Source organism: Delphinus delphis, chromosome 8 (genome assembly GCF_949987515.2).
Source record: "Delphinus delphis chromosome 8, mDelDel1.2, whole genome shotgun sequence".
NCBI classification, from domain to species: Eukaryota; Metazoa; Chordata; class Mammalia; order Artiodactyla; family Delphinidae; genus Delphinus; species Delphinus delphis.
The window spans coordinates 106,048,413-106,118,786 of NC_082690.1; the positions used below are offsets into that span (position 1 = coordinate 106,048,413).

At 52.6% G+C, this 70,374-nt stretch overlaps 2 protein-coding genes across 5 annotated transcripts; both read right to left on the reverse strand.

The window, feature by feature from the left end:
- Positions 1–21,410: 21,410 nt before the first annotated feature.
- On the reverse strand, positions 21,411–37,701 carry MRGPRD (MAS related GPR family member D). Its single transcript, XM_060019730.1, has 5 exons — positions 37,626–37,701; positions 37,449–37,543; positions 22,126–22,356; positions 21,578–22,036; positions 21,411–21,533 (listed from the first exon to the last, which is right to left on the reverse strand). The coding sequence occupies exons 1-5, from the start codon at positions 37,699–37,701 to the stop codon at positions 21,411–21,413; spliced, it is 984 nt and encodes a 327-aa protein (XP_059875713.1).
- On the reverse strand, positions 37,083–45,238 carry LOC132429304 (mas-related G-protein coupled receptor member F). Of its 4 annotated transcripts, none has more exons than XM_060017556.1 (3): positions 45,027–45,238; positions 41,860–41,973; positions 37,083–38,884 (listed from the first exon to the last, which is right to left on the reverse strand). In XM_060017556.1, the coding sequence occupies exons 2-3, from the start codon at positions 41,905–41,907 to the stop codon at positions 37,901–37,903; spliced, it is 1,032 nt and encodes a 343-aa protein (XP_059873539.1). In that variant the 5' UTR covers positions 41,908–41,973; positions 45,027–45,238; the 3' UTR covers positions 37,083–37,900. The 4 variants fall into 4 exon arrangements, with proteins under 4 accessions (XP_059873539.1, XP_059873543.1, XP_059873541.1 ...); XM_060017560.1 differs by lacking the exon at positions 45,027–45,238 and adding an exon at positions 44,213–44,328; XM_060017558.1 differs by lacking the exon at positions 45,027–45,238 and adding an exon at positions 42,717–42,771.
- Positions 45,239–70,374: the final 25,136 nt, after the last annotated feature.

The following is a 70,374-nucleotide window of genomic DNA, read 5'->3' on the forward strand; positions in this document are numbered from 1 at the left end:
CCAAATGAATGCCTGCTCCCATCTGCACCTGGGTATTTAAGACGCATCTCAAACTCCACACGTCCCAATTTGAGCACCTGACTGGCTCCTCGGCAGTGGGCGGAAGGGTGGCCCCCAAAAGATATGCCCTCATCCTACTACCCAGGACCTACGAATAAGACTTTTTGGTCTATGCAGACGTAATTAAGGATCTCAAGATGGGATCATCCTGGCGGCCCGTGGGCCCTCAAGCCAACGACAGGTGTCCTTATAAGAGACAGAGAGGGGCTTCCCTGGTGGCGCAGTTGTTGAGAGTCCGCCTGCCGATGCAGGGGACGCGGGTTCGTGCCCCGGTCCGGGAAGATACCACGTGCTGCGGAGCGGCTGGGCCCGTGAGCCGTGGCCGCTGAGCCTGCGCGCCCGGAGCCTGTGCTCCGCGACGGGAGAGGCCACAACAGTGAGAGGCCCGCGTACCGCCAGGAAAAAAAAAAAAAAAAAAAAAGAGACAGAGAGGAGAGACACGAGAAGAGGAGGCCACGTGACCACAGAGGCAGAGATTGGAGGGACGCGGCCCCAATCCCGGGAACACCTGGAGCCCCAGAAGCTGGGAGAAGCGAGCAGCCTCCTCCCCTAGGGCCTTGGGAGGGAGCGTGGCCCTGCTGACACCTTGATTTTGGACTTGCGGCCTCCAGAACCAGGAGTGAGCAAGTTTCTGTGGTTTTAAGCCGCCCAGTTGGTGGTCATTTGTTGCAGCTGCCCCAGGACACTGACATGCCGTCTACATCTGCAGCTCGGTCTTTAAGGTCGCTCACCCCGGAACTCTCATGCTCATCCTGTGCACCTTTCTCTTATACCCCACAGTGACCTGCCAGCAAGTCCTCTGTTCTCTGCCTTCAAACCACGCTCGGAATCTGCCCGTGTCTTCCCATCGCACTGCTGCCGCCCTGGGCCAGACGCCCGCCCGCAGCCCGCCTCCGCGGATCCTGGCACAGCCTCCTCCTGTCCGCCTCGGGGTCGCTGGCTGCCACACGGCACCTTCCTCCTCCAAGTCCCCCTTTCTCTGCTTTGCTCTGTGATGCTGGGCGGACGCTCAGCAGACCACACCCTGGTCCTCCTGTTCTGCCAGCAGCCGGCTCCAGAGGGAGACTGGGAGATGGTAGAAGGGTCCTGGGCCCTATTTGTCTGTCCCTCTCAGTGTCCCTCCAGCAGGACAGCTGCCTTTGGTGCTTCCGGAATCAGCCTCTCGCCTGTCCTCAGAGGCTGCAGAGCACCCACTCCTCAGAGAGCTGTGGGGCCCGCCCTTTGAGCTCACGGCCCTTCTGTCCTCTCAGCGCTGAGGGTGATGGGTAGCTGCTTATTTTCTCTGTGCAGCCAGCGTCCTGGATGAGATCCTTGGACTGAAGTGCCCACCGTGGCTTCCCTTTTTCCTGACTCCACTGGTGCTCTGGTCTCCCCGCTTCCAGCCTTGCACCTACGAGCTGTTCTCAACAAAGCAGTCGGAGGCGGGGGTCCTGCCACACATGGACAAGGGGGCCGGGAGTTTGCTGTCAGAGGGAGGGCTCTGGGGTTTGTGGTGAAGTTTCAAAGCTTAGCAAAGTGGAACACATGAGACTTTATTACTGCCCCATTATAGTATCTGCCGTCCCCTCTAGCTTAGTGTTTTGTTTTATTAGCATTAGTATTATTTTTTACTGTAGGTCCTTGTTGGTTATTTTTTTTTTTTGCTGCGCTGCACAGCTTATGGGATCTTAGTTCTCCCAGCAGGGATGGAGCCTGTGCCCCATGCAGCGCGAGTGCGGCGTCCTAAGCACTGGACCACCAGGGAAGTCCTGTTGGATATCTATTTTATTTTATTGTTTATTTATTTTATTTTTTATTTTATTTCATTTTTTTGCGGTACACGGGCCTCTCACTGCCGTGGCCTCTCCCATTGCGGAGCACAGGCTCCAGACGCACAGGCTCAGCGGCCGTGGCTCACGGGCCCAGCTGCTCTGCGGCATGTAGGATCTTCCCGGACCGGGGCACGAACCCGTGTCCCCTGCATCGGCAGGCGGACTCTCAACCACTGCGCCACCAGGGAAGCCAGGTTATCTGTTTTAAATATAGCGGTGTGTACATGTCGATCCCAAACTCCCAGTCTATCCCTCCCCTCCACCCTTGCCCCCGGTAACCATAAATTCCTTCTCTAAATCTGTGAGTCTGTTTCTGTTCTGTAAATAAATTCATTTGTATCATTTTTTTTTAGATTCCGCATATAAGCGATATCATATATTTGTCTTTCTCTGTCTGACTCACTTCACTTAGTATGATAATCCCCAGGCCCATCCATGTTGCTGCAAGTGGCATTATTTCATTCTTTTCAATGGTTGAGTAATATTCCATTGTATATATGCACCAAATGTTTTGTTTTTCTTATTAACTGCTGGTCATATGCCAGTGGTGGGCTGTGAAATCAACGTGGTGAGTTGTGAGGAGGGTTTTAACAAAATTGAAGTGAAATAGAATAATAAGCGAGAATGGGAGTGATCAGAGTGTGACAGACGCGGTCAAAGGAAGCATCGTTTGACGAAACTTTCGTTCAGGGCTTTGTGCGTACAGAGCTGTGACGTAAATGCATTTCTTTCTGTGAGTCTTGGTTTGAAATGTTTGTAAGCTCCATGGGGGCGGGTCTGCGCCTGTCTCAAGCCCCGGTCTACCTCCTGGAACTTCCAGTCATCTGTCGAGCACATGACTCGGGCCTGTCCCTCTGTAGCTAGGACAGGGCTCTTTGGTGATTCTGCTCAGCGAGATTTTCTGAGGTCATTTTGCTGAGCATTTTCTTCTTTGTGATGTGTCTCTGCCCTTTCCCCGGAGTTCCTCTCGCGTGTATGGCAAATCTGGACCCGTTTTCTAATTATTTTTACCTCTTCCGTTTTCTGTCTCTCGGCCTTTTGCTTTCTTGTTATGAGCTGTTCCTCAGCCTTATTTGCCCAACCGTTCTATTTGTTTTGAAAATTCATACGATCACATTTTTCACGGTTTAGGAATTCTCCAGTTTTTGCCGCTCTCTCTCCTTCTTCCTCTCCTGGGGCGCTGTTGGTGGACCGCTCTCTACGTTCCTCTGCCCGAAGCGCTTTTCCTTCCCCCGTGTCGCTTTTGTCTGCCTTTGCAGGATGGCTCTCTTCAGACACCTGTTGGTTGTCCACTTGTATCTACTGAGGCCTGGACCCTCAGATGCACACGGGCTCGTTGACCGAGGACCCTGCTCTGGAGTCAGCTGCCTGGCCCTGGAGCTGGGGGCCGGAGATCGGTGCCTGTCTTTCCCTTTGGACTTGTTGGATCCCCAGTGGCATGGGATGGCGTTGGGGGCGCTCAGCCTTGCTGCTCATCTCCCCGAGTGATGCTCTTTCCTCTGTGTGGGATTCCCGCCACCACTGTGCCTCGGGCCCCAGGGCAGAGGTGCCCGTTTTACACACAGCAGAGACTAGGCTGGCGGTGAGTTTTCTCCCAGGTCGGGGAGGGGGCTCGCTAGGCAGCAGATGGGATTTGAGGATCTGACTGCATCTTTAAAAAAAAAAAGTGTGGCAAAATACACATAAAATTTACCATCTTCACCATTCTGAAGGGTACATCTCAGTGGCCTTAAGAACTGTCACGATATTGTACAACCACCACCACGGTCCACTTCCAGAGCTTTCTCGTATTCCCAAATGGAAACCCTGTCCCCATTAAACACCAAGTTCTTCCCCCAGCCCCTGGTAACCTCTGTTCTACTGTCTGTCTCTATGAGTGATTGCTTCTCCGAAAGGCTTTCCTCCATCCTGGTTATTTTATCACCCAAGGTCCCTACTTCCCGAGCCTTTGGTGATTCTGTGGAATCAGTCTGCTTGACTCCTGGGTGACCTTCAGTTGATGTATGTGTTTAGTCTGCCAGCTTTACCCCAGAGTTCCTCTATAATATTTAGGAATTCATCTTTTTTGCAGATACTTTGTAAAAATCGAATGGTAGAATCTTTTTTTGTTGTTTTTCTGTTTTTTTTGGCCACACCATCCAGCATACGGAATCTTAGTTCCCCGGCCAGGGATTGAACCTGTGCCCCCTGCAGGGGAAGTGCGGAGTCTTAACCAGTGTGCCACCAGGGAAGTCCCTAGAATCATCTTATAATCACAGTGTGTAATCATTTAATGTTCATGTTTAATGATAAAAATGGGATACAAAGCTATATATTCAGTACGCTGTAATTTACATAAAACACACTGGTATGTGTAAGAAAGATGGAAAGCCATAAGGCCAAATTGTAAACCTCTCTGACCTCTGGGATTTGGTGTGGTGCTTGTTATTTAACTTGCACTGCTTTTTATCTCTCTCTCTCTTTTTTTTTTTTTTGTGGTACGTGGGCCCCTCACTGTTGCAGCCTCTCCCATTGCGGAGCACAGGCTCCGCACGCGCAGGCTCAGCGGCCATGGCTCACGGGCCCAGCCTCTCTGCGGCATGTGGGATCTTCCCGGACTGGGGTACGAACCCGTGTCCCCCGCATCGGCAGGCGGACTCTCAACCACTGCGCCACCAGGGAAGCCCCGCTTTTTATCTCTTAAAACTTTTCCCCAACGATGAGTGTTGGTTTCCCTGCTGGGTCTGGGGTCCTCCACGAGCTTCTCCATCTTGGACCTCGTGTGGTCCTGGTTGGCTGTGGAGTGAGCCTGGGTCTCACACGGGTGGGAGGAGGGGGAGATCGGCTCAGTCTGTGTTCTAGAAAAATCCCTCTGGTGATGAGCATGAAGAGGTGTCGGAGGTGGACAGGAGTCATGCGGGAAAGTGTAGCCAGAGTCTGGAGAGGTGACCAGGGGGAGGGGGTGGGTGAGGGGCACAGCTGCTGAATATTCATGGGTTAAATCATTGGAATGTGTTGCCTGACCCACAGCGGGGTGAGAGGCTGGGAAGATGTCCATGTTTCTGGCTTGGGTGATGGGTGACTTAATGGTTCAGGAAGTCCCACCCAAATGTTCTTAATAATAATCGTATTTGTCTCATCTCTTTTAAAAAACGTTTTGGCTCCTTTGGGTCTCCGTTGCTGCGTGTGGGCTTTCTGTAGTTGTGGTGGCTTCTCTTGCTGCAGAGCACGGGATTTGGACGCGCGGGCTTCCGTAGCTGTGGCTCGCGGGCTCTAGAGCGCAGGCTCAGTAGCTGTGGCGCACGGGCTTAGTTGCTCCGCGGCATGTGGGATCTTCCCAGATGAGGGATCGAACCCGTGTCCCCTGCATTGGCAGGCGGATTCTTAACCACTGCGCCACCAGGGGAGTCCCCTGGCGGCATTCTTAACGTTGTACAGCTATCACCTCTATCTAGCTCCAAAACATTTCATCCCCCAGACGGAAACCCCACACCCACCAGCAGTCCTCCCCATGCTCCGCTTCCCAGCCCTTGGCAACCACACATCTCCTTTCTGCCTCTGTGGACTCGCTTGCTCTGGACATCCCATATCAATGGGACCATACAATCTATGACCTTGAGTGTCGGTTTCTTTCACTGAGCAGAATGTTTCTAGGGTTTTTCCGTGTGTCACGTGTAAATTCCTTCTTACGCCTGAACACTGTTTTCTGGTATGGTCAGGCCACATGTTGTTACCGGTTCATAATTATCCATTCGGCTGATGGACATTTGGACTTTTCCACTTTTTCGCCGTTGTGCATAGCGCTGCTGGGGACGTTTGCATATGAGTTTTTTTTTTTTTTTTTTTTTTTTTTTGCGGTACGCGGGCCTCTCACTGTCGTGGCCTCTCCCGTCGCGGAGCACAGGCTCTGGACGCGCAGGCTCAGCGGCCATGGCTCACGGGCCCAGCCGCTCCGCGGCATGTGGGATCCTCCCGGACCGGGGCATGAACCCGTGTCCCCTGCATCGGCAGGTGGACTCTCAACCACTGTGCCACCAGGGAAGCCCTGCATATGAGTTTTTACACGTACCTGTTTTCACTTCTCTCAGAGTGGAAGTGCTGGGTCAGTTGGTCATTCCCCGTCGCCTGGATTTCTTGAAAAGCAAACAGTGGCTTAAGCCTTCTAGCCTGCCCTGGAGCCGGGCTCTCTATAACGGTTATTGCCTTTGGTCCTCGCTCACCCCTGCGAGGAAGGGACGGTTGTTATCTCCATGGCTGGCCTGGCCTCCGAGCCTCGGGTCCTCCCTCTGAAGGAGGAGCTGGCTTACTGCTGGTGCAGTCTGGGCGGGCCCCCGATGACCAGGGCTGCCGGGGAGCCTCCTGCAGAGAGCTGGCTGACCACTGAGACACAGGGAACCGTCATGAGGGAGGTGCCCATGATGGGCGGTGGCCGAGGAGGCCGCCACGGGAGGGCGGCGTCTCTATCTGGACTCACCCTCTCACTCCCCGCTCGCTTGCACATTCCTAGAAGAGGGGACTGGGGTTCAGCAACGAGTGAGGACCAGAGCTGGGTTCAAATCCCAAACGTGGTCCAAACTTATGTATGACCTCAATCCCTGGCTTCCCCCAGCCTCTGGAATTTCACTTTACAACAGGAGCCAAGAATGATACTGAATCTTCTTGAAGAAAAATGGGAAGAACTAATGATAAAACTACTCCTACTCTGCTTACCCAGCACGGTCCTTTTAATATTTTACAGATTATCCTCCACGTGTCTGCACACTTTTACAGAGTTACCATCAATCAGGCTGTTCAGATCCCTTGTGGGTTTTGCTGTTTTGCACTTTATGTGTCTTAAACATTTTCCCACGTTTTAAAAAGACTTGTCGCGATTGTTATTTAAAATCGCCTTGTGAGTATTACATCACGTATTACATCATGGAGCTCTCTGTAATTCAGTAAACCATTTTCCTAATGTTATTCGGATCAGGGGTTGGCAAACTGTAGTCCTCAGGCCAAATCTGGCCCTCTGCCCTTTTCTGTACAGCCCTGAAGCTAAGAATGAGTTTTACATTTTGTAATGGTTGAAAAAAATCAAAAGGAGACAAATGTTTTGCGACATATGACACTGGCATAAAATGCAAATTTCAGTGTCTGTTAGTAAAGTTTTATCGGAACACAGCCCTGCCCACTTGGGCAGGGACAGAGTCCAGTGGCTGTTCAGGGACCGTGTGGCCACAAGGACTGAAATATTTCCTACCAGTCCCTTGACAGAAAAAAGTATGCCTACCCCTGATTAAGGTTATTTACTTTGGGGGGCGGGTTTTGATTTCTTCAAAATCTTTTAAGTGGCAGGTGCTGTACGAGGGCTCTGGGGTACAGGGGGGCATGGAATGAACAGAGCATGAAGGGTTCCTGAGCTCTGGGGGCTGGTATGTTCTGGAAGTGACATCGAGTGGGTTGGGAAGAGGGACGGTGAAATACGATCATCTCAGAGAGTGGCCAGTGGAAGGTCCTGGGGTCTGGGAAGGCCCATCTGAGGAGCTGACACCAGGAGGTGATGTTAGAACTGGAATCTCAGTGTTGAGAAGGAGAAGCCGTGCAAAGACCACGAGGAAGGACGTTTGGGGTCAAGAGAAGAGTGGGTGCAACTGTCCTGAGACGGGAACGAGACGGACACTGTTGAGGAGCCAGTGGAAGGTGAGTGTGAGTGGGACAGAGAGTGATGGGGGTGGTGGTGGTCAGGTGGGGCAGGACCTCAGAGGCTGTGGAAGGGAGCTTGCATTTTACTCTGAGACCCACTGAGACCCAAGACCGGTAAAGGATGGATTGCAGGGGCAGAGGCAGAGGCAAGGAGAAAGTGAGGGGGGGATGGAGAGACCTGGATATATTTTGGGTTTAAACTTACAGGATTGCTGAAAGGATGTGGGAGATGAGGGGTTGAAAAGAGAGGTTAAGACACCTCCTGGGTTTCTGGCTTAGGCAGCTGGTGGATGGGGTTAGAATTCCTGAGATGGAGCAGACTGGGAGAAGAGCCCAGGACTCAGGGCTCTGCTGGGTCCCAGGGAGATTATTCTGGATTGCCTGGGTGAGCCCAGTAAGTCCTTGGAAGATCTGGGAGGCAGGCACGTGAGAGACAGAAAAGGTGATGTGGTGATGGAAGCTGAGAGAAAGTGATTTGAAGATGTTATGCTCCTGGCTTTGAAGATGGAGGAAGTGGCCACCAGCCAAGGAAAGCAGGCAGCCTCTAGAAACTGGAAGGCAAGGAAAACGGATTCTCCTCTAGAGCCTCCAGCAGGAATGCAGCCCTGCTGACCCATTTTAGACTTCAGACCTCCCAAACTGTAGGATGATGAATCTGTATTTTATTTATTTATTTATTTATGTCAAGTGGAAATTTGTTTTCTTTTCTTCTTTCCTTTTTCTTTTGGACCGCGCTGCACAGCATGTGGGATCTTAGTTCCCCGACCAGGGATTGAACCCGTGCCCCCTGCAGTGGAAGCACAGAGTCTTAACCAGTGGACTGCCAGGGAAGTCCCTATATTTCATTTTTTATTCAGTTTTTAGAACCAATAGCTTAAAGTGGTTACTCAGATGATCTCTAACGAAAGAAAGATTTCATTTTTATACCACGGCAGGGATTGCATTCCACTTTCATTTTTGGCATATGTATACGTGTCACCAAGTTTAAAATATTGAAGATCTGGTTCTGATACAACTAAGAGAGAAACATGGACAATAGGACCCTGAGAAAATGTTATTTGCTGAACAAGGTTAAGAAGTGAAGCATCGGCTGTGATTTAGCTAATAAGTCTCATTTCATTCAGAATGCATGCTTCGCCGGCCAGAAGCTCTCTGTAGCATCACGCTTTAGCGACCTTTCAGGCAACAACAGACTAAAGTACCCCTACAAAGAGCTGTGTTTTCCTAATTATATATAAAAAAAAAAAACCTTGGTTCCAAGTCCATCCACTCAGAGATATTAGTCCAAATTTGTGTTGTTTTAAAATGCTAAATTGGTGGTCATTTGTTACAGCTGCAACAGGAAACTAACGTACTCAGTAAAGAGTCCTCCAACCTTCTGCCCAGGGAGCTGGGGGGGGGGGTCTCCCTGACCAGTGTGTAGCTTCACTTTTTCTCCAGTTGTCAGAATGAGCGTCGTCCCTGCTCTTGATCTTGTCTAGTGTCACTGGATGCAACCCTGAGGTTGGTCTGTTTTAGGACGGAGAGCACTAAGGGTCCATCCAGTTGTCTGTTTACCAATGCACCTTCGTGCTGGGCTCTCGGTTTGCTGAAGACTGCTGACCTTCAAAAGGCACGTGGGTTGAGCTCACAGACTCTGGAGCTGAACGCCTGGCCTCAGAGTCCATGTCTGCTGCCTCCTGGCTTGGTGACAAGCCCCTCAGTGTTTCACCACCTCAGCTACCTCAGCTGTGGAAGGAGGTGCTAACAGGACGCCCTGCCGGTGCTGCGGGGGACTGAAGGGGCTCATCTGCACGGTGCCTGGAACTGTGCACGGCCCCCAGTGAGGGCTGCCTGCGTGCAAGTGCTGACAGGTTAATAACCACATTTTGAGTGGGTCTTAACGCAGGGGGGCCTCAGCGGCACACGGCCTCCGCTGACCAGGCTGGGGCAGGAGGAGGCTGGTCTCAGGCACCCCTGGGACTAGAGGCTCAGGGTCCGCGGGAGCCATGGTGGGGCTGTGACTGCTGGAAGCGGTTTGCGTGAGGGGGCTCCTCGGTTTGGGCAGGGGCTCTAGTGGGAGGCTTCTGAGCTCCAGGGCCCCCTACTACGTGCCCCCTTCCACCCCAGTCAGGCCCAGCCCTTCCTCACCAGTGTGGGACCCTTGCTAGGGGGATCTTTACAGGGGGTGGAGGGCGGGGCTTGAGGCTGGGAGGGGCCTGGAGGCGGGGTTTGTCCGGGGAAAGGGCAGGACTTGGGAGGAACTTATTTAGGTGGGACCTTGGTGGAGCGGGGCTTATCTGGGTGGGGCTTGTTTGGATGGGGCCTGGTCCTGGGGCCTAGGGCAGGGCTTGTAGGGGGCAAGGCGCGGCTTGGGGAGGAGCTTATCCCGGGGACCTGGCGGGGCGGGGCTTGGCGGGGCAGGGCCTGGTGGGCGGGGCAGGGCCTGGTGGGCGGGCCTGGGGCAGGGCTTGCCCAGGGTCCTGATTCGGCTCCCTCCCTGGTTACCAGGTTTTGTTTCCGGGCGGCATAGCCTGGCCAGGTGGAGAGGCTGCCTTGGGTCACTCTTGGAGGTCCGGACGCCCTGCGAGGGGGTCACTGTGAGGGGGCCCGTGCACCTCTTTGGAGGTGCGGGAGATGCCGCATCGGGCTTATACATCCCCATTGCGGGTGTTTTGGGGCTCTCTGAAGTGGGCTTCCCTCCCTGCACCCCGTAATCGCTGCTTGAAGGGCAGGAGTCTGGGGAGGCAGGAAGGCTTGGGGAGGTGACTGGCCGTCTCTCTTCTTCCCTCTGCTTTTCCCTCTTCCGCATCCTCCCTGAGTCAGACTGCAGTGAGCCAGGTCTGAAAAGGCAAGTGTTCCCCTTGGCAAAAGGGAACTGAGAGGAGCCTCTGGGGGCCAGGGGGCCTCGGCCACAGAGCGGACTGGAGCAGACTGGAGTGGAGGCTGCCGGCCCAGGACGGAGAGCCTCACCCTCACGGGCCCCTGTCATCCTGGCCTCCCCTGGTCACCCTGGCTTCCCCGTTCATCTTGGCCTCCCCTGGTTATCCTGGCCTTTCCTGGTCATCACTTTGTCTTTGTCATCCAGCCCCCTTGGTCATCCTCACTGCCCTGTTTACTGCTCCCGGCTGTCTCTGGAGTGAGTGTGCCCTGGGCTCTGCAGGTCTGAAGTGGAGCTCCTGAGTCAGGGACGGGGTACAGCCCTGCCCCAGAAAACAAGGCACAGGTGATGTAAGAGCCAAGTAAGTCCTGGCTTTATTTGGGATGAAAACTCATCCTCTGAGATCCTGTGAGTCCCCTCGGGGGTTGACGTCTTTTACCTGACCCTTGGCGGACCCGGGGACAGGACGGAGGGGGCCTGGGATGGGGCAGGCAGGGCTGGGCTGTGTCCGTACAGCTCTAATGCAGCACAGGCCACCTCACCAGAAGGCCCAGGGTCCCACCTTAGGGATAACACTTCTCAGTGCCCACTGATAGACGGATGCAGGACATCCCTTCTGTACAGCAGCCTGGCAGCAGAGGGAGGTGGTTGTTCCCATTTTACAGATGAGAACACAGCTCAGAGAGGACGAAAAGCACCCAGGGAGGAAGCGGTGGAGCCGAGGCTCAAAGCCAGAGTCAGTCCTTCCCCTCCCACCCTTCCCCGATCGCTGTGGTCCCTCAGCGAGGGCGGGGCCTTCCCACCTGCTCACCTGTACGACTCCTCAGGACGGACTCCGGGGTGGGGTGTGGGAATCGGGACACACTGGCCCACTCACTGCCATGGTGGGTTTAATTTTCAAAGTTGCGACTCAATCCAACTCTGAACTGTTTACAAGTGATACATCTAACAGATAAGGATACGGAAAGGTTGAAAGTTAAAGAAGGAGAGGAGATGCACCGTGCAAGTGCCAACCCAAAGGAAGCTGGGGACGCTGCGTTAATATCAGACAAATAGACCGTAAAGAAATAACACGACTAGGATTCACGAGGGTGAGTTCATAATTTACCACCAAAGCTCCAATTTCCCGGGATATAACACGCCGAAATTTGTGTGCTCCTAACAACATAGCCTCAAAATAGATAAAGCAAAGTGACACCTCAGGCATGGGCTTGCTTGTTCATTCTGAAAGCCAGAGTTTGGTGATGGACTGCAGTCTTTGCCATCAGCCTTGGGCAGGGTTGAAAAGAGTCAGGCTTTTCTCTCAGGGAGTTCACCCTACAGAGGGGAGAAAAAACTATTACAGATGCATGAAACAGCTGGAGACCAGCGGCCAGCACCAGGTGAGGATGGTGCGGGTCACGGACTTTGGACACACGACACAGATGTACACCAGCAGGCAGACACACTCATTTCTCACTTTTGTTCACACAGTCACACACGTGTGTCCACACAAACACCAACGGTCCCACCTGGGTATGGGCGAGGACCCTCATGGGGTGTGTCATTGGAGGGAGGGCCTCTTGGAGATGCGTGTGGACTTGAGCCACCTGGGTTCCCCCCACCCCCACTATCGTGGCTGCTGTCGCCTTGGCCCTCAGACCTGCATGCCAAGTGGGACAGTGCACAGACATATCCCGGGCCTCTCTCTGTACCAGGTATTGTCCTAGGTCTGGAGCACAGCAGTGACTGAAAGAGACACAGCCCCTGCTCTCATCGTGAACGTGTATCACACAGTGGCGAGCACACGGGGGAAATGAATTGAGGTTGGAAGATTGAGGGGTGTGTATGTATTGCATTATTTTATGTAAGGTGGTCAGGAAAGGCCTCTCTGAAGAGGTGACATTTGAGCAGTGACCTGAAGGAGGTGAGGGAGAGCTCTGCACGCAGGTGGGAGAGGAGCATTCCAGGCAGAGGGAACAGCAGGTGCAAAGGTCCTGAGGCGGCCTGGAGCTAGTGGGCGCAGCTGTAGAAGGCGAGGGCAGAGGTCAGCGGACTGGGGCAGGGAGACCATTGCTGCCCAGGAGTCTGTGCAGAGGAGGCAGGAAACGGCCTCAAAGGAGAGGCTGAAAGAAGCCAGGGTGCACCTGTGGGCCCCCTGTGAGCACCAGGCCCAGCACAAGGTGGAGTTACTCGCACTTGACCAAACACGTATTAAATGTCTGCTGTATGCGTGGTCCATGCAGGGTGCCAACCGGCCTCGGGTGTGGCTGAGCAGAAACCATGCGCCCCTCGTGTCTCCTGGGGCACTGACCCAGCGGGGCGGCAGGAACTTGGGGGTGAGCCTACCCTCGGTCTCTGTTCCCGGTCTGCAGACCTCTGGGTGAACAGGGCCAGCACAGAGACCCAGGGCCCTGATGGATCACGTGGCCCCCGGTGCCCCCTCCCCTCGTAGCCAGCCCCCGGTGCCCCCTCCCCTCATAGCCAGCCCCCACAACCCTGACCGGGTCTAGGAACCTGGGGACCCAGGCCAGGCTCCCAGCTGCACTCCTACCCCGCCCTGCTCCATCCACCTGGTCACTTGCCCACGGCCCACGGCCCACCGTAGGCCCCGTCAGCACCATCTGTGCTGCTCACGTGGCCGTGTAGGGGCTGCCCCCTCTGGTCCTGTCACCCATGCTGGCATTCAGCCACCGCGTGGACAGTCAGGCCTCGAGGCCGTTGACACACAGAACCATCTTGGTACGGCTGATAACTTGCTCTTACCCCGAGCCCCCTGACCCCTCATTGCCCTAACTGCCAAGCCTGGGACCCCCCGGACCTCTCTCTGATGATCCAGCAACTGAAGGGTCGGCACCTGACAGGGGGAGGCCCGTACCGGCCAAGACTGGGAGGCTGGCACAGGAGTTATGGAAAGCAGCGATGAGGTGCCTCAAAAAATTAGAAACAGAACGACCACTTCTGGACATTTATCCCAAGGAAATGAAACCAGCCTCTTGAAGAGATCTGCACCCCCACATTCATCACCACATCCCTCACGATAGCCGAGATATGGAAACAAGCTAAGTGTCTGGGTGGATGGATGGATACAGACGTGGTGTAGGCACAAAGTGGAATATTATTCAGCCATCAGAAGAGGGAAATCCTGCCTTTAACCACAACCCGGATGAACCTGGAGGACATTGTGCTAATTGAGATTAAGCCAGACACAGAAGGACAAACCCTGGACCATCTGACCTGAGTGCGGAATCTAGAAAAACCAAACTCTTAGAAGCAGAGAGTAGAGCTGTGGTTGCCGGGGGCGGGGGGTGGGGAGATGGGGTCAACGCTGGACGAAGGGAGCAAACTTGCTGTTATAGATGGATGAGTTCGGGGGATCGACTGCCCAGCACGGTGACTGCGGTTCACAATATTGTCCTGCACACTGGAAAGTTGCTAAGGGAGTGGCTCTTATGCGCTGCCACCGCACACGCCATGCAGTGAGGAGGTGAGGGATGGGTTAAGCTCATAGCAGTAATCGTTTCAGGGCGTATGCGTGTATTAAATGACCCCATTGTACACCTTTAGAAAAATCCCATGGTACAGCCTGAAAAAAGAAAGACTGGGAGGCCATTCCTACCAGGGAATCCTGGTTCATGTAGAAGAGGGATCGGATGTGAGACCACCCCAGAGAGCAAGGCCGTCGGCACACGCCCCCTCCTGATTCACACATTCCCGTCACGCGGAGCATCTTGGAATGTTCCGGCACCGCCTTTTCCGTGGGTGTCTCGCGTCCCTCTGGGTCCTCTCTGGGGCCGTGGCGGGGCAGGGTGGGACTCCCATGCCAGATTCCCCCCATTTTCTGCGGTCTTCGGATCCCTCCATCTACCTTAAGCCGAGGGCTCTGTCCTTCGAGGTCCCTCCCCACCCCGCCCAGGCGAGTTTCAGATTCGTATTAATGGCCCTCGGACTCCCAGGACCACGTCCAACCTTGTGTGGTTTCTATAAACACACGCATACCGACCCGTTTCACTTGGTCTTAAGTAACTTTGCACCCTTTTCTGTGAAGCACTCCCCCAAACCCATCCCCACAACAATCACCCAGATGTTTACTCATTTGGGGTATGGAATTCCCTCCGTTCTCTCCACCCACCCTGGCTCAGGTGGGATCCAGTCCAAGGTAAGGATGACTACGGGGTCCACGCGGAGGGGATTGCGAACTAGTTCCTTAGCAGAGCTCCCCTGGGAAGGCAGCAGCTCCTCAGGGAAGGGAGTGGTGGCCTGAGACAAGGAGGAGGGGAAACCTTCCAGCAAGAGATGCCTATGGGTGGTTCCAGGGAGTTTGGTCCTTCAGGGTCGGGGTCTGCCCCGTGTCTTCTGGAACCTTCTCAACATCTCCATGGACAGAAGTGCAGCCTTTTATGAGCAATGCCTGGCTCACAGTAAATGATCGTAAATGTTTGTTGAATGAATAACAGACCCATGACTTGGTGAATTCAACAGAGGTTCTAATTCAGCAAATTGCAAAAGCACATGGTGGGTTTGTTTGGTTTGTTTGCTTGTTTTCCAAATCAGTCTCAGCCTCCAGGCTACTAAAAAAAAAAAAAAAAAAAAAAAAAAAGGGTGTTTTTTTTCAGCATGGGCATAGAAATTCCCCGAGTTTTAGTCCAGATTTCAAAACAAGAAATTAGGGATTGGAGCAGTCATTCTGTTGACTTAAGGTAACCTGGGCTGTCAGAAGCAGCCCTCCAGCCCCCCAGCTCCCTGAGCCCCAGTAGGAGTCCTGAGGCTCCTCCCACTCTTCCTGGGGGCTCCTCCCACTTTTCATGGGGCTCCATGAAAATAGCTCTGTGGTCACCCCTCAGGCTGTCCTCTGTTGACCCAGGGGTTCTGCTAACCATGCCAGGGTCTGAACGGGAATTCCTCTGCCTTCCATCCAGGGAAAAATTTTGTGGGGCCCAAAGCTTATCAACAAGAAGGTGGTGCTCTTGCTAGATCACGGAAGGAACCTCAGTGCCCATCGACAGACGAATGGATGGAGAAGATGTGGTACATATATACAATGGAAAATTACTCAGCCATAGAAAAGGAATGAAATTGGGTCATTTGTAGAGACATGGATGGATCTAGAGACTGTCATACAGAGTGAAGTAAGTCAGAAAGAGAAAAACAAACATCGTATATTAACGCATATGTGTGGAATCTAGAAAAATGGTACAGATGAACCAGTTTGCAGGGCAGAAATGGAGAAGCAGACGTAGAGAACAAACGTATGGACACCAAGGGGGGAAAGTGGCAGGTGTGGTGCTGTGATGAATTGGGAGATTGGGATTGACATGTATACACTGATGTGTATAAAATAGATAAATAATAAGAAACTGCTGTATAAAAAAATAAAGTAAAATTCAAAAATTCAAAATAAATAAATTAATTAATTAAAAAAGAGAAGGGGTGCTCTTTAAGAAAAAGAATACAAAATTATTACAACAAAGTTAGATACAACGAATATTTGTTTAGAATGGGAAAAGAAATCACAGCAAATTAAAGATTTTTTTTTTTTTTTTTGCGTTACACGGGCCTCTCACTGTTGTGGCCTCTCCCTTTGCGGACCACAGGCTCCGGACACGCAGGCTCAGCGGCCATGGCTCACGGGCCCAGCTGCTCCGCAGCATGTGGGATCTTCCCGGACCGTGGCACGAACCTGCGTCCCCTGCATCTGCAGGCGGACTCTCAACCACTGTGCCACCAGGGAAGCCCAAATCACAGATTTTTAAAAGCTCACAAATAATACAAAATAGAGAAAAATATCTGCAGTGTTTTTTCCTACCTTTTTTGGCTGCACATTCTTTGATAGCCTTTAAATACGTCAATAGTGTTGAATATTTTCCATAGAGAGAGCTGAAAGGTAATTCAATCCTTTTTTTTTTTAGCATGGCTGAACATTTATTTTGTAATATTAATAGTTTAAAAATGTTTCTTAGCTCCACAATTCATTATTGGTAATGTCCTATACATTTAAAAATTTTAATTTAACTAATTCGTTTATTTATTTATTTATTTAGGCTGCGTTGGGTCTTTGTTGCTGCACGCGGGCTTTCTCCAGTTGCGGCGAGCAGGGGCTGCTCTTCGTTGTGGTGCGCAGGCTCCTCGTTGCGGTGGCTTCTCGTGTTGCGGAGTACGGGCTCTAGGCCCACGGGCTTCAGTAGTTGTGGCACGCGGACTCAGTAGCTGTGACTGCGGGCTGTAGAGCGCAGGCTCCGTAGCTGTGGTGCACAGACTTAGTTACTCCGTGGCATGTGGGATCTTCCCGGACCAGGGCTCAAACCCGTGTCCCCTGCATTGGCAGACAGATTCTTAACCACTGCGCCACCAGGGAAGCCCCCCAATGTGTTCTTAAGACACGTTTCTCTTCATCGATCAGATTATCAGGATCCAAGAGCTCATTCATTTCTTTTATTCTAAAATGATTTCCTCTTGGGGAATTACTTTTGGCTACCATTCAGCTCTCAGTTTCAAACTAACTTCTATCGACTTCGTTATCTTTATCCCTTTTTTACCATAGTTCATTCATTTTAATCTGAACTTTTACTTCTTTTACAAACAAACAAAAAGATAACAAGAGAAGGTCATTTTCATATCTATTTAAGCCAAGAGTTTATATAATTTTTCACTATTTTTGGAAACGTTCCAAAATATCTTTCCACATTTGAACAATCTTTTTTTGTTATTTACAGTTTCTGTTTTTCTTCCACGTCGGCCGGTTTTTCAAAAATATATTTTGGAGTCTTGAAAATGGCACCGTCCCCGTGACATAAGGCTTGAACATAAGGCTTGTGATGGGCTACTCACTCGTTATGATAGCTCTTTAAGAGGAGAAGCCAGGCTGGGCTGTGTGTTAAAATATTCCAATTACGAGATGAACTCGGAAGGAACACCTATGACCACTGGAAACACTGCAGAGGTCGACAGCAGTGTGGGCCACAGCTTTTTCTCTGATGGGATCCAGGCTGCATCATAATTGTTTGTTACAGCTTAGCATCCCGGAGAACGGATTCCTCCATTTAAAACGCTATGAATCTGGTGATTGGAAGGCTCTCCCATAGCCTGGCTCCTGGCTTGTACATTTCTCCTCCACCACCCAGATCCTTTGTGTCCTGACACTGGTAAAACCATTAATCAGACTTGGGAACCATCGTTACATAGAAGTGAGTGTGAACTACGTAAATATCTGTCACTAAACCCAAACTGAAGCTATCTCCGACTCAGCCTCCCCCAAATGTCCCTCCGTGGCCACTCCAACGTCACTGCCATGAAGGGGATAGTGACAAGGGAAGTTGGTGAGGAATAGGGCATCAGGGGTAACCAGACCTGGTTAAAATACATCACCTTGCAAATTCCACGAACATATGACCTCATGGACACAGCGCAGGGCCGCCTCCAGGGACTTACGGGGAGCCCACGCGGCGGGGAGTTTTGGGGCTCACGCTTTACCAGCCTTGCGCCCTCAGCCAGGTCTCAGTTCTCAGAGCCCTGCGTTATTAACTGGAAGACCCGTTGCATTTCTGATAGGAGTTCTTGTGTAAGTTAGTGTTCCTTGGTGCAGGCAACAAAAACCTCTTGTGGTCAAGTAATAAAGGACATCATCTGGAAAGAGAACGGAGAGCTTGTGCAATCAACACCCAGACTGGAGAACCAGCTTGAAAACAGAACAGGCATCGGGACGAGATCTGAGTTAAGTGTCACGTTGCCGCTGTGGGAATGGATGACTTCCAGATGCTTCTCCTGCCCACTTCATGATTCAGCATCCTGGGAGAGAGGGACCTGGCCAGTGTAGGTCCTAGATCAGCCCTTAGATGTTCTGCGATGGGGAGGACCTGATAGGAGAGACTCAGGGGACCCCTATGGTCTCTGGAGTGGAGGTCTCCTTGATTAACCAAGTTGTCCTGCAAAGAGGGACAGTAGTAAATTGCGGGGTCCTAGGAAAGGGGGCCAGAGGCTGGGTGCCTCCCTCCCCAGTCCTCCCAAAGATCCGGCGCATGCAAATAGTAAGCACTCGCTGAATCCTTGTCAGCACTTACGGAGTCCTTGCTGTGGGCCACGTACAGCTAAGCGCAGCACGATCATCTCATTGAACGCTCTGTGAACCCAGGAGACGGGGACGAGTATTGTCCCCACTTCACAGATGCGAACAGGGAGAATCAGAGAGACTTAGTGACTTGACGAGCCTGCACCGCCCACGTGTGACCGAGGCCAGCTGCACCTCCCACCCCAACCGTGTGACCCCAAGTTCTTGTTTTTGCACATTTTGTAGTGTTTCTATAGAGAGAGTAGAAAGAGAACTCGGTTTCTCCTCAATGATCAGATTTATTTAACAGTAGCAATAGCGGAGAGGCATAACACATGCAACTTCACCCAGACATTTTGCCAGTCAGGATTACGCCTACAAGGACAGGATGTCTGATAAATTGCATGTTTGCACGTCTCCTGTAGAAAAAAAAGGTATAGCGTGTTTTACGGTTATACATGCGGCAATTCAAGCATATTTCTTACAGATGAGAACTGTTCCGACTAGGCATCCGTGAGAACGGAATCTCCCCACAGACTAGCTTCCGGTTATGTACGTTTCAAACCTATTTCTTCTCCACTGCCCACTCCCCACTCAATTCTGGAGATGTTCCGATTTCCTTACAGCTCGGCCTGCATTTTTCTCCACGATGCCGGGCGAGTTGGCACAGTGGGTGGTGGGAACACCCGTGAAAGGCATTCCTTTGCCGAGATGGTTTGCCTTGATCACAGCTACACACAGAAATGGGGGCTGTGAATCACATAAATGTTCCCCACGAAGCCCACACTGCAGGTGCCACCAACTCCACCTTCCCTTAGCCGGATCCCCCGGACACCTGCGGCCACGCCAGCGTCACGTGGCCTGATGGAGAATATAGTAAATTTTACCAAAACTTAACTGTGTGGGGACTTCCCTGGCGGTCCAGTGGTTAAGACTCCACCTTCCAACGCAGGGCGCGCAGGTTCAACCCCTGGTCGGAGAGCTAAGATCCCACATGCCGCACGGGGCAGCCGAAAATGAACAAACAAACAAACAAAACTGTGTGAACAATTTCTAGGGCTCCTCTCCTTCCACATGCAGCTGAGGGGCCCTGTGACGGGCCTCATCTCACTTACCCCCAAGAGGTGAGGTTTCCCTCGTCACTGACCATCTGCTTCAGATGGGCCACTTTGTCCCTGTCCAGGTTAGAGGAGGCTGTGGAGCATGGATGGGGCTTGTGGTCAAAAGATAAGGGTTAAATCATAGCCTTTCTGTTCGCTAGCTGTGTGACGCTGGACAAAACATTGGCCTCTCTGAGCCCCGCTGCTAGACAGCACTACACAGGTGTCAGTTATTCTTATTAAACAAATGAGCGCTTATTAGTGCTTATGGCATGCGAGGTCCAAACTGGTGCTGGGTGCTCCGTAAGATGCCTGGGATGACTGATAAAGAGCCTCCACCTCTCACGCCTCCCTGGGACACGCAGACCTGGGGGACTGAGCTGAGATGGGAAAGCAGGTGGCCCAGGGAACAGAGGGCACTCAGAGCACACCTGCTTCCAGGGGCCGCGCAGTCCTCAGCTCAGTTCAGTGAATGCCACGGGGAGGCCAGGACAGGGGTTGGCGGGGGTGGGGGGGCGGGCAGCAGAGGCGAGGACGATGGGCCCCAGCTCCACACACGCTAGTTCCCAGGACTCCCAGTTCTAGACTCGGAGATTTGCTGCGATACTGTACTTTTTATAGATTATCAACGAGCTTTTCTCTTCCTTTCTGAAGCTCTGACCTTCGCCCCGTCTGGCTCGAAGCCTCCATGTTTCAGGAGGAGCTTGGGAACTGCTTCGGAAGGATGCCAAGAGAAGGAATGAAGTATTCTTCCGCTACTGATACACAGAATAGGATCACACAAGATGCCGCTGTGCGGGTGGGGCTGGGGTCCTGGGAACCGCCCTTTCCACTTCCTGTCTTTCCTCCCCCCTCCTCTCTATGCTTTCCCATCATGGACCTCCCATGACGCCCCCTTTCCACCCAAGCCCCCAGGCACGAGGCTGGACACTGGACAGTAGCAAAGGGTGTGATGCATCCACTCTTGTCCTGGACCCAGGAGCTGGTGGGAAGAAAAGAGGGAGGGTGGGGAGAGGGGCATCGCCCCCAATTTTCCCTCTTTGCACTTTGGCACGGGAAAGGGAGAAGTGTTTGGGGCAAGCTGAGGGAGACCCTGGTGGGGGGCAATCATTTGGAGCACAGACTCTCATTCTGCTAATCACGTGGGTCTCTGGGATGAAGCTGCCTCCAGGCTGCCCCCGCCTCCTGGGGCACCGTTCCCTCAGCAACTGTCCCTCTCCAGAGGGGTCGGCCAGGGGCTCTCCGGCTGCAGTGTGGCCTCCTGGGGGAAAGCAATCAGACCTGCCGTGGGTGCAAGGAGACCCGAAGGCAAAGGCCAGGGGTCAGGTGCCACCCAGGGGCCACATGGAGGACAAGGCCATCTCATGACCCGCGGCCAGCGGGAGCCGGGTCAGCAGTGGCAACACAGTAGACTGGCTGCAGCCTGCAGGGATGGAAGGGGTCAGCCGGACACCTGGTGGAAGGTGGACCAGGGGCACCACCCTGCGGCCAGCTGCTACCAGCACATGCCCAAGGACCAGCCTGGGGCCACAGGGTCACACAAGCCACATCCCACCTCCTGTACTAAGATACCGTCTTAGGGGGAGGAGGCTGGGAGGGCGCCCCTTCCCACCCAAATGGGAAACATGCTACCCAACTGTAGAGATGATTTAGATAATTAGCATCAAACAGGCCAGGGCTGAACGCTAACATCTGCCCTCTAGCCGGAACATCCTCCCCAAGCGAAGAAGTTACGTTTCATCTTCCCAGCTGAGTTGCACTGTGAGATCTGGGACATGACATTCAGTGGGGGAGCCTGGCAGGTAGGAAGGGGACCCCGAGAGGGTGAGACGCAAAGCCTGCGGGGCTCCCAACAGCCGGCCAGCCAGGCAGGCGGCGTCCAGGGCGCGGTGCTCTCAGACCCCCGCCTCGTCGTTGGTGCCAGTGGAGAGAGTCTGCCCCTCCTCCAGCTCGGGCTCCTTCCACAGCGCCCTGCGCAGCACGGCCCCCAGGGGCTCCCGCAGGCTCGGCTGCCCCGACTGCCCACCAGGAGGTAGATGACCGGGTTGGCGCTACTGCTCACGGACAGGGAGAGGCGGGCGAAGCGACTGAACAGAGTCTTCATCCGCTGGGGCAGGTCCAGCCAGTAGAGGAGGAACCCGGAGACGCCGAGGGGCAGGACGCAGACGAACACCAGGACGGAGGCCAGGATGGCCACGTACAGCCGCGTGGGCCGGTGCCGCTGGGAGCGTCTTTGCACCTGCGTGCAGAGGGTGAGGCTGGCCGTGGCCGTCGCAGGCGTGAAGGTCCCCGTGATGAGGATGCTGACGATCAGGTCCACCGTGAAGCACTGCCATTCGTCCCGGTGCCAGAAGCTGCCGCAGAGCGAGGCCAGTGTGCTCAGCAGGAGGGACGGCGCCCAGAGCGGGACGCACACCGTGCCTGGCAGGTGCCGGGGCCGGTGACACTTGTACCAGACGGGGAGGAGGACAGAGAGGCAGCGCTGCGTGCTGATGGCCGTCAGCAGGCTCAGGCCAGCCACCTGGGCCACCACCTCGTGGGTCGGCCACGTGGCCCGTGTGGGCCATGCGTGGCCCATCCCCTCCCAGTGGGTTGCTTTCTAGGCTGAGCCTGGAGGACGAGGAGGTCGGCCACGGCCAGGTGGAGGATGCAGACTTTGTAGAGACCCCTCTGCCCATGGAAGCCCAGCAGCCAGACCACCAGGCCGTTGCCCACGATGCTGCCCACGCAGGTGAACATGACCAGGGCGCCAGCACCCAGTGGGCCGTGCCCAGCACGTGCACCCCGGGGCGGTTCCAGTTTGCTGCCGGGGTCTGGCCGCTCTTCAGAGTCTTGTTCATCCTATGGAAGGGAGATAGACCAGCGTGAGATTCTGTGTCACTTGGACCCCGGGGGACTCCTGGGAGCCCCCCACCCGATTTTTCTCTTTCAGGACTCTCACGTGGGTTCTTTCTGCAACAGACCATGACCCGTTCCCCATGGCTCCCACCCTGCCTGGATCTGCCAGTAGGTCCACCACTGCAGATGCCAAGTTGTTACAGATGCCCTTTGTCCCAAAATCTTCAAATTCTGAGAATTATTTTTTTTTTTTTTTTTGGTACGAGGGCCTCTCACTGTTGTGGCCTCTCCCGTTGCGGAGCACAGGCTCCGGACGTGCAGGCTCAGCGGCCGTGGATCACAGGCCCAGCCGCTCCACGGCATGTGGGATCTTCCCAGACCAGGGCACGAACCCGTGTCCCCTGCATCGGCAGGCAGACTCTCAACCACTGCGCCACCAGGGAAGCCCTGTGAATTAATTTTTTTAAACTGGACCTCAGGTGCGAAGAACAGTTTAGTTATACCCTGACTTTATGGCGCACCAGGATCATCAGGCCACTGAAAATCAAATAAAATCATTTATTGGTTTCAGTTACCCGCTTCATTCCATCCTCTTTCTCCCCTCCCTTCCCACACCTGTTCTAACCTGTTTAACATACGTCCTTAGACATTTAATTATCTTTCAAAACAGGTGGTTGCCCATAAAGTATTTTTAATTTACATAAATGTTGAGATTTAGAATTTGTGCTATTTTTTTGGTTTTTGTTTTTTTTACTCAACAGTATGTTTTTAGGATATTCTCATTTATACATGGGACTGTTTTTGAAGTCTCCATTCTGTGTCATTGGTTTGTCTGTCCCTACAACATCAACACACTGTTGTTGTTTTTAAAGTATATGTGGCAGGGCACTTCCCTGGTGGTCCAGTGGCTAAGACTCTGTGCTCCAAATGCAGGGGACCTGGGTTCAATCCCGGGTCAGGGAATTAGATACCACATGCCGCAACTAAGAGTTTGCAAGCCGCAGCTAAAAAAAAAGATCCCGCATGCTGCAACAAAGATCCGGTGTGCCACAACTAAGGCTACGTGCAGCCAAATAAATAAATATTAAAGAAAAAATAAAGTATATGTGGCTTTGTGTGAACCCCCCAGGGTTTTTTAACTGACAGCTACTAGGTAGTTTTTCTCTGCCAGTTTCATGGAGTTTCATCCTTCTATGCCCAGCCTGATTTTCCACCAAAGACTCAAGGGGACCCTCTGCAGATTTTTGCAGTTCTTTCTCTGAGTAGCTGGCTCCCTTCTCTGGTACTCCATCTCACAAATTCCAGCCACTTCAATCTCCCCAAAGTCTGACTTCTCTATCTTTAACTCGGAGACCACCATGCTCTGCCTGGCTTTCCCCACTTCCTGTACCACTGTCCAGAGAGTAGCTCCAAGCAGGAAGCTAGGGTGATACTAGAGCTCACCTCATATTTCTCTTGTCTCAGAGATTGTAATCCTGGGATGCCTCTTGTCCAGTATCTGCAAACAGTTGTTTCTTATGTTTTCTTTAGTTTTTTGGTTGTTCACAGTGGGAGGGCTAGTCTCGTACCAGTTACTCCGTCATGGCTACAGGATATCTTCCTGTTGATTATTGATGGTGTAGAGACACACTGATGATTTTTGTAGTTTTTATTAATCAGGCAAATGACCTCATTTAGTTTATCATTTCTATCACTTTGTATGTTGAGTATTTTGATTTTCTATGTAACTGTCCTCATACCTCTAATTTCTTTTTCATGTCTTATAGCACAGCCCAGAACACCTAGCATTATGCTGAACAATGACTGGAATCAGGCACATTTATCTCCCTGCTAATCTTAAAAAAAAAATGTGTCTAATGTTTCTCCATTAGATATGGTATTTGCTCTAAGGTTTCGGTAGTGTCTTTTATCAAGGTGAGAAAGTTCCCCTCTTAGTTTTCTAAGAGTTTTTTAAAATAAATGAATGATGAAATTTATCATGATTTTTTCCTGTGGTGTCTACTTAATAATTTTCTCTTTTTTCTCCCTTAGTCTATTTATGTGGTGAATATATATTGATACATTTTCTGGTGTTCATTCATCCTTACATTTCTAAGCTAAACCATTTCTACTTTGCTGTGTCTTTTTCTTTTTTTAACCTCCTGTTGTTCTGATTTTATTTAGAAAATTTTCATCTGTGTTCATAAGTGAAATTGGCCCATAATTTCCCCTTCTGGTGCTATCTTTGTCTATTTTTCATTTCAAAGCTGTAAGGTTATACTGCTTCATAAAATGACTTGGAGAGAGAGTCTTTTTTCTCTACCCTCTAGAACAGTTTGTGTCATGTAAGGATTATCTTTCTTTGAACATTTGGCAGAAGGTAAAACCATCTGGTCTGGTAATTTTTATGTGAGTGTTAGTGGATACGCATGGCTTTGGGAAAAAAAAAAACCCCAAACTTCAATTTATTTAATATTTTAGGTTTATTTAGATTTTCATTCTCTTCTTGAGTTAAAGTAAGTAAAGTTATTTTTCTAGAAAATTGCTCATGCTTTCTGGTTCCGCATTTATTGGTATAATACTTTACATGGTATTCTTTTACAATTTTTAAAACCTCAATTCTATTTGCCATTTTAAATTTGTGACTTTGCTCTTTTTTTTTCTTTATCAGTTTGCCAGAGGTTTGTTTTCAAGAACTATTATTTAAAAAAATCAACTCTGTTGTTTCCTTGCTTCCCATTTTCTCAGTTTATGCTTTTATTTCTTCTGCTTTCTTTGGATTTACCTTGTGATTCTTTTTGCAGCGTCTTGTGTTGAATTCTCTGGTAATTAATTTTCAAATGTTCTTTTTCTAATAGGTATTTAGGGCTATCAATATGCTACTAAGTACTTCCTTAGATGTTTCATGAGTTTTGATATGTAGTGTCTTCATTGTTTTTGATATCTAAAATGTTACAAATTAAAACCATTTAAAATATTTAAAATTTGAATTTTAAATTTCCATAAATTATTTAGAAATACATTTTACAATACATGCTTTGGCTGTCTTCTCATTATTGGTTTCTAATATTGTGTCGTGGTCAGATAATGTGGTCAATTTTTTGGTATTTGAGAGACTCACTTGGTAGCATAAGAGATGGCCAATTTGTGCATATTTATTTATTTATTTAAAGTCTTTATTGAATTTGTTTTTTTGGCACGAGGCATGTGGGATCTTAGCTCCCTGACCAGGGATCCAATCCACATCTCCTGCATTGGAAGGCCAAGTCCCAACCACTGGACCTCCAGGGAAGTCCCTCTGTTTACTTTATTAACTTATTTGATTAAGCTTTTAAAATTGCATTGTTTAAATGATCTGTATCCTGATTAATTTTTTGTCTTTTACAAATATTAACCAATTATGATTGTAGTTTGTCATTTTTCTCTTTCCTTCACCTATTTTGAAACTTTGTTAAGTGTATACAAATCCAAGAATATTATATGATCTGGTGAATTGTACCTTTTATATAGTGACCTTCCTCATCTTTAATACTTTTTTAGCCTTAAAGTTTATTTGATCTGATATCAATTTTTAATTAATGTTTCCGAATCTCCCTATTCATTCCCCATGTGCTTTGCAAATACGAGACTGTCTTCTACAGGAATAACGTTACTTCTTCTTATGCGAGATCCACTAGATTGCCACAGTTTTGCTACTCATACATTTGGCATTGACTTCTTTTGGGATTTCAAAGGATTTCACTGGTCCAAGACTTGGATTTTGTTGAATTTCTTTTTTTTAAAATTTTTAATTAAAAAAATTTTTGGCTGCTTTGGGTCTTCATTGCTGCATGTGGGCTTTCTCTAGTTGTGGCGAGCGGGGGTACCCTTGGTTGCGGTGCGTGGGCTTCTCATTGCGGTGGCTTCTCTTGTTGCAGAACAGAGGCTCTAGGCGTGTGGGCTTCAGTAGTTGTGGCTCGTGGGCTCTAGAGAGCAGGGCTTCAGTAATTGTGGTGCACGGGCTTAGTTGCTTGGCGGCATGGGGGATCTTCCTGCACCAGGACTCGAACCCGTGTCCCCTGCATTGGCAGGCGGATTCTTAACCATTGCGTCACCTGGGAAGCCCCTGAATTTCTTGGCTTGGAGATTTGGTGTAAATTCAGATTCTACACCTGTGAATGGTACAAATTTGGGGCTTTGGTTACTCGAATTGGTGTCCAACTCCACTCACCCTCCACCCAGCCCCCTTCCCTTCCCCTTCTCCCTAAGGCAGGGAGAAGGTCCTAAAGACATTGGGGTGGACATTGCTTTCTTTAAGCAGCGGGGTCCTCCCAGGTTCTGGCCTCATGGAGTTCCCCCTGATCAAGCTCTCTCCTTATTTTGCCCCAAGGCTACCTCTCAGCCCCTCTCCCCTTCCTCGCCCCAGCCCCACCTAGCTCCTGCGCCCTGGAGCCTCTACCTGTCTGATGTACCTTGGGCCGTTGGCAGCAGCTCTAGTTGCAAGTTTCCTGGGGCACCTGGAGATTTCCCTTCCCGTCTTCCATCTTTCAGCTCTGGATTCTACGTGGGTGGGTGGGAGGAGATTGTTTTCTCCCACATTTCTTTGTAGCCACCGTGAGAGCGTGGTACCATGTCACACAGATACCAACCTCCAAAGGTGCCTTGTGGCTACAGTCAGAAGTCTGTCCTTTAGGTTCAACACAAGTTTAAATAATATTTAACAAATTGATACTATGTGCCAGTTACATAGTCCTATAGAGAGAGAACACATACACATACATAATAGCATATATACATATACGTGTACACACAACATATACCTACATACAGCACACACAGCACGTGTCATATATATATATCAATATAAACATACGACATACACATATACATATAGATAAACATATAGCAAACACATGTAATAGCATATAGACATACAGACAACATACAAATACACATATAATCACAGCAATACTATACACACATGGTACACGTGCACACACACAACATGCCCAGACATGGATATAGGTGTACACGTGCACACAAAGAACACATGTACAACAATGACTCTGATGGACAGAGCCCGTCCTCACGGAACTCACAGTTGGCAGGAGGTAGGGAATACACAGTTAGACAGTTACACCGGCCGCCGGGTACGGAGATGGACTGGGGATGGGGGGTAACTAACAAAGTGGGGATTCGGAGGCTGGGTGGGGCTGGGAGGTACTGAGGTCCGAGGGCAGCTGGGAGAGGCCAGGTGGAGGGGGTGCCCTGAAGGATCAAAGGAGCCTCCTCCCAGGGCTCAGACGGGCACTCCCCCGGCCTCTCTCCAGCCAGCGGGACCCCTCCACCATCCTAGGCCACTGCTGCTGGGCTGCTGCCCACAGGGCTCCGTGAACACACATCCACTCAAGCCACACCGAGTGAGCCGGGCTGGGCCGCTCTCCCAGGAGGGGAGGACAGGGTCCTGCCCCTGCTGAGTGGGGAGGGGGGAGATGCACACGGGCCGACACCTCCCACCCCAGCTGCCCCTGCCTGCTTCTTCCTAGCATTCGTCAGGTATCCACCTTGCAAACGCTGACTGAGGGCAGACGGAACCAAAGCTACTCCAGGTCCTGGGGGTGCTAGTGACAAGAAGACAGACACTTGCTTCTCTCCTGGGGTTGAGGTTCTGAGGGGAAGTGGTCGGTCAGCAAAAACACAGCTTCTGACGCGGTAACTGTCACAGAGACCGTGACCGCGGTTATGCAGGAGTGTTCATGGGACTCTCACAGATAACAGAGCAGGAGGAAGGGGTAGAGCGGGCAGGGGTGGGAGGGGCTGGTGGTTCCAGAAGACCCCTCCAAGGGGGCGGCAATCAGCAGCAGAGACCCCCCGAATGCACTGAGGGGCCAGCGGTGGAGTCAGGGAGTGCGGGTGGCTTTTTGAAGGGATTTGACGTAATGGGTAGGTGGGTGGGGAGGGCAGAGAAATGAGACTTGGAGGCAGAGGCTTTACTCACTTTATTTTATTATTATTATTTTGGCTGTGCTGCACGGCATGTGGGATCTTAGTTCCCCGACCAGGGATTGAACCCGTAACCCTGCAGTGGAAGCGCAGAGTCTTAACCACTGGACCACCAGGGAAGTCCCTGGTTTTACTTATTTTAAAAGAAGGATGTTATTGCCTGTTTGTATGCAGATGGGTGTGATTCAGCAGAGAGGGGGAAGCTGATGATCAGGAAAGCTGCAGGAAGGGGTCCTGGGGGAGGTGAGAGCCCACAGGACCGGGTACAGCCCAGGGATTGGCCCGGCTGGGAGCTGGGGTGTCAGCCCAGAGGGGAGCAGAGAGTCCAGCCATGGGTGCAGGACACGAGGTGGGAAGATGCAGCTGCTCTTTTTAAGGTATCTTCTCTTTCAGCGAAAATAGAAGGGAGATCAAATATTGGGACTGAGGGAAAAAAAGAGGGCTGAATGGTGTCGCCCCCCAAATTGATTTGTTGAAACCCTAATCCCCAATGTGACTGTATTTGGAGCAAGGCCTTTAGGGAGATAATTAAGATTAAATGAGGTCATAAGGGTGGGACCCTAATCCAGTAGGAGTGGTGTCCTTTTAAGAAGAGATGCCAGAGCGCGTGCTCTCTCTCTCTCTCCCCACCTCCCTGTCCCCCACCCCTCTGCCATGTGAAGACAGTGAGAAGGCGGCGGTCTGCAAGCCAAGAAGAGAGCCATCACTTGGCACAGAATTGTCTGGCATCTTGATCTCAGGCTTCCAGCCTCCACAACTGTTAGAAAATAAATGTCTGCTTTTTTAATGCCCTCTGTTTGAGGTATTTTGTTATGGCAGCTGAGCAGACAAATGCACCCATGAAAGGAAATAATGAATGATGAATACTTCCAAATAAAAGTAAACAATATGTACACGGCTTGCTGTTAATGCCTGGCTTCACCGAAGTGAGGTCCCCTGTACAGCAGGGGGAGTTTGTATCTTGGTTACCCCTGAGTCAGGTCCCGGCACACAGTGGGCACTCAATAAATGTGGAGTGGCCCCTAGACTCAGTGCTATGCTGTGTGCTCCCCAGACACCCTCGCCCTCCTTCCCTTACACACTAGTTCAGCTAACGTGTCTGCCCCCCAGGCCGGCCTGAGTCCAACTTGATCCCTCTCCACGGCCCCCTGGTCCCCAGCACAGTCCCTGCAGGAGTAAATGCTCACTCGCGGCTTGTTGATGGTTTAAAATATAGGATCTACGAGTTAGCGTTCATCTTCCTGTCCTCGAAAGGCTTGTGTGAATTTTTATCTATTCCACGAAAGACTTACGGAAATGTGTTATTTCCCACTACTCTTATGCTGCTGTCCACTTCTTCTTGTACTTTACGCCTATACAAAATTTACATAGATTAGATACCCAAACAGTCTTATTTTTTATTTTATTTTTTTTGCAGTACGCGGGCCTCTCACTGTTGTGACCTCTCCCGTTGCGGAGCACAGGCTCCGGACGCGCAGGCTCAGCGGCCATGGCTCACGGGCCCAGCCACTCCGCGGCACGTGGGATCTTCCCGGACCGGGGCACGAACCCGCGTCCCCTGCGTCGGCAGGCGGACTCTCAACCACTGAGCCACCAGGGAAGCCCCAACAGTCTTATTTTTAAAGATTCAAATGGTAAAGAAGAAAGAAGGTTTTGCCCTGGGTATCACCATTTACTGTGTGATTACATCCTTGAAGGTTTTTTTCTGTACATTTCCATATACATTTTTTTACATAAATGAGAATAAATCACCTGGTTGTTTCATAAGCTGATTCTTCAAAAACGAATTGTAGGTCTTCTCCTTAAATCGTCTTCCCCATGGTACCTGCCTGTCTCACCTTTGTCCTGGCTCTGCTATCACCATCGCTGGCGGCTCTCCAAGTGGCAGGCACCCCAGAGGGTGGTAAGCCCTCGTCACCCCTTTAAATACTTCAAAGGTAGTCTTCACTAGTTCGTTGTTTTTAGGAGATGAGGTCTTGGAGAAGCTGAAACACTTGCCCACGTCATCCAGCTGCACCTGGCAGGGCTGCACGCTTACCTGGGGCTAGCAGGGGATCCCCTGTCACTGGCGTGGCCTCCTGCTTCCACCCGGAGAGTAGAAACCAGGGGCTGCTCCCCTGGTTCCCCGACGTGATCCTCAGTCCTTCAGGGAAGGTGGCAGCCCCCTCCTCGCTCTGCTTGGAGTCTCGGCAGCACCCCTTTGCCCCGAGGCCCCAAGTCTCTCCTGCCCCCGTCCCGGCTCAGCAGGGATGCTCTGAACTGTCTTCTGCTGCCCCCCACCCTGGCCTCAAAGGCGCCCGGTCCCTGGGGCCCCCAAAGAACGTTCCCCCGGCTCCCTCTGAGAAGCGGGAAGGGGAGCTTGAGGTATAAATGCACAAATGGCACGGGCCTCACCCACTGGGAGGCCTGCAGAGGAGCCAGCTGGGGGCTAATGGGCCTGGCCAGGCGTGGCCTCCCCAGCTCCCCGCCTGGGGGACGGCTGGGCTGCAGGGGAATGGAGCATGAGACTGGACACCCACGAGGAGCGATGGGAGGGTCACCCCTCTCCTACGCCCTCCCGACAATGCCACCCCTCCTGAAGGCTGACTGGGACGGCCGAGGCGACCTCAGAGCATCAGCGGCCCCATCGGTGGGGGGTAGCGTGGGGCTCTGGAGGGAATGGGGGCCCTTGTGGGCTGAGAGAGGCCAGTACGTCCACGTGGAGGCGCTCTGGCTGATGTCCTCTCCCAGCGCTCTGCTTGGGGAAGGCTCGGGGGGAGGGAGCACGGGGCCTGGCCTCCAGGACCTTGTTTCAAGTCCGAGTTCTGCCACCTGTTAGCTGGAGACCTGGGCAGTCTCCTCAGGGGACCTGGGTGTCCCGGTGGGATGACCAGGAGGAAGCCCCACTCTCTGCCCGGGAGGCAGGTCAGCTCTGCTGCCTACTCCCGGCGCGCTCGTTTTCAGGGCTCTGAGGTCTCACAGAGGTCGTTCAGCTGAGGCCAGAGGGATGCCTGAGCCCTCCAGAACTGTGCCCAAGGGCTAGAATTCCACGGACCTGAATTTAGATTCAAGGAGAGTGACTCAGCAAGGAATCTGGCTTGGTTAACAGCTCACAGAACTGACCGAAAGCAAAGAAACCAAGCGCCATGAAGGCGTCCAGAGGGCAGCACTGCCCAGACCTGGCGGCAACGGCTCGTCCTGTGGGACCAACAGGAAGTGGTCTCTGGAGGCGTCTTACCTGCTTCCAGACTTCCACAGGTGTTGGCGGGATGAAGTTCCTTGCGGACTGTTGGACCGAAGGCCTCAGCGTGTTGCCGGCTGTCGGTCAGAAGCTACCCTCAGCCCCTTGCTGTCGGGCTCTCCCCAGTAAGGCAGCTTGCAACACAGCAGCTTCCTTCCTCAAAGCCAGCTCGGGGTAGCGTCTGTTCACAAGTTGGGAGTCACAGTCTCATGGAGCCTAATCATCTTTGCTCCATTCTGTTGGTTAGAAGCAAGTTACCTGGTCCAGCCCACACTCACGGAGCTGGGACTACACAAGCCTGTGGATACAGGAGGTGGACTGTTGGGGGCCAACTTGGATTCTGGCGACCATGCTTATTGGCCAATCAAGAACCTGCCTCGTTGCCAGTCCTTACTACTTCCTGCCCGGCGTAGAATATGCTATGGACCGCTACCATTGTGTGCCGTTTCTGTTCTCTCCTTTTCCAAATGGGATTAAAAAAAGATCATAGTTATTTCCTTTCTCCTGTCCACTGTGAATTGTGTGTCTTGAGCGTGGCCATCTTCATTTGGGTTGGAGGGATGGTACCCGTCGCTAGGATTGGGAAGTGCCTCTGGATCTGATAGAGAGAGATGCAAATGGCCCACAGATCCTGGGCTCGGTGCTGGGGTATCAGCCTCCAGATCTTCCCTGCTCTAAGCCTGTTGGGTTTTGGTGAGGTGGGCATCCTCCTTCCTCCCCAGTCTGCCCCCCTCTCCAGGAGAGGGCTGGTGCCTGGGGCCTGGCCAGTGAGCGTGATGGTTGGGGCCTCTGCCAGAATTATCAGGAAAGGGATGCTCTCTTTCTGCTGGGATTGCTGAATTTGTCGAATATAAACCAGGAACTGCTAGTCACCTGCTGTTGAGTTGATTCACTGGGAATAAAGGCAGTGCAGGTAAAAGCAGAGATGAGAAACGGAGAAAAGAAACGTAACTGAGGGAACATCATTCGGGGCCCAGATCCAGCTATGTCTGAATTGAAAATCACTTCTGGGGGCTTCCCTGGTGGCGCAGTGGTTAAGAATCCGCCTGCCAATGCAAGGGACACGGGTTCCATCCCTGGTCCAGGAAGATCCCACATGCCACGGAGCAACTAAGTCCGTGCGCCACAACTACTGAGCCTGCGCTCTAGAGCCCTCGAACCACAACTACTGAGCCCACGTGCCACAACTACTGAAGCCCATGTGCCTAGAGCCTGTGCTCCACAGCGAGAGAAGCCACTGCAATGAGAAACCCACACACCGCAATGAAGAGTAGTCCACGCTCGCTGGAACTTTCCTGGTATGTGAGTCAGTGAATTCCCTCAAACACATGCATACACTCCACCTACACCAGCCACCCTCCACCAAAACTAGATTCAACTGGGGTTTCTGTGACTTGTCACCAAAAGTCCTGGCTGATAAAAAAATCTGCTTGTGAAACTAATCTGTAATCTAGAATTTAGAGTGGCATAAAGCAGAGATGAGTGGTTGCCTCAGGGTGGGGGCAGAGGCGGGAGGACTGGCTGGATGCCTCAGGAAACTTTGGGGGAGGTGATGGAAGTGTTCTTCTCTGGGGGTTGGAAGCATTCTGTGTATTGATTTGGTGATGACATGAGCATATACACATGTGTCAAAGATCATTGAGCTACATTTTAAATGGATGTATCTTACTGTATATCAATTAGACCGCCATTAAATCAATTACAAAGATTTAAAAAAAAAATCTGCCTGATTAGGGAAGGCTTCTTCTGAGTTGCCAGGAAACTTGGCGCTGGCATTCTGACTCACTGAAGCAGAGTTTTCCATGAGTTTTAATTTTGTGAACTGTGTCCTGTTGTTTTCTCCAAACCCCTCCTGGCTACTCTCCAGCCCCCACTGGCTGAGAATGTAATATTTTTGTACTCATGTTCTCAGTTGTCCTGGTTCTGGAAGATTCTGCAACACATATGCAGAGCTCCCCAGCCTTGTAGCCAACCTGCTTAAGGGCACACTTCCTTGGGCTGGAGCTTCCTCCCAAGCACTGAGAGGCTGGACCCTAAATGGACCCATCCCTCTGTCTCGCCTTCTAGAGGAAGCCTTTGGTTCCCTAGACAGAGGAATCTTCTTGTCTGAGGGTTCTGAACCAAGCTGTGCAGAAAAGATCTTGGGCTGCAAAATTCTGGCATGCAATATAAACCCCAAGTTATCTCAAAACCATACTGGCAGGATATTCAGGAAAGCTGGGCGGATGCCAGAGAGGCATTCCATTTCCTCTTATTAGGATGGAAGAAGAGACAGAAGAGGTATCAGCTTCCAGGCTGTTCACTGTGCCGTCTGTTGAACACGCATGCCTTCCCATCCCCCAATCCATTCCAGACATCTACAGCCTAAAACCGGGCTGTCCTCTCCTTTGGTCTCTATTGACTGTGTAATCCAACAAGGCCGGTCCAGGGCGTCCTTGGGCGGCGATGGGCTTGCCCTGTCTACTTCATGCATCACCCCAGAACCCCAACTCCCAGTGCTTTGCTGATGGGAAGCACAGAGGTCAGAGGCCTGAGCTTCCAGGGAAACAGAAAACCACTGTGCCTGAAGATGACTGGGGCTCCAGCCAGGGCCGTCCCCCTTGGACGAGGAACGCCATTTGTAAGCACTGGTGTCCACCACGGCCGCTGACAGTCTGTACTGCAGAGCCCTGTCCTGAAGATTAAATGAGATTCGCACGTGGAGCTCTCAGCCCAGGGCCCACTGAGCATAGTAGGTCGTCAAGAAATGACAGTCATTGCCCTGATGAGCAGTGCTGGTACTGGCTCTTCCCGAGAATGTCCCTCTTTCAGTGGCCGCCCTGCGCCCTGACTGTAGTGTGTGCGACGCGGAGCCACCGCAGACCGAGGTCCCACGGCTCATGGGTGGCGGTCCCTGGCCTCCCTGAGGCTGGCTCTGGCTTTCCAAGTTTGACCGTGTGTATCCCGTGTGTACCTAAGAGTGTGTTTCCCCACTTGCTCACGTCTGTAGAGACAGCGGTGACAGGAAGTATGAAAACGTGGAGAGCTCTGTCCTGCCCGTGGCTCTCCCCTCCCTCACGTCCTGTTGGGGGACGGGGGAACAAGTGTTGTTTCTTTGTCCAGCCGCCTAGAAGCTGCCTGGTAGGTACGGGACTTCACTCCCCGAATCACGATTCTATGACTCTGTTGACCAGCAGGTGTCAAAGGAGAATGGCTAGAGCCCTTGCCCCAGGCAGTTTCAGGGTGGAAATCTGTGATGTTTGGGGACCCTTGACTTCCTGCCTTTATGGGACACCCAGGAAGAAGGAGGCTTTTGGTCACCACGGGGGGGGGGCCCGGATATGCCGTTTTAGGGGCGTGGGGATAGCAGAGGCGCATCACCCCACCCCTGCAGTGGGCTCCGTGGCCCCTTCAGTAATTAAATACCAAAGGAGGGAGGAGGAAAGTGGTCGAGGGCCTGAGGCTTCTGCTTGTGGGTATGTGGGCCTTTTCCCCACCAGCAGCACAGAACCACTAGCACAGAAGCGAGGTGGTCAGGGCGTGGGCAGGTTGTGCCTGGACGCTGCCCGGGGGCTGGAGTGGCAGAAAGGAGAAGAGGTCTGACTCTCTAGCAAGACTTCAGGGAGAAAGGTCCTGGGGCCGGGAGAGGCCCCATTCCTGGAGTTCGGCCCCCGCCCTTCTGGGCTTAGCGTCTGCCAGGGGCACGTGTACGTTCATACAAGGCCCAGCCCTGTCCTGACCTCCAGGCCCTGTTAGTTGGTGAGGGCTGCCCACCCACCCACCGGGCCTGGGTTCTGAGCCGTGGCAGAGGCAGGAAGGCGCCGTCGAGCCCCCGGGTGGGGGTCAGCTCCCCACAGGGGGCTCGGGGCTCCTGAGGAAGAGGGGAGCCCCAGGGGCTGGGATGCACTGAGCCCCGAGGAACCAGGCCTTGGATGGCCCCCTGGGGCACCTGCAGGCCTGGGAAGCCGTTCCGCCGTGTGGAGGGAGGCCTGCACCTCTGGGAGCTTTCCAGCCAGTGGTCCCGACCCCACCCCCTGACGCGCGTCGTCAGGACCCCACTTGGTTTCTCGAGTCCCCAGAAGTGTCAGCTGTGGTGGCCCCCAACTCTGCTTTCCCGGGATTCTCTGACTGGTGTGTGGAGGAGAGGCTGGGGAGGGTGCACCCCAGGGGCTGGGAAAGGGGCGGGTGGGCGCCCCGGCTTCATCACCCGAAGCTCCTGGAAACTTCGCCACTGGACCACACAGAGCGGTGGCCTTGCTGGGGCTGTGAGCAAAGGGAGCCGGGCTGCCGGGCCCTGGTCGTCAGGGCAATGCACTTGGGGGTCAGCCGGCCCGACGGTGGTGCTGCAGCCCTTCTCCGCGATCACCAGGGCTCTGCAGGCAGAATGCCAGCCACCAGGCGGTACTGCCTCCTGGACGGGCAGTTCCCTCCGTCAGCCGCCCCGCCCACCCTGCCATCTCCTGGCTCTCCACAGAAGAGGGGCGCCCTGCTCCTGCCCCGGACCCCGGACGCCCCTGCCCTGGTCTCTCCCCGGGCCTATGCAGTGAGCAGTTTTCCCAGGTCGTCCCCCAAAGTGGCGGGGGTCCCAGGCTGGGCATCAGGAGGCCAAGATGGGCCTGTTCCTGGGGCTGCCGGAGGCGAGGCGCTGGCCAGGGAGCCGTCCGGCCCGGCTCTAGTGGAGGCTGTCTCCTGGGAGGGGCTTCAGCCTATGGCTGGGGTTCGGGAAGTGACAGGCACAGGGGCGCCAGCCCTGCCTCAGAGAGCTTAGGACAGAGTTCTGGGTGGGGCAGGGGGTGCAATATCGCCGAGGGTGCAGCAGCCACCCCGGGGGTCTCTGTGTGGACACACTGTGTTCTTTTATTATTATTATTATTTAAACTTATTTATTTATTTATTTTTGGCTGCGTTGGGTCTTTGTTGCTGTGCATGGGCTTTCTCTAGTTGTGGCTACTCTTCGTTGCAGTGCACGGGCTTCTCATTGCAGTGGCTTCTCTTTTTGCGGAGCACAGGATCTAGGCACGCGGGCTTCAGCAGTTGTGGCTCGCGGGCTCTAGAGCGCAGGCTCAGTGATTGTGGTGCACGGGCTTAGTTGCTCCGCAGCGTGTGGGATCTTCCCGGACCAGGGCTCGAACCCGTGTCTCCTGCATCGGCAGGCGGATTCTCAACCACTGCGCCACCAAGGAAGCCCGCACACTGTGTTCTTCATGGGCAGGGACTGTATTAGTAGCCAGCAGAGAGCCTAGAACCCAGTAGGTGTGATGAAAACTAAGGTTCCCAGGGGGAGTGGGGGGGCCCTGGGTGGGTGAAAAGTGCATGGGGGTTAGCCAACAGAGCGTAGCGTGGGGACCAAGCTCCCTCCGGCAGAGGAGTGGACACCCTAGCAGGAGAGGGAGCACGCCGGTGTGTAGACCGGCCAGCCGGGAGAGGCGGCACGGGAACTGGGGTACAGAGCGGGCTGCACGGGGGGCGGCGTGGAAAGGCTGCCCGTCTGGGCTTCGGATGCCAGTGGGGTCCTCACTGTGAGAACAAGATCACAGACAGGACAGAGGGCAGGAAGCCTTCCTCGCTGCGAGATAGAAAACGTTTATTGATATACACGTATTATCTTTCATCAAACTGGGCCACCGTGCTTGTAGGTGGGCTGAGGTGGCCAGGTAGAGCCAGTGCCCACTTTTGGGTGGGGCTATAGCCCAGAGACTGCCTGGACGGCCTTCCGGAGCCCCTCAGACCAGGCGGACGGCAGCTCAGACATGCCGGCTGGCATGGAGTCAGAAACGAGAGTGAGCCACTCAAGCCAGCCGACGGCTTTTCCTGCGTCCAGGCACTTGCCGTGCCAGAGGCTCCCCCATTTCAGCCACCAAAGGGAACGTCATGTGCAGAAAGACTGGGCTCCCAGGCGGGTTAAGGAGAAGCGTCTCCCAGGTAGCACCCTTGCCTTGACAGGGCAGAAAGGAGACAGCAGGTGTCCCAACAGCAGGACAAAGATGCTGGCCCGACGGGCGATGGGCTGGCTGTTCTCAGGAGGGCTGGCTGATGGGGCAGGAGGTGGATGGGCTGCGTGACCCCCTCCTCTCCTTTCCTGGCCATCCTGGGGCGGGGAGGAGCCCCACACCCGGCCCACCGCCCGGGGGCAACTTCTGCAGTGGGTCACGGAAGGAGGATAGCTGCGGGGAGCCTGGTGAGGCCATGGGGTCTGTTTGGAAGTGGCTCTTCTGTCTCTCGGCCACGCCCAGAGCCTCTGCCCCGGGAGAAGGCGGCTCGCGGGCGGGGAGCGGATTTTCCTCCTTGCACTCGGGCCCCGGGGCTGCTGCCCAACTCCTGACTCCTGCAAAGGGTCTCTGGAGGCCACTCCAGCTGGCCGCCGCCTCCCCTCCAGCAGCTGGCCTCTCACGAGGCATTCCCCGAGGCGCACTGCATCTCCATGGTGACCGTGTTGGGCGTGCTGCCCCCCGCCTCCCCCGGCTCGGCCCCGTCTCGCAGGGCCCGCTGGAAGACCACCCTGAGGGGCTCCCACAGCCGCTGTGACTTGTCCCTGCCGGCCAGGAAGTAGACGACAGGCTTGGCGCTGCTGTTGATGCAGATGCACAGGTCGGTGACGTACTCGGGGAAGGGGGCCGGGATCTGGAAGACCCAGAAGAGGAACCAGTCGATCCCTAAGTAGATGGAGGACACGAGGAAAACCGAGACCATGGCCAGGATGACGTGGTTGAGCTTGGCCGAGCGCTGGCGCCGCCGGGCCCGGCACTCCACGTGCAGGACGAGCGCCAGACAGGGCAGCACCATGAGCGGACAGAAGACCAGGAACAGCAGGATGCCCAGGAAGGTGTCCACGTGCCCGCAGCCCGGCCCAGACGCCTGGCGGCCCAGGAACACGCAGAAGTAGCTGTGGATGCTGGTGACCAGGAGCGACAGGCTCCAGAGCAGCGAGCACACCACGGCCGACAGGCGCTTGGGCCGACGGCGCCAGTACCAGGAGGGAAAGATGACCGACAGGCAGCGCTCTGAGCTGACGGCTGGCAGGAGGCTCACGCTGGTGACGAACATGCAGAGCCCCAGGATCCGGGACACCGCGCGGACGTAGTCGGCAAACGAGCCCAGGAAGCCCCCCGTGTTCAGGATGGAGAACACGGCCTTGCTAAAGAGGTAGCCGACGTCCGCGCTGGCCAAGTGCAGAAAGTAGATGGAGAAGGGGCTCCTTTTGATGGAGAAGCCGAAAAACCAGAGGACCAGCCCGTTGCCCACCAGGCCGCACAGACAGAGAAGCAGGAAGATGTAGTTCATGACAGCTGGCGGGGGCAGCATGGCGATCTGCGCGATGGTCAGGAAGCCGCGGCCGTAGAGCTCCGGGGCCTCGCTCACTCCCGGACACATCTGCGCAGGCGTGGAGGGGAGACACGCGGTGATACTGGCTGGGCTCCATCCCCAAACCCGCACCTGCATCCAGGTGTGCTGGGCTCCGCCCCCAAACCTGCAGCTGAGCCCAGGTGTGTTGGTCCTGATTACAGACGTGGCTCTGGAGCAATGAATGGGCTCCAGCTGGAGCAGAGACACCCTTGATCTGACATAGTGCTGCCACGCTGTGCCCCAGAGTCTGGAGCTCACAGCCTACAGGAGTGATAGTAAAAATGGTGAAGAGCATCGGTCCCTCATAAAGGTACCGGGTGGTCCACCGGCCAGAAAATGTACATGTTGTGCAAGATAAAGAAAAACTGAGGAAGCTTTCCATATGGAAGGAAACTAAAGAGACATGACTAATTAACGCAGGGCTGTAAGCGTGGATTGTAGAGTGGATCTAACCATCACTATAGAGGCTATTAGGGGGATGAGTGGGAAACGGGAACGTGGACTATATATTGTACCAACGTTACACTTTCTGAAGAGGAAAATGTACCGTGGCTATGTCCTTGTTCTTAGAAGATACAAACTGTTTGGGTGCAAAGGGGTTTGGTGTCTGCAATTTACTTTCAAAGAGCTCTGGGAAAGAAAGTACCTATCAAGAGATAATCAAGATTTATTTTTTAAAAAAAGAGATACTAGAGGGAAAGCACATGTGGCAACAGGCTAACGATTAATGAATCGGTGAAGGTGTATGCAAAGTTACAAAACTTGCAATTTTTCACACTGAAACATGAAAATATTTATTTTAAAAAACAAAATCACTGGTAAGTTACCGAAACAAAACCAAAGTGGACCCAGACCTATAGTGGAATCAGAGAGACCTGGGGAATCAGAGTTGGTTCCCTGCTGGGCCAGGGTGAAACTCTGGGTTTCTGGATCGTGAGGGATCTGGATCTGGCCCAAGGGGGTCCCTAGAGGGCGAGACACTGAGGCAGTGGCTATTCACAGAGCTGTGTATTGTGACAATTGGTCTGGCCGTGTGAGTCCATCTGGCTAAATGACAGTCTTGCCTGCAGGGTCTGGGCTGGCATATAACTGCATGAACGTGGGCCATGTGCAAGAAGCTGACAAGTGTGGGGGGGGCAGTGGCAAACCGGAGGGCACCCGTCCTGAGCGAGTCGGCGGTGCCCTGCTCCAGCCGGTGGGCGCCAGTGGGACCAGCGGGCTGAGTGGCTCTTATTCATCCTTTTCCCTCTCCCCGGAGAAGCCAGAACTCGAGATGGTAATGTAAGCTATCCTGATCTTTAAATGCTGACATTTAAAAAACATGCTGTGGGCCAAACATAACACATCTACAAGCTGGATTCGGTGCTCAGGCTCTGGAGTTTGACCTCCCATCCCCAGTGGCGGAGGCTGCCCAGAGCACTGTCACTGCCCTGCCCACACCCCGGCAGACATCACTAATCCATCCCAGCACTCTTTCCCACAGAGCCCGAACCTGGCCTCCCCCTAATCTAAGGCTGGGTGTCAGTACCCATTGCTCATGACTCTCCCTCCAAAACCCAAAACAAAACTGAAAAACAAACCAGAAGGTTCTTGAGGCAGGACTATTCTGTTACTTTCCAGATGGGCCCCAGCTCCGGCAGAAAGCTGGGTCCCGAAAGACTGCTCTCTGGGCCTGACACCCCATAACAAAGGGAGGGACCTCTGGCCTGGCTCCGGTCAAGGGGACCCTGCAAGCAGGGACTGGAGGGTGCTGGCAAACTTTGGGGAAACCCTAGAAGGTCAGGGCATGGGGGTCCCGGTCACTACCCGGCATCCTATCCTCTAAATGTATTTATTGACCCCACATCTGTCTGTCTGTCCGTCAACTCTCAAACCCCTGAGCTCGCTCTTTACTCAGCTTTCCTCTTCTCAGCTGGGGAGCAGACTCAGAAATTTACAAGATCCAGTGTCTAAACAAGTCCACGGAGGACCAGCGCTAGCGCTGGAGGGAACTGGGTGGCAGGGGCTGCACCTGACAGGTCAGGTCCCTCAGTGCCTCTCGCAGGCTGGAAGAAGTCTGCAATCCTCCCCTCAGAGTCAGAGTGGGAGGGCCGGGGAGTCACTGGACGCGTGGCTGCCATCCCGGCCACACAGCACCTTGTACAATGCCTGCTCTGGTGCCCTCCCTGGGCTCTGCCTTTTCTCCGGGGATTTCTGGGGACTCCCAAGCCAGTTCCTTCTCTGTCTCCTGTGGCTGCCATCTTGCAGTGGTCACCATCAGGGCTGCAGGCATGGTGGGGAAATGCCGGGGGCTGGGGTCCTGGCTCTGCCCCGACCTCCGGACTCACCGCAGTCAAGCTACTACACTGGCGTGAGCCTCGTTTCCTCAAAGGTTGCACTTGGTAAACTCAGGGGTCCTTCCAACTTGAGAGGGTTTTTCCCGGGATTCAGGAGGGAATTCCAGAGTGTTCAAAGGCCTCAGAGAAGTAGGGGGCGGGAGCGGGGGAGGGCAGAAGGGGTGGGTCAGCCTGATGGGTCCTCAGAGTCTCAGCCATGGCTAGTGCCTGGAGGCAGAGGGTAAACCGGGACTGACGGACCCTGGTGTTGGGCGACGCTGGCAGGGTGGCCCAGAGCCCCACGGAGGCTCGTGACACCGGGGCCCCCTTGGAGCCAGCCTCGCAGGGCCTCCTGGCAGGGCCTGGCCATGGGAAATAGCTGACCGCCCCATCTCCCCAGGGAAGAGATGACAAGGCCTCTGGAGGTTGGTAACAGATGCCCCAAGGTCTGCACAGGATAGGATTCGAGGGCGTCCGGTGATGAAGACACTGGGGATCCGAGGTGACCGGTAACCAGTGCCAGGCCACGTAGCCCAGAGGGGCCCTGCTGCCCGCCTGTCTGTCCCGAGCTAGAGGATGGGGCCTGGGCGGCAGAGTGTGTGTGAGAAGGGGGTGTTGGGCGGGGTCTGCCCCCTCCCACCACACCATCCTGCAGACCCGGGTCGGGGAGCTGATGGCGGTACTTGCCTTGTTCCTGTTGGTGGGATGGGCCTCCCAGGAGCAGTTTCCAGCCATCCCCAGGCCTGGTGAGTCCAGATTCCTTACGGCTCTGCTCACAGCTCACTGGCCTGCACAGCCCACCTGGCCAGGCAGAAAGAGTCACATGAGGGCGGCAGTGTTCTCCCCTCCCTCGCAGACCCCTCCCCAGGCCCTCAGGGCTCTCCCCTTGGAGGGCAGGCTGATGAGCCATCCCCTGGCTGCCTTAGAGGCAGGGCCTTGTGGGAGGCACCGGGCTTCCTGCTGAGTCCAGAGCAGGAGGCGTCTGTGTGCACCACCCCCTCCTTCTCCGGGGCCCTCATTCTCCCCGCTGCTGACACCCTAGGGACACCTCTTGGGGAAGAAGCCCCTCTCCTTCCCCGCTTGTTCTGAGATTTCTGGAGCCAGACGGCTTTTGGAGATATCTTTTATTTACCTGCACACATTTCTTGGACACCACCTTTGTGTCCAGCCAGGGGTGGGACAGGGGTTCAGTCCCAGACAGGAGAGTGGGGGAGGAAAGATCATTTCCGGCAAGGAGGCTTCCTGGAGAAGGAGGCTTTTGCCCGGGCCTTGTGTTTGTAACATATAAGGTGTCTGGTCTTTCCCCTACACATGCCTGGAAGGCAGGGCACCCCGATCGTTAGCATCAGCATCGCTGTCACCACCATCAACCCCGTGTCAGTGAGTGCCTGCTCGCTTACACCCCACCCTCCTTTTCGGTCCTGGGTACCAGCTATGAGGCAGGTGTAGTCACTCCCCTGTGATGAGGGCAGGGAGGTGAGGTCACCTGCCCAGGGCGCACCCTATAACTGCCACACACACTGCAGCTTTGCCGATTTGTGTACCTGCAGGACCAGAGCGGCTGCAGAGACAGGAGGGCTGGAGGCGGCACCAGCCTCGAGGCCGCTATGGTGGCCCCGGCTCCAGGCTGGAGCAGGGGCAGCTGGACTCGGCCAGGACTGCAGGTGGGAGGCCTGGGAGAAGTAGTGACAGGCCGGGGAGGGGGCGTCCCTGCCTGAGACCTGTCCGCCCTCCTCCGGCAGAGCTCACTGGTCCGCCTGCCCCAGGTGCACTCGAATTGACTCCGGTCCCCCAACCTGACCGCAAGCACCCATCCCTCCCACTGTGCAGGCGGGAAACTAAGGCTGTCAGCGGAGGAGGAGCCTTGCGGGGGCACAGCCTGGCCACAGGCTGCCGTGCCCCTCCTCCTCCGGACTCCCCCGGCATTCCATCCTAGGCCGCCACGCGCGCGCCCCGCAGCCCCGGGCCGGACAGGCGCCGGTCATTGGCTGCGCGGGAAGGCGGTCCCCGCTCACTGCCCGCCCCTCTTTAACCCTCAGCCTCCCGGAGCCAGCGGCACAGGGCCGCCCGGAGGGGCAGCGGGCGGCGCCCGGGATGCGGACGGCGCGTCTCCGGACTGCAGCCCCGCAGGGCGTGGGGCTTGCGCCGGAGCCCCAGGTGGCTGCGCGTCGCGGAGGGGGGCGGCGCTTATGCGTGAGAACAAGTGAGCCAGCTCGTGAGGCGTGTGCAGTGTGGGTTTGCAGACAGCGGGGGGCTAGGAGGTGTGCGTATTACTGTGTACCTCCCACCCCTCCCCCGTGACAGTCTTGACTCTAGTTGGGCCACTGTCCCCATTGCCACGGACAGACCTCAAGCTTCTCCACACTCTGGGGCTTGTCCAAGCTCTCCGCGTGCCTGCAACCCCCAAACTGCCTGCCTCTCCCTCACCCCTCCTGGCCTGGGATACTCCCCCTTCCACCCTCCTCTTCCTACACCGTTCTCTGTCTTCTTGGTCGCCCTTCCAGACACACATCACCCCTAGGTCTGGGCCCCAGGCTTGGCCCCCAGGAATGTCCTGACTCTGAGAGCCTCTTCCGTTCACCTCTGCCAGGCTAGACCCCCAAGGACACACATGCCCCCAGGACAGCTGGCTGGGGCCTGCCCATGAGGTCCGACTGGGGCTGGGCATGTGATGGTTGATTCGAGGTGTGGATGTCCCTGTGTGTCTGAGCCCTTGCTGTCCTGCCACGGGCTATCTGAAAAGCTACTGCACTTCCGTGCAGAGAGATCTGGAAGCCAAGCTGGACCCCACGTGCGCCATAGAAAGACGTGTGTGTGACATGTGTATGGGACGTACGTGAGTGCGTGTGAGTGCGTGTGCCCCTCACGTCAGGATCTGACGTGTGACAGAACTAGCTTGGGCTAAAGCAGACAAAAAACCTGCCAGCTCAGCTCACTGCTGACCCTCCCCTCAAAGCACAAGGCCAAGGACGGGCCCCCAGCCACCTGTCTGCCGCCTCAGGAAGTCACCACCGCCCACCACGCCCAGCTCCAAACCCACCTGGGTCCCTGCTAGACAGGACTTTGCACCAAGAGGCCTCGGTGGGAACCGTCAGACTCCAATTCTCCTGTCGGTGTTCCCAGCCCCTCTCCTTGTCCCGGGGCTGCCGCCTGGGCTGGGTCTGAGAGCACTGGCCACGGGGTGAGCTTGTGGCTGTCATTCCCCCCAGACACAGGGGACACCTTTCAAAATGTCTCACGAACAGCCTTCACCCAACGCCAACACCCCATCAGGCACCGCCCACCGGGGAGAAGGTGGGACGCAGCCACCCAACCTCCGGTGGCTGCCGAGGCTGACCCCTCGGTGTCCATCCCAGGGCTGGCCCCAAGCTGCCGGAGCTCGGCCCGGGGAAGCAGGGGGCTGCTGTCAGCGTGCGTGACGGCGGTGGGAGCTGTTGCACTTGGGGTGCTGCCTGCTGGGTGTTCCCCTTCCTGCCCTTCCAGAAAGCACGCTTGGATGGCTGGCGAGGGTGGGGAGGGATAGAGGGGGAGCCCCCACCCACAGGAGGACAGAGCAGGAGCTGGAAGCAGAGGACAGCTGGGGGGGGTCAGCAATCACCAGGGTGCCTGGGCCTGCCACACAGGACGGGGACTCTCAAAGCGGCCCGATGACCCTGGGACTCTGGGGCCTTGGGGGGCTCCTCTGGCGGTGAGAGCGCTGCTCTGCCGTCTCAGGCTCCTGCTTGGGGCCGTGTGATGTCCGGGGCTGCCAGCCTCGAGGGTGCCTGCCTTCTTCTCCTTCCCTGCCCGGCTTTCACCCTGCAGCCCCGGCTCCCGGGACGCCCTCCCCTGGGCCCCGGGCACCGCGGAGCTACCTGCAGCTGCTGGCCTGATCCTCAGGGGCCTCCCCTTCGTGGAGGGCTCTTCCCGTGATGCCCACCTCTGGTCACCCACCAGCAGGGCAGCAGGCCAGCGCAGAGCACTGCCTGGAGCCTCAGGAAACGCAAGCTCGGGGTGGAGGAGAGCCCTCGCCTGCCTGCTGGAGGAGACGCTTTGGCAGTGTAACCCGCCCCAAACCCAACTCCAGGCCCGGCAGGAGGGGGGCGGGGACCGGGAAGACGAGGGGGGGAGGGGCTGAGCCCGGATGAGGCTCTGGGAAGGAATGCCCCGCTCAGGAGCCCCCCCGGAGCCCCGCTGGGAACTCAGCTCTCCGCCTGATGACGTCGTGTTGGCCCGAGCACTGCGACCCGAGTCCAGCTGCGAATCTGCAGCTCCGTGGGGCTGCCCGCTGCCCGGGAGGGAGGAGTGTCAGGCTGTCCACTTGCCCGATGCTTTCCCTCGGCCCCCTCTGGGCATTTCGGGGCGCGGAGGCCTGGGAGGGGCGGGTCCCCACCTGGTGTTTTAATTGTCCCCAGGGGCTGTGATGGAAAAGCCTGGAGGCCGCAGGGTGAGGGCTCCAGTGAGGGGGCGGTGCAGGTGTTTTGGAGGGCAGAACGGGTGGCTGGACAGCAGTGCCACGCAGGTGGTACCCCACACCCCCTTCCACCCCGGAATCTGCCCAGGGTCCCTTGCGGGCTTCTGGAGCCAGGAATTCCCTTTTCTCCAGCCCTAATAGCAGTCAGATGGCGCAAGTGGAAAATCACAGCGCTCGCCCGGGGACTGGGCTGAGCGGGGAAATTGGCGGCCGTGGTGCCTGGTGTGTGCGCCGCGCGGGAGGATGAGTCAGCCTCCCCCAACCCCGGCGAGTCCCCACAGGGTCCTGGGGCACCCAGCCAAAGCCTGGGGGGCGGTGCAGGGGCCAGAGGGGTGGCCGTGAGGACGGGGGTGGTGAGCAGTGGCTTCCCAGGAGCCACCAGGGAAAGCTCCCTGCCCTGGGCCAACTTTCTCATGGCCCAGGGAGCCTGAGGGAATTCTGAGCAATGTTTTCCCTGTGGGAGCACATGATGCCCAGATTGGGGTTGGGGGGTGCCTCTGTGGGCATCTTAAAGAGAAACCAGAAATAGAGCTTCCCCTGCACCTGCCCGGGAGCTGCAGCCCTCCTGTGGCGGGAGGAGCTCCATGTCCCTGGCCACATGCGAACCTCAGAAGGGGCTCAGATTGTTCCCTGCTGGGGCCAGCTGGCCTCCCGGGGCCTTTGTTTTTAGGGAGGGGTTGGGGGAGGGCTCGAGGATGCTGACGGTCACGGCCACGCCCGAGGCTGGGCTGGCAGCAGGCAGAGGTGGGGACCCTCCCCTCCTCTCCCAGGCCGGCCAGCTGGGGCCCAGCTGGGCTGCTTGTTTACGTGGGGAGGCCGGGGGAGGCCAGTCCAGGCAAGTTCCAAGTGTAATTGCATCTGGACTCTTAAAAGGAATTGTGTGAAGTGGGCAGCGGCTCTGAAGTCCACCGCCTTATTTGGTATGGAAATCTGTTTCTTTCAAAACTAATGAGAGGTGCTTGTAAATGGGAAAGCCATTCTTTGCTTGGGTTTGCTGCGTCCCATTGCCACCCACTGTCCTCTGGCCTGGAGGCCAGGCTTCTGCAGGGACATGGCTCCCATGGCTGCCTCCGATCTTGGGTGACCCTGGGACTCGGTTCCTCATCTGTCAGGTGGGAAGAATAATGACTCCCGGAGTAGCAGTGAGAAAGGAATCATGTCCCGGGTAAGAAAGCTCTTTGTGACCCCAGAAACACTGTGTCATTCATTCCCTCTCTCCCCTCACAAGGCTTAGGGTGACTTGGAGGGGGCCGGCCCAGTGTTGGCCCCGTGAGACACTGTCCCTGCACTTCCAACCCTCATGTTCTGTCCTCATGCCCTGAACAGCCACCACCCTGCCGTCAGTGGCCCTCCTCCACCCCTCCCAGGAGAAGGGAAGTTTATTTGTAGTGGTCCAGTGCCATGGGCCTCACAGGTGGACTCTGGTCTCACCCCCACCCCAGGCCCCCTACAAGGGTGCAGGCCAGGACCCTCCTCTGCTGGGCCCTCCTGTGGCCCCTCGTTGCCCAGCTGCTCCGAGTCGGACCCTCCGAGCCAGCAGGGAGGGCGCAGAGCCTCCCAGGCAGACCCGCACACACTGCAGAGCGCCTGCCGGGTACCGTGCACTGTGCTCTGGGCTGATACAGGCAGATGAGGTCTCTGCCCTCCCGGAGCTGCCATCAAGCTGGGAGGCAGACCAGAATCAGATGACCCAGACATACGTAAAATCACAGCTGAACAGAAGGCACCAGCATGCCAGGGAGATCAGGACGGCTTCCTGGAGGAGGTGATGAGGGAGCCTGTGGGGAAAGTTGGGCAGGAGCAACTCAGGTGAGAAGGGTAAGGAAGACATCCCCAGCAGAGGAAACTGCATGAGCAAAGGCCCTGAGGCAGGAGGCGTGCTTCACCAGTGGATGGGGTGCTGGATGAGGCCGGGGGGAGGCAGAGAGGGCAGAGACCTGGATGAGGCCCCCAAATGGGCAGCTCTGACTGGCCCTTCCTGGCCCAGAATCTCGCCCTCTGTGTCCTGTTCTCACCTCTCTGTCGACCTTTGTCCGCTCTGCTCAGGGGACAAGTGCAGTGAGGATGATGACAATTACATCTGCCTGTTGCTGTGTCCTCTGAGCCAGGGCTGCATAAATGGGATCGTTTCATCCTCACAGCATCGCCCATTTTACACCTTCATTCAACACACATTTACCGGGACTTCCCTGGTGGTCCAGTGGTTAAGACTCCGTGCTCCCAATGCAGTGGGCATGGGTTTGATCCCAGGTCGGGGAACGAAGATCCCGCATGCTGCTCGGTGTGGTCAAAAAAAAAAAAAAAGTGTACAATTCAATGGTTTGAGTGTATTCAGAGAGTTGTGCAACCATGACCACCATCTAATTTTAGAATGTTGCTTTCACCGCCTAAAAGAACCCCATACTTATTGGCAGCCTCCGCAGCCCCTGGCCACTACTCAGCTAATTTCTGTCTCTATGGATTTACCTGTTCCGGACATTTCACAGAAATGAAATCACACAGGTCTTCTGTGTCTTGATCCTTTCACTCAGCGTAAAGTTTTCAAGGTTCTTACATGCTGTGAATTCGCATATCAGCGCTGCGTTCCTTTTTACGGTGATAGGCTGGTTCTCTAGGGTCCAAAACCCCTTTCTCTTCTGCTTGGCTAAGGTCCTCCAGGAGACAAGGCAAATGTGTACCTGGTCTGGGTGTCCCAGGTTAATTCCTGAGGCCATTTGGTTTCAACCCTTGAGATTAAAAAGGTCTCTCCAAGGTCTAGCCTGTTCTCCTGATGGGGAAGAGTGAGGAGGACACCTCCTCCAGCCAGGATGGAGCACCCGTGATGGAATGTGCATCTTAGGAATCTCTGCAGAAGCCTACATTCTCCTTTGTTCTGCATGTGGAAGACTATTCATTTGTTCATTTATCCATCCATCCATCATCCATCCATCAATCCACCCATTATCCATCCATCCATAATCCGTCTTACATCCATCCATCCTTCATCCATCCATCCATCATGCATTTTACCTCCATCCTTTCATCCATCCATCCTTCCATCCATAATCCATCCAACATCCATTCATCCATCACCCATCCATCCATCCACCATCCATCCATCCGTCCATCTATCCATCCATTCTTACCTTCATTCAACACGTATTTACTGAACACCAACAAAGTTGGGGCTGGGGAAAGAATTGTGGAGGAATCAGACATGAAGGAAGAGAAGAACGGGTGATAAATAGAAACAAATGAACACAAGAATTCCAACCGGAATCAGTGCGGTGAGGATAATGAACAGGTGTGGTGATAGAAAATTATGTGGTAGAAGAAAAGAGGGTGTGATGTAGGTGGAATAATGGCTCCCTAAAGATGTTGAAATCCCAATCCCCAGATCCTGAGCCTATAGGAACTTATGTGGCAAAAGAGACTTTGCAGATGTGCTGAAGTTAAGGATCCTGAGAAGGAGAGATTATCCAGGGTTATCTGGGTGGGCCCTGTATAATCGCAATGGTCCTTACAAGAGGGAGGCAGGAGGGTCAGCGTGAGATGTGATGATGGAAGATGATCAGGAGCTCAGTCAGGTGATGTGATGAGTGAAGAAAGAGGTTGGAGGGATGTGAAAAAGGGGCCATGGACCGAGGATGCAGTAACCTCTAGAAGCTGAAAAAGACAGGGAAATGGATTGTACCCTAGGGGCTCCAGCCCTGCCGACACCTTGAGTTTAGGCTTCTGATCTCTAGAACTACAAGAGAATAATGTGTGGGGACTTCTCTGGCACTCCCGCTGCACGGGGCATGTGTTTGATCCCTGGTCGGGGAACTAAGTTCCCACATGCATGCCACACCGCAGCCAAAAAAAAAAAAAAAAAAAGAAAAGAGAGAGAATAAATGTGTGTTGACTTAAGCCACCAAGCTTGTGGGCATCGGGTACAGCAGCAACAGAAAAACTGAGAGTGGTAGATAAGCCTTTTCAGCAAGGCCAGGCTGAAAGCTCTTTCTGCTTGAGCTGAGGCCTGAGGAAGGAGAAGAGAGGCTCCAGATACCCACTGAGTCCACAGGAATAGTCCAGGATAAAAAACAGCAGGTGTAAAGGCCCTGAGGTAGGAAAGGATTTGGTGTGTTAGAAGAACAGAAAGGGGGACTTCCCTGGTGGTGCAGTGGTTGAGAATCCACCTGCCAATGCAGGGGACACGGGTTCAATCCCTGATCTGGGAGGATCTCACATGCCGTGGAGCAACTAAGCCCGTACGCCACAGCTACTGAGCCTGTGCTCTGCAGCCCGTGAGCCACAACTACTGAGCCCACGCCACAACTACTGAAGCCCGGGCGCTCTAGGGCCTGCATGCCGCAACTACTGAGCCCGCGTGCTGCAACTTCTGAGGCCTGCATGCCTAGAGTCCGTGCTCCACAACAAGAGAAGCCACCGCAATGAGAAGCCCGCGCACCATGATGAAGAGTAGCCCCCGCTCGCCGCAACTAGAGAAAGCCTGCGCACAGCAATGAAGACCCAATGCAGCCAAAAAATAAATTAAAAAATAAAAGAACAGAAAGGGAGGTAGGAGGGCAGTAATGGGAGGGTGTGTGTGATGAGGCTGGGGAGGTGGGCGGGGCCTCCAGCCCCTGCAAGCCCAGGGGCAGAGCCATCTCCTGGCGCCCGAGACGGGATGTCCCAGCAGCAGGGCCTTGGCTGGTTTCCCATCTTCCTAGTTTGAGGCTCTCTGTCCAGCTTCCAATTCCTCACTTTCCTGCTGCTCAGACATTTTCCAGCCGTGTCCACCTCTCTCCCTCCCCACGGCCACTATGCTGGTGCGGGCCCGTTGTACCTCCCACCTGGACTCCTGGCTGCACCACGACCACTGCACTGTCCCTCTGTGCATTCTGCTCACTCATCAGACTCCTTAATGTGGGTCACTCAGCCAGTAGGGACCGCCAGCATCGTTGCCCCGCCGCCCTGCCCACCTTAAACTCCTCGGTCAGCCTTGACACCAGCTGTGGTCCGTCCCTGCTCCCTTCCCTCCATGTCTGCATCCTGGGACCAAATCCCAGTTATCACATCATTTGACCCGTGACCATTTCAGCATGGGATTGAAAAATAAGGAAACTTTTCAAAGGCCACATTTTCATTTTAGAAGTCCAACATGATCATTTCTAAAAGTCATGAACGATAATTCCTTAAAATCAACAAATATGCAGTGTCCATATTCATTTATTTATTGGTTTATTTACAGGATTGTGTGTGTGAATCAGGATCCAACTAGATGCACTGGTTGATATGCTTCTTTTCCCCTATTTTCAACTATAGGTTCCCCTGCAGCATCTGTCTCTGTCTCTGTCTCTGTCTCTCTCTCTCTGAGTTGGATCAGGAAACAGACACACCACACTATCAGGGAAATAAGGGGTTTCATACAGGAATGTGGGTGGGGCTGGGCCATGGAATTCTGGAAGACTGGAACCAGAGGATGGGAGAAGCAGTCATTAGCCTTCAGGATACTGGCCACTCACCCACTGGTGCCGGGGCAGAAGCTGGGGAAGTGCTGACCCAGTATCACTCAGAGAGGACATGGTGCAGCGGAAGACACTCCAGCCCAGCCCACTCCCCACCCCTTTAACTATTCTTAACTTCTTGGGGGGCTGCAAGTCATTTATGTGGGAGATGATCCCAGAAAGCACTACACAAAGATGGAGAAGTGAGGCAGAGAAGGAAGAAAACCCTGAGAGTTCACTCCTGCCTGGCTTTGAGAGGTCTGGTCCTCCGTCAGCTCACCAGCGCCCCAGCCTCCATCAGTGTGCTGTTGTGACAATTGCAAGACATAGGCAGGTACCCCAGGGAGGGTGGCTTGAGCGGGAGGAGACAGGCTGAGTCCAGTAGTTGGGGGGAGACTGGTGTAAACCCACTCCTGATCTGGGGGGACAGGAGGGAGGTAGGCAAGGGATGATGTTGCACTAGGCTCTGTGTTTCCACTGGGCCTGCCGTTGGTGCATGTGGACACATAAGATAAAAATATGCCTTGGAGGATTGGTTCAAGATGGCAGAGAAGAAGGACGTGCGCTCCCTCCCTCTTGCGAGAGCACCAGAATCACAACTGACTGCTGAACAATCATTGACAGGAAGACACTGGAACTCACCAGAAAAGATACCCCACATCCAAAGACAAAGGAGAAGCCACAATGAGACGGTAGGAGGGGCGCAATCACAATAAAATCAATCCCATAACTGCTGGGTGGGTGACTCACAAACTGGAGAACACTTATACCACAGAGGTCCACCCACTGGAGGGAAGGTTCTGAGCCCCACGTCAGGCTTCCCAGCCTGGGGGTCCGGCAACGGGAGGAGGAATTCCTAGAGAATCAGACTTTGAAGGCTAGCGAGATGTGACTGCAGGACTTCAACAGGACTGGGGGAAACAGAGACTCCACTCTTGGAGGGTACACACAAAGTAGTGTGTGCATCGGGACTCGGGAAGGAGCAGTGACCCCATAGGAGACTGAACCAGACCTACCTGCTGGTGTTGGAGGGTCTCCTGCAGAGGGGGGTGGGGTGGCTGTGTCTCACCGTCAGGACAAGGACACTGGCAGCAGAAGTTCTGGGAAGTACTCCTTGGCATGAGCCCTCTCAGAGTCCTCCATTAGCCCCACCAAAGAGCTGGGCAGGCTCCAGTGCTGAGTCGCCTCAGGACAAACAACCAGCAGGGAGGGAACCCAGCCCCACCCATCATCAGACAAGCAGATTAAGGTTTTACTGAGCTCTGCCCACCAGAGCAACACCCAGCTCTACCAACCACCAGTCCCTCCCATCAGGAAACTTGCACAAGCCTCTTAGATAGCCTCATCCACCAGAGGGCAGACAGCAGAAGCAAGAAGAACCACAATCCTGCAGCCTGTGGAACAAAAACCACATTCACAGAAAGATAGACAAGATGAAAAGGCAGAGAGCTATGTACCAGATGAAGGAACAAGATAAAACCCTAGAAAAACAACTAAATGAAGTGGAGATAGGCAACCTTCCAGAAAAAGAATTCAGAATAATGATAGTGAAAATGATCTAGAACCTCGGAAAAAGAATGGAGGCAAAGATCGAGGAGATGCAAGAAATGTTTAACAAAGATCTAGAAGAATTAAAGAACAAACAAACAGAGATGAACAATACAATAACTGAAATGAAAAATACACTAGAAGGAATCAATAGCAGAATAACTGAGGCAGAAGAACGGATAAGTGACCTGGAAGACAGAATGGTGGAATTCACTGCTGCGGAACAGAATAAAGAAAAAAGAATGAAAAGAAATGAAGACAGTCTAAGAGACCTCTGGGACAACATTAAACGCAACAACATTCACATTATAGGGGTCCCAGAAGGAGAAGAGAGAGAGAGAAAGGACCTGAGAAAATATTTGAAGAGATTATAGACAAAAACTTCCCTAACATGGGAAAGGAAATAGCCACCCAAGTCCAGGAAGCACAGAGAGTCCTAGGCAGGATAAACCTAAGGAGAAACACACTGAGACACATAGTAATCAAACTGACAAAAATTAAGACAAAGAAAAATTATTGAAAGCAGCAAGGGAAAAATGACAAGTAACATACAAGGGAACTCCCATAAGGTTAACAGCTGATTTCTCAGCAGAAACTCTACAAGCCAGAAGGGAGAGGCATGATATACTTAAAGTGATGAAAGGGAAGAACCTACAACCAAGATTACTCTACCCAGCAAGGATCTCATTCAAATTCAATGGAGAAATCAAAAGCTCTACAGACAAGCAAAAGCTAAGAGAACTCAGCACCACCAAACCAGCTCTACAACAAATGCTAAAGGAACTTCTCTAGGTGGGAAACACAAGAGAAGAAAAGGACCTACAAAAACAAACCCAAAACGATTAAGAAAATGGTAATAGGAACATACATATTGATAATTACCTTAAATGTGAATGGATTAAATGCTCCAACCAAAAGACACAGTCTCACTGAATGGATACAAAGACAAGACCTGTATATATGCTGTCTACAAGAGACCCACTTTAGACCTAGAGACACATACAGACTGAAAGTAAGGGGATGGAAAAAGATAGTCTGTACAAATGGAAATCAAAAGAAAGCTGGAGTAGTAATACTCATATCAGATAAAATAGACTTTAAAATAAAGAATGTTACAAGAGACAAGGAAGGACACTACATAATGATCAAGGGATGAATCCAAGAAAAATATATAACAATTATAAATATATATGCACCCAACATAGGAGCACCTCAATACATAAGGCAACTGCTAACAGCTCTAAAAGAGGAAATTGACAGTAACACAATAATACTGGGGGACTTTAACACCTCACTTACACCAATGGACAGATCATCCAAATAGAAAATTAATAAAGAAACACAAGCTTTAAATGACACAATAGACCAGATAGATTTAATTGATATTTATAGGACATTCCATCCAGAAACAGCAGATGACACATTCTTCTCAAGTGCTCATGGAATATTTTCCAGGATAGATCATATCTTGGGTCACAAATCAAGACTTGGTAAATTTAAGAAAATTGAAATCATATCAAGTATCTTTTCTGACCACAATGCTGTGAAACTAGACATCAATTAAAGGAAAAAATCTGTAAAAAATACAAACTAGTGGAGGCTGAACAATACATTACTAAATAACCAAGAGATCACTGAAGAAATCGAAGAGGAAATGAAAAAATACCTAGAAACAAATGACAATGAAAACATGATGATCCAAAACCTACGGGATGCAGCAAAAGGAGTTCTAAGAGGGAAGTTTATAGCAATACAAGCCTACCTCAAGAAACAAGAAAAATTTCAAACAAACAATCTAACCTGACACCTAAAGGAACTACAGAAAGAAGAACAAACAAAACCCAAAGTTAGTAGAAGGAAAAAAAATCATAAAGATCAGAGCAGAAATAAATGAAATAGAAAGAAAGAAAACAATAGCAAAGATCAATAAAACTAAAAGCTGGTTCTTTGAGAAGATAAACAAAATTGATAAACCGTTAGCCAGACTCATCAAGAAAAAGAGGGAGAGGACTCAAATCAATAAAATTAGAAATGAAAAAGGAGAAGTTACAACAGACAGCAGAGAAATACAAAGCATCCTAAGAGACTACTACAAGCAACTCTATACCAATAAAATGGACAACCTGGAAGAAATGGACACATTTTTAGAAAGGTATAACCTTCCAAGACTGAAGCAGGAAGAAATAGAAAATATGAACGGACCAATCACAAGTAATGAAGCTGAAACTGTGATTAAAAATCTTCCAACAGGGCTTCCCTGGTGGCACAGTGGTTGGGAATCTGCCTGCCAATGCAGGCAACACGAGTTCAAGTCCTGGTCTGGGAAGATCTCACATGCCTCAGAGCAACTAAACCCATGAGCCACAACTGCTGAGCCTGCGCTCTAGAGCCTGCGAGCCGCATCTACTGAGCCCATATGCCACAACTACTGAAGTCTGCGTGCCTAGAGCCTGAGCTCCACAACAAGAGAAGCCACCGCAATGAGAAGCCAGAGCACCACGATGAAGAGTAGCCCCCACTCGCAGCAACTAGAGAAAGCACGCACACAGCAACAAAGACACAGTGCAGCCAAAAAATAAATAAATTTATAAAATAAAAAAAGAAAAAGTTTCAAAAAATAAAAAATCTTCCAACAAACAAAAGTCCAGGACCAGATGGCTTCACACGTGAACTCTACCAAATATTTAGAGAAGAGTTAACACCCATCTTTCTCAAACTCTTCCTTAAAATTGCAGAGGAAGGAACACTCCCAAAGTCATTCTACGAGGCCACCATCACCGTGATACCAAAACCAGAAAAAGATACTACAAAAAAAGAAAATTACAGACCAATATCACTGATGAATAGAGATGCAAAAATCCTCAACAAAATACTAGCAAACAGAATCCAACAACACATTAAAAGGATCATACACCATGATCAAGTGGGATTTATCCCAGGGATGCAAGGATTCTTCAATATATGCAAATCAATCAATGTGATACACCATATTAACAAACTGAAGAATAAAAACCATATGATCATCTCAATAGATGCAGAAAAAGCTTTTGACAAAATTCAACACCCATTTATGATAAAAACTCTCTAGAAAGTGGGCATAGAGGGAACCTACCTCAACATAATAAAGCCATGTACAACAAACCCACAGCCAACATCGTTCTCAATGGTGAAAAACTGAAAGCATTTCCTCTAAGATCAGGATCAAGACAAGGATGACCACTCCCACCACTATTATTCAACATAGTTTTGGAAGCCCTAGCCACAGCAATCAGAGAAGAAAAAGAAATAAAAGTAAATACAAATTGGAAAAGAAGAAGTAAAACTGTCACTGTTTGCAGATGACATGATACTATACATAGAGAATCCTAAAGATTCCACCAGAAAACTACTAGAGCTAATCAATGAATTTGGTAAAGTTGCAGGATACAAAATTAATGCACAGAAATCTCTTGCATTCCCATACACTAATGATGAAAAATCTGAAAGAGAAATTAAGGAAACACTCCCACTTACCACTGCAACAAAAAGAATAAAATACCTAGGAATAAACCTACCTAGTGAGACAGAAGACCTGTATGCAGAAAACTATAAGACACTGATGAAAGAAAGTAAAGATGACACAAACAGATGGGGAGATATGCCATGTTCTTGGATTGGAAGAATCAATATTGTGAAAATGACTATACTACCCAAAGCAACCTACAGATTCAATGCAATCCCTATCAAATTACCAATGGCATTTTTTACAGAACTAGAGCAAAAAATCTTAAAATTTGTATGGAGACACAAAAGACCCCGAATAGCCAAACCAGTCTTGAGGGAATAAAATGGAGCTGGAAGAATCAGGCCACTGGACTTCATACTATACTACAAAGCTACAGTAATCAAGATAATATGGTACTGGCACAAAAACAGAAATATAGATCAATGGAACAGGATAGAAAGCCCAGAGATAAACCCACATACCTATGGTCAACTAATCTATGACAAAGGAGGCAAGGATATACAATGGAGAAAAGACAGTCTCTTCAATAAGTGGTGCTGGGAGAACTGGACAGCTACATGTAAAAGAATGAAATTAGAACACTCCCTAACACCATACACAAAAATAAACTCAAAATGGATTAGAGACCTAAATGTAAGACTGGACACTATAAAACTCTTAGAGGAAAACATAGGAAGAACACTCTTTGACATAAATCACAGCAAGGTCTTTTTTGATCCACCTCCTAGAGCAATGGAAATAAAAATAAACAAATGGGACCTAATGAAACTTAAAATCTTTTGCACAGCAAAGGAAACTATAAACAAGATGAAAAGACAACCCTCAGAATGGGAGAAAATATTTGCAAATGAATCATCGGACAAAGGATTAATCTCCAAAATATATAAACAGCTCATGCAGCTCGATATTAAAAAAACAAACAACCCAATCCAAAAATGGGCAGAAGACCTAAATAGACATTTCTCCAAAGAAGACATACAGATGTCCGAGAAGCACATGAAAAGCTGCTCAATATCACTAATCATTAGAGAAATGCAAATCAAAACTACAATGAGGTATTACCTCACACCAGTTAGAATGGGCAGCATCAGAAAATCTACAAACAACAAATGCTGGAGAGGGTGTGGAGAAAAGGGAACCCTCTTGCCCTGTTGGTGGGAATGTAAATTGATACAGCCACTCTGGAAAACAGTATGGAGGTTCCTTAAAAAAACTAAAAATAGAATTACCATATGACCCAGCAATCCCACTACTGGGCATATACCCAGAGAAAACCATGATTCAAAAAGACATATGCACCCCAATGTTCACTGCAGCACTATTTACAATAGCCAGGTCATGGAATTAACCTAAATGCCCATCGACAGATGAATGGATAAAGAAGATGTGGTACATATATACAATGGGATATTACTCAGCCATAAATAGGAACGAAGTTGGGTCATTTGTAGAGACGTGGATGGATCTAGAGACCGTCACACAGAGTGAAGTAAGTCAGAAAGAGAAAAAACAAATATCGTATATTAATGCATGTATGTGGAACCTTAGAAAAATGGTACAGATGAACCGGTTTGCAGGGCAGAAATAGAGACACAGATGTAGAGAACAAACGTATGGACACCAAGGGGAGAAAGCGGCGGGTGTGGTGGTGGTGTGATGAATTGGGAGATTGGGATTGACATATATACACTAATATGTATAAAATGGATAACTAATAATAACCTGCTGTATGAAAAAATAAAATAAAATTCAAAACAAACAAACCAAAAACCCCAAAACAACAGCAACAACAAAATATGCCTTGATCCCCACATGAATTAGTCACAGTTTTCCATGAAACAAGTGCAAAATTGCAGAGTTGTTCTCCAGTCTGACTGCTCTGTTGTCTCCTGTTTATGGGAGGCCATGTTTCCTAAACTTTCTGGCAGAAGTAGCTGTTTTCCAGATAAAACTCAGAACTGTTTAGCCCCTCAGCTGTTGGAACTGGAATTTTCCCCCCCGAGGCCCGGGCCAGCTGAACAGATTACACTGATTGGTATGTGCGTGTCTTTCCACTCATTTAAAAAAAAATTTTTTTTTTAAATTCCAGGATCTTTTCAAATAAATTGTGGTGAAATACACCTAGCAGAAAACTTGCCATTTTAACCATTTCTAGGTTCTTTGGCAATGAGTACATTCACATTGTTGTGCAACCATCACCAGCAACCATCTGCAAAACCCTTTATCTAGTGACGCTGAACATCTGTCCCCGTTAAACGCTCCTCTTCCCCTCCCCCACCCCCGGGCAACCACCATCCTACTTTCCGTCTCTATCAATGTGACTCTTCTAGGGACCTCCTCTGAGTGGAATCACACAGTATTTGTCTCTTTGCGACTGGCTTATTTCACTGAGCATAATGCCCTCAAACTTCATCCGTATGGCAGCATGTGTCAGAATCTCCTTCCCTTTTAAGGCTGAATGGTATTGCATTGTACGGATGGACCACACTTTGTTTATGCATTCATCCGCTGATGGACAATTGGGTTGCTTCTGTGTGTGGGTTGCAAATCCCTCTTTGAGACCTTGCATTCAGTTCTTTTGGGGTTGTACCCAGAATCGCTGGATCTTATGGTTGTCCTCTTTCTAATTTTTTTGAGGAACCATCATACTGTTTTCATTCCCCATTTTACATTCCTATCAACAGTGCACAAAGGTTCCAGTTTCTCCATACCCTCAGCAACACCGGTTATTTTCTATACTTTTTTCACAGTAGCCACCCTAATGGGTGTGAGGGGGTCCCTTCACATAACTTTTAAATAAAGAAAACAATATTATCTTTCTAGGAATGAAACTGGGTCATTTGTAGTGATGTGGATGAATGTCATGCAGAGTGAAGTCTGTCATGCAGAGTGAAGTAAGTCGAAAAGAGAAAAACAAATATCATATATTATCACATGTGTGTGGAATCTAGAAAAATGGTACGGATGAACCCATTTCCAGCGCAGGAAAAGAGACGCAGATGTAGAGAATGGACTTGTGGACACAGTGGCGGGGAGGGGAGGGTGGGATGAACTGAGAGAGTAGCATTGACATATATACACTACCAAGTGTAAACTAGATAGCTAGTGGGAAGCTGCTGCATAGCACAGGGAGCTCAGCTCAGTGCTCTGTGATGACTTAGAGGGGTGGGAAGGAGACTCAAGAGGGAGGGGATATATGTATACATATAGCTGATTCACTTTGTCGTACAGCAGAAACGAACACAATGTTGTAAAGCAATCATACTCCAATGGAAAAAAAAGAACTAACAGAACTCCATTGTCCCCTGTTCAACCAAAGACACACTAATCCTCCCTCCAAAAACGGAGATGCATGGGACTTCCCTGGTAGTGCAGGGATTAAGAATCCGCCTGACAATGCAGGGGACATGGGTTTGAGCCCCGGTCCGGGAAGATCCCACATGCTACGGAGCAACTAAGCCCGTGTGCCACAGCTACTGAAGCCCACGTGCCTAGAGCCCCAGAGAATCTTCTGGACCCTGGGCATAGTCTCTCCACTGCATTCCCCCTCTGAACCAGGACCAGTCATGCCGGCGGGTACAATAACCCCCTTCTTCGTCTCTTGGTTCAGAGCCTAGGCCGTATCTTAGAAACAGCAAAGTATCATCACCCAGGCATTAAAAGGCCATCCCTTCATTCAACGATGCTTAGGACGATGGGGAACATGGTCAGGCCAAGGAGCCAGTGGGCTCAAGCCTGGTGATGCACCTTCATTTGTGGAGAAATGAGCTCCTTGGTGAGAAGCAGTGTTGTGGGGTTTAGTAATGACCAAGGAGATTCCGTATGTCCATGGGTGGTGGTTTTGGCGGAAGACTTCCAGGCAGGGAAGGCAAATTCATGTTCAGAGCAGTCATAACTCCAGAAAAATCGAATCACTGCCCCTTTCATGATGGAAGTGGTCCAGTGAAATCAATCCACAACCAGGTGGCTGGCTGTCCCCCGGGGAATGGTGTCTGCTGGGGGTCCCTGGGCTCGCAGCAGTGACTGAGCTGGGTCAGCTTTGGAGTAGGGAAGCTTGGGTTGCTGAGCCCATGCAAAGCAGGGTGGCTGGGGACACAGGCTGGCTGATGCCATCAGACAGGCCATCTTGTCCATCTGATGACACTGAGTCTCCTCTGTGAAGCTGGCCTCTGCTGAGTATTTACATGGGATGCTAATCTCTACCTGGCTCCCTTGCACCTACTCCAAGAGGTTCTTCCTCAGGCCTCTTCTCCTGACCTTCTGTGACCAATCATCCAATCCTGTTCCTTTCTTTTTATTTTTTGGTTGTGCCGTGCGGCACGTGGGACCTTAGCTCCCTGACCAGGGATCGAACCCATGCCCCCTGCAGTGGAAGTGCGGAGTCCTAACCACTGGACCACCAGGGAAGTCCCCCAATCCTGTTCCTTTTGGGTCCCTGACCATCCATTAGGTCCTGCAGACGTGTCAGTGTAGACCCATACCTCTGACCCTCTCTCCTTCCAGGTAAAAGGAAAAACCAGGCACATGTCTGAAAATGTGGCCCCAGACCCTTCAGGACCACCTCCCTGGAGCCGCAGAGCTGCAGCTGTCCACCCTCAGACGATGCCAGCTTACCGTGCGGGCCTGAAGTCTTTCTTCCTGTCAGCTGGTCCTAAGGAACTCCCGGGAGATCCTTTGCGTGGATGGAGGGAGAGGGGCTGACACAGCAAAGGAGGTACCGTGGGAGTCTAGCATCTGCTTCTGCAATGACTTGTGCTTTCAGGTCTGATCTGCTGTATCTCACTTCCCCTTGACCGTGGAGAGCCGTGGTGGGCATCTCAGTGTCTATCTTGCTGGATTGGGCAACACCTAGTTCGGGATGGACAGCTCAGATCGGTGGTAACTTTGCAACCTGTGTTCACACGTTTAGTCTCTATTAGGGCCCAGAGGCAAGCCAGGAGCTGTCTTCTCAAAAGGAGAAGAGTTCTTTTCAGAAGAAGATGTGCTTTGCTCCAAAATTTGAACGGTCTGTTCTGCAATACCCCAGTAGGAGCCTGCTGAAGACTTCCCACAGAATCCCCCCATCTCCTGACACCTATGTTCCATCAGATCTGCTGGGTCATTTGGCCTGAGCAGCGGAGTAGCTTCCGCTGCATCCTGGGTGCATCCCAGAGCCTTCTCTTGTCCTGGCATCTACTCACACCTGCCTTACATGTCACAGGCAGCCTTACGGGTAGACCAGTTGGACGAGCACACTTTATAAGATGTATGTTGTGTTCAAGATCTAAAGAGGCTCGCCAAGCATTGTGGGACTTTCCTAGCAGTAGGAGCTGGCTGGTCTAGCAACTTGTATTTTCTTTTGGCGAGGCTACCTCAACACGTCCCAGACCATTGTCCTTCTAGAAGTTTCATTGCATTTTGTGGGGATCACTTCTCACCTCCTGACATGCATGTGTCTGACCAAGATTTCTGGAGGGTTTATGTTTCTGGCTCATTGGGTCCAATCTGCCCGATGTCATCGATATGGTGGGTCAGTTTGTTGTCCTGTGAATCGGATCTAGAGGGTTTTCTTTGCTTATTCCAATCAAGTAAATCTCAGTTAGCTGCTCCTTTATGAGTCTGAACCATGTTAAATGGTAGTTCAGGTTAAAAATGGTTGCCTATCACCAATTTTATGGGGTTAAACCAAACGTTTCAGTCCCAGGTACTTCCTGAGCAATTAGCCGCTACCAAAGAGCTCCGCTGGTCATTCATGTTTCCGTGATGGTAACTACACCCTTCTTGTCTCCTTGGCCCCTGCTGTGTTGGGATTCCTTCATCCTCATGGAATTCAGGAAGCCTGTTTCAATGGCAGCGTCTCCCAAGGTCATTCCTAGCCCGCAGAGAACAGCCACGAAGACTTTCCACACACTGTGTTCCCCTCCCAACTGTATTTCTCAAAGCTTTGGTGAAGGGCCCTCTTGGGGCATGGTTGGGGCGTGGGTGAGTGGGTTGTATATAATGAATCCACCCCAATATTCCTATTTCCCCAAGTGTTTGGAGAACTTTCTCTACAGCAGGGGTTCTCAGTCAGGGAGGATTTTGCTACCACACACCGCCCGCCAACCTGGGGACATTTAGCCATGTCTAGAGACATTTTTGGTTGTTACAACTGGGAGGGGTGTGTTACTAGCATCTAGTGGACCAGGGATGCCACCAAGCACCCCCCCCAAGAGCCTCCCCCAACAAAAAGCATTATCTTGTCCCAAATATCAAAAGTGCCAAAGTTAAAAAACTGTCCTTTACAGTTTACCAAGGGAATCCCATAATCTCATCTCCATCTCAAATGGGCCACCACTGAATGTAAATTGGTGCAGCCACTGTGGAAAACCAAAAATAGAACTACCATGTGACCCAGCAATTCCACTCCTGGGAATATATCTGAAAAAAACACGAATTCAAAAAGCTACACGCACCCCGATGTTCACAGCAGCGTTATTCACAATAGCCAAGGGATGGAAGCAACCTAAGCGTCCGTCGACAGATGAATGGCTAAAGAAGGCGTGGTACACACATACAGTGCATACTACTCAGCCATTAAAAAAAAAAAAAAAACCACCAGAATTTTGCCATTTGCAGAAACATGGATGGACTTGGAAGGCATTATACTAAGTGAAATAAGCCAGACAGAGAAAGACAAATACTGTACGATATCACTTATATGTGGAATCTAAAAAAATACAACAAACTAGTGAATGAAACAAAAAAGAGGCAGATTCACAGAGATAGAGAACAAACTAGTGGTTACCAGTGGGGAGAGGGCTGGGGGAGGGGCAGCGTAGGGGATGGGGAGGGAAAGGGTTATTCTGAGACTATATGAAACCATGTGTGTGAAATTTTTTTTTCAGTTTTTTGAATTGAAGTATAGTTGATTTACCATGTTGTGTTAATTTCTGCTGTACAGCAAAGTGACTCAGTTACACATATATACATTCTTTTAAAATATTCTTTTCCATATGGTTTATCCCAGGAGACTGGATATAGTTCCCTGTGCTATACAGTAGGACCCTGTTGTTTATCCATTCTAAATGTAACAGTTTGCATCTGCTAACCCCAAACTCCCAGTCCCTCCCTCTCCCTCCCCCCTTCCCCCTTGGCAGCCACAAGTCTGTTCTCTATGTCTGTGAGTCTGTTTCTGTTTTGTAGATAATTTCATTTGTGCCATATTTTAGATTCCACATATAAGTGATATCATATGGTATTTTTCTTTCTCTTTCTGACTGACTTCACTCACTATGATAATCTCTAGTTGCATCCATGTTGCTGCAAATGGCATCACTTTGTTCTTTTTTATGGCTGAGTATGTGTGTGAAATCTTTGAAAATTGTAAAGCGCTGTAGAATTGAAAGAATCTTTCTTTTAATTGAAAAAAACAGTTAAATTTTGGAAAAACAAAAAAGAGGAGCCACTGCTGGGTCCAGACTCCAGTCGATGACATGAAGTCACGAGCATTCTATTAGAGCCACGCCCAGCTCTGGGTTATTCGAGTCTGGGATGGGCGATTGCATCCGTATCAGAAAACATCACGTTTCTTCCATGCTGGCCTGACACCCGCAGGGCCATTGCCGTGCTTATTCCCGAGGTTTCTGCCAATGGAAACTGGTGATGCCTGTCAGTTCTTTTGTCGTATGCAGTACATCTTCCTGGGTCAGAGGTTTTGTGTTTTGGCTGTGCCGTGTAGCTTGCGGGATCTTAGTTCCCAACCAGGGATTGAACCCGTGCCCTCGGCAGTGAAAGCGAGGAGTCCTAACCACTGGACCGCCAGGGAAGTCCCCCTGGGTCAGATTTTATACCCCTGTTCCTGCGATTCGAGTTCAGATCCAGAAGCAAGAGGTGGTGGCAGGCCCTAGAGGAAGCGTCTCCCTTAGGAGTGATGGAGGGGGGACTCGGGACGGCTTCTGCAGGCAACAGAGTGTCTGAGGGATTTGGAGGTCCAGCAGCACCGCAGTCTTTCCAAATGGGATCTGTTCCAATGTTTGGGGTTCCCCTCTTTCCCATAGGTACCCTGATTCACCCCAGGGAACCCGTGTAGCTACGATTTCAAACGGCCGTGCTGACCCCACGGGGTCAGAGTTTGGGTCTGGTTTTCGAAAACCTTCACCCTGTGATTACAAGAGATGTGGACTTTTGAAGGGCAGTCATGGAAGTCTTCTGGTACTTTAATAACTTGGTCATGGGTTCAGGGTCCAGACTGCCCCAGCACCGTGTGACCCCATTGCCGTCCTCCTGCGGTCACCACAGATAGAAGCCTGCCCGTGAGGGTACTGACGTCTGCTCTCGGATGGGACCACCGCGCTCTGCAGTGAGAACTGTTGGCAGCTGGGGTGAGGGGTCCTCAGTTCTCAGGACCATCAGAGCCCCGTTGACTTGCCTCCCCGTCCTCCCTTGCAGAGGCTGACGCCACGTGACTCCAGCACCCGTTGGGGATTCATCTCCACCTCCTTGCCTGCCGTGGCCTCCTGGTCGTCTAGTTCCATCCTGGCTGCAACCCATGAGTTTTGGGTTTTGCTATCCTAGGTGCTCTGTCCATTTCTCTAGGGGAATTTGGAGAGATCAAAAGAGATGCGTCACCCTTCCGTCTTCCCCAGACGGCCTTCAAGCTCTCTTGAGATAGCAGCAGAAGTGTCTGCTCTGAAAGTCCCAGGCTTGACGGCAGCTCGAGGTGGGCTGTTTCTCAATAGAAACAAGAGCACCAAAGAGCAGAGCATGACGCCTGGGCCCCTGTCACCAGACCCTGAGGCCTGGCGGAGAGAGCTGCAAGCGGGGCCACCAGGCACTGTCTCTGGGTCACATGTCCTCCGTGCACTTGGCTGACAGGGCAAGTGGGACTGAATTCCAGCTCATGTACGAGCCCTGGGTCCCGTCCCGGGGCTGCAGCCTCCACCCTGAGAATGCACCCTGTGTGCTGGGGGTTTCCCCGACCATAGGGAGGGCGTGACTGCCTGTCTTTAAGGCCTCTTTCCGCGGTGGGATTCCCTACAAGGGGGTCAGCAAAGTGGCCTCTCCCTGAGATGGTGGGAGCCGTTGCCAAGGTGAATGCACGCCCTCTTGGCTCTGAACTGTACCAAATGCCTCCCAGCAGAAATGTGGGGTTCCCTCACATCTGTGGTCACCTTGCCACCTGCATCCTCACCTGGGGAAGGGTCTCAGGGATGGGGGGGCAGGTGGACAAGCAAAGCCGGGAGAGTCAAAGGAATCAACCAAGTAGGGAGTCGCTGGCCCATCCTAGCTTGGCCCAGCTCGAGGGGGCTCCTGGCAGAGAGACCCTAGGCTTACCCCCCTCCTGGAGGAGTACCCCCAACTTTCCAACCCCTGCCCAGGCAAGGGCTGCTCGGTTCCCTGGTTGGTGCAGGCCTTTTCCAACCTCTAGGTCTGTGCTTGTGTGTTCTCTCTACCTGCTGTTCTTTGGAAAACTCCCACTATCCTTCAGGGCCCGGTTCAAATGTCACCTCCTCCAGGAAGCCTTCCCATGAAGCCCTGCCAGGACTTGGCACACCGAAGGCACTTGATGAGGGATGAATGGGTCCAGTGTGACTCCCTCAGCCAGCTCTGAAGGGCAGCGAAGTTCCCTTGACATCCTTCTCCCAGATGCTTCCCTGTTCCAGCTGCTGGGACGTCGCTGGCTCTCTGAGGAGCTCACATGTTGCTGAGTCGTGTGGGGACTTCCCCTCCACCCTCAGAACAAACCTTGAGTGTGACCTGCCAGATCCGCTGGCCTGGCTTAGATCCTTGGCAGGACGGCCGTCTCCAGCCCGGAAGACCACCAGTCCCTCCCCGTCAGGTTTCCTGGTCCTGGTGGACTCTGCCCCTTGGGCCCGTGCTCCCCGCAACCCCCCTTCCCCGCCCCGAGGAGCCTGGGCAGCTGGCGGGGCAGCAAGCTCAAAGTCCGCGGTGCTTCCCAGGCGGCCCCGGGGTCTGCTTCTGCCCCTGCCCTGCTGCCTCGCTCTCACCCTCCCTGCGGCCGGACGCGGCGCCCGCTCAGCCCCTTTTCTGTGCTGCGGCCTTTTCTCCCTCACCCTGGGGTTTATCATCTCAGGGCAAGGGTGCCTTTAAGATACTGCAGGATACAAATGGCCACAACGGAGCAAGGTGTCCCCACCCACAGTCCCTCTTAGGGCATGGGGGTGAGAACAGGTTTGTACTGGGTAAGCCCCAGTCCCAAGGGGTTCCCAGGAGGCATGTGGTCTCCTGGGGCGTTCTGTCTCCTGTCCCCTGTAGTCCACCCCGTCCAGCCATCACACTTTTTAATTTTTTTGCAGTATGCGGGCCTCTCCCGTTGCGGAGCACAGGCTCCGGACGCGCAGGCTCAGCGGCCATGGCTCATGGGCCCAGCCGCTCCGCGGCATGTGGGATCTTCCTGGACCGCGGCACGAACCCGCGTCCTCTGCATCGGCAGGCGGACTCTCAACCACTGCGCCACTAGGGAAGCCCCAGCCACCACACTTTAAAAGCGTAAATCCCACATGTTTCTCTCCCAAGCTTGAGCCCCTCCAGCTGCTGTCAGAACAAGCTACCCCTCAGCACGGATGCCGCCCCCTCCCTGCACCTCGGGCCCCTCCCCTCAAGCTCACTGTCCTCAGCCCTCCGTCACTCCCCCTACGTGCCACACCCCCTCCTGCCCTGCCCCATGGCCACTTCCTCCTCATCCTTCAGACCTCAGCTAAAATGTCACCTCCTCCCAGAGGCCCTCCCTGACCATCTCATGTAAAGAGGACCCCTCTGTGTGTGTTTTTCATTTTAAAAAATTTTATTTATTCCTGTTTTTTTTGGCCACGCTGCACGGCATGTGGGATCTTACTTCCCCAACCAGGGATCGAACTCGGGCCCCCTGCAGTGGAAGCGTGGAGCCTTAACCACTGAGCTGCCAGGGAAGTCCCCGGGTGTGCTTTTTAGGATCGAGATTTAATGAATTCTCTTACCATAAACTTCACCCCTTTAAAGTATAAAATGCAATGATTTTCAGTACGTTCACCAGGTTGTGCCACCGTCACCACTGTCTAACTTCAGAGCGCTCTAATCACCCGGAGAAGAAACCTCGTGCCCCTTGGCAGTCTCTCTGACCCTCTGTATTAGTGGAATCCTACATTACATGGCCTTTTGTGTCTGATTCTTCCACTTAGCGTATTTACCGTCATTCAGCGCCTCATTCCTTTTTACGGCTGAATAACATGCCCTCGTGTGGATCTGCCCCGTGTTGCTCCTCCGTCCCTCACTCCCTTTGTGCGCGAATCCAGCCTATGCTTTTCATTTCCCCACGGTGCTCTTCTCACTTTTGGTCTCTTTGATGAGACACGGTCTCCGAGAGAGAGGCCCTGACTGCGTGCTCCTGGCCGTGCCTCGGTGCGTGGCCAGGGCTGGGTGCACCGGGGTCCTCGGTGAATAGGGCGCCCCGAGTGGGATGGTCTGAGCTCCGCCCTGCCTTGTCTCAGTGGATGGCGGCTGGTAGCGCTGTGGACCCACGGATCCAGGCCAGGTCAGCGATACCCTCCCGCCAGCACCTGTGCCTTTCTGCGCTGGGAGACTCACACCCTAGGAATGGCTCCAGCCAATGGCCTTGTCGCGGGGGAGTTGGGGGAGCATCTAGGCTTCCTCGCCCCGAGGAGGCGGGGACACCCTGAGGTTTTTTCTTTGAGGTCCCCACGGAGACTGAGCCTGGCTGCTACGGGCTGATGGGGCACCTTCTATGGCTTCCTTCCCTTCCCTGACCTGCTTCTGGGATTGCCATCCAAACACACTGCTCAAACTCTGTCTCAGGATCCCAGCCCAGGAGGACACGGATGTGCCTGCCTGACCTGGAAAGGCCCCAGATTCCTCCCCAGGCTGACACGGCCCCCGCCTCTCCCAGGCTCTCACTCCAGCTCCCCACGGGCCTTCTCTCCAGCAGGTACCCCAACCCTGAAGGCAACTGGGCTCTGCTCTCCAGCCCCCGCCCCGCAGACCCTTGTCACCCTCAGCCCATCCCTTGGCCGCCACCCGAGCAGCTCGGTTCCCGACGCGACCAGTGATCCGGGTCTCCCCAGATTCCTGTTGCTTGTGTCATGTGTGGGAGAACTCAAAATAGCCAGTGCGGCCTGTGCCCTGCCTGGGAAGGATCTGGTTTTCCCAGGGGTTGGTCCCCAGGGCACAGACGAGGTCTTGGTCACCAACGCCCCTACTTTTGGCCCCGTGCTCAGCCGATGTGCTCTCTTCCCACGCTTGGGCAGGCTTGATGTCCACTGTGTCCCTCACTCTCCGTGTGACTGTGGACAAACCACGTGGCCTCTCTCAGCCTCAGTTTCCCCAAGTGCAACAGGAGGATCGTCGCTGAGCTAATCTTGGTGGTCATTTCAAGACTGAAGTATGACGAGGGACTTGAGAGTTCTTGGTGATCTTAAAACACTGCGTCATGTTTCTCCCAGAGATGGTACAGAAGGGAGGGACCAGGAGAGCAGGGACAGGGTCTGAGGCCCTGTTGCGTGTCCCTTGTCGCTGCAGATGGGAGTTGCTGCCATCATTATCCGCGTTTTATGCAGGCAGAGACCGAGGCTCAGCAAGGGGGTGGGGCTGCCCGAGCTCAGGAAGCTGGTCGTGGGCAGGATATGAATTCAGATCTGCATGATTCCAGGCCCATGATTTTCCCTTGTAGCCGTGAGGACGGGTGATTTAAATTTTTTTTCCATGTGCTTTTAGAAATCATTTGAAACTGTTACGAGGAGCAACTTTTGTCTTATTCAGTAGTACCCAGGCCGGTTCCTGGCATGCAGGAGGCCCTCAGTAGATGCATGGATGAATGAGTGAGTGAATGAATTAAACTATAAAGCTACGTTGGCTTCATGGGCACATAAACCGTGGGCACATGTCTTCTGCTCCTGCAGGTGACAGGGGAGACCTAGCCCCATGGTGGGCGTTGGCCTGAACTGACCAGGAAGGAAATGGATGAGATCCAGCAGTGTCACGAGCAGGCCCAGGGTGCCCGACCTCTGACGGTCATGGGCCCAGGCTGGGAAGACGTTTGGGCCCCTCTGGGGTCTCCTCCATGCCCTGGCAGCCTCTAACCCTATAACCCTATAAAACAATGCAGAAATGTGCCAACACGGTTGGCACGTTGCCCAAAATAACACTGCTGGGGGCCAGCGTTCGGGAGCCGTGGGGGCATCTCTGACGTTCGAACCACGTTTGGTGCGTCCCGCGGGCGGGTATCTCGGGAGAGAAAGCTCTCTGTTGATGCTGCGAGCCGCCAACAGTGGCCCTGGTATGGCATGAAGGATGCCCAGGCTGACTCAAAGCCAGTGTCCCCACCAAGAGGACATCTTCCTCCACTGCAGGTTCCGGGGACAAGGACCACAAGAGCAATGCTGCAAAGGCAGCTGCGGGGGCTGGGGGGTGGATTCCTCGTCCGTTTACGGTGTATGTGGGGTAGGGGGTGGCAGGAGACAGGAGGACGCTGGCCCCTTATGAATCTCAGGTCTGTTTCCTTGCCTGGGCGCAGGGCAGGGAACAGAGTTTGTGCCAAGGATGCCCTTTCTCATCTGCTTTGTAAACCAGCGGCTCTGCGACTGCCCCGTTGCAGGAGTGATGGATGTTGCTTCCAAGATTAGGTTCTAGAGGACGGTGATCTCCATCGCGTTAGTCCTCTCCGACTTTTCTCACTTTCTTGTTCTGACGAAGCCGGCTGCCCTGTTGTGAGCTGCCTTATGGAGAGGCCATGGGGCAGGGAACTGAGACCCTTGGTCTATCAGCCCGTGAGGAACTGCACCCAGCCCACAGCCGCTGGGGCTCAGTGAGCCCGGTCCCTGGAGAGGTCTGCAGCCCCTGCCACACCTTGACTGCAGCCTGGAGAGACGCAGGCAGCCATCCAGCTAAGCTGTATTCGGATTCCAGTCTGGGAGAAACTGGGAGACAGCAAACATCATTTCAAACCATAATGTTTTGGGGTTACTTGTTATGCAGCCATAGATAACCAATACAAAGATTTCATTGAATGTGTCTTAGGAAAAACATAAGTAGCACGTGAAATTGGGTTTGGGACATTTATTGCTCGCAACGACACTAAGCAGGGAAAAGCAACCCATTTAAATCAGTTTGAAGAGAACGATAAGGTAAATAAACGTACAGATGGGTGTGGGACGGCAGAAATCGGGAGGAGGAAGGAGATGACTGACTGAAGTTCCGAGAGCACTGAGATATTGGCGGGAGGGTCACTGATGCCACAGCAGGTGTGTTCAGAGGTA

Coding starts and splice junctions, on each gene's coding strand:
- LOC132429304 (XM_060017556.1), bottom strand. CDS start 41,907: ATGGCTGGAAACTGCTCCTGGGAGGCCCATCCCACCAACAGGAACAAG. Junction 38,885..41,859: donor ATCCCACCAACAGGAACAAG/GCAAGTACCGCC, acceptor ACGCCTGCGCAG/ATGTGTCCGGGAGTGAGCGA.
- MRGPRD (XM_060019730.1), bottom strand. CDS start 37,701: ATGGCCTCACCAGGCTCCCCGCAGCTATCCTCCTTCCGTGACCCACTG. Junction 37,544..37,625: donor GCCCCCGGGCGGTGGGCCGG/GTGTGGGGCTCC, acceptor CTGCCCCATCAG/CCAGCCCTCCTGAGAACAGC. Junction 22,357..37,448: donor CTCCTTTCTGCCCTGTCAAG/GCAAGGGTGCTA, acceptor TCCCTTCCATAG/GATGAACAAGACTCTGAAGA.